We start from the raw sequence: 72089 nt of genomic DNA, 5'->3' as shown, positions 1-72089 counted from the left end.
CAAAATATGACATGCTAAAGAGTTGATGTTGGACAAGGAAGACAATGTAATGGGTTATGTTTTCTTATATCTGAGATAAAGTATGTTGTCATGGATCATCCAACATGTTGAGCTTGCCTTTCCCCCTCATGCTAGCCAAATTCTCAGCACCAGGTAGAGATACTACTTGTGCTTCCAAATACCCTTAAACCAGTTTTGCCATGAGAGTCCACCATATCTACCTATGGATTGAATAAGATCCTTCAACTAAGTTGTCATTGGTGCAAAGTAATAAAAATTGCTCTAAATATGTATGATTAGTGTGGGAGAAATAAGCTTTATACGATCTTGTGATGTGGAAGTAATAAAAGCGACGGACTACATAATAAAGGTTCATATCACAAGGGGCAATATAAAGTGACGCTCTTTCGCATTAAGATTTTGTGCATCCAACCGTAAAAGCGCATAGAAACCTCTACTTCCCTCTGCGAAGGGCCTATCTTTTATTAATATCTTCTACCTTATGCAAGTGTCATGGTGATCTTCACCTTTCCTTTTTCATTTTATCCTTTGGCAAGCCCAGCATGTTGGAAAGAACCTGATATATATATATCTAATTGGATGTAGGGGGGCATGAGTTATTATTGTTGACATTACCCTCGAGGTAAAAGGTTGTGGGGCGAAACTATAAGCCCCTATCTTTCTCTGTGTCCGATTAAGACTCTGTAACCACAAGTATTGCGTGAGTGTTAGCAATTATGAAGGACTAGATGATAGTTGAGTATGTGGACTTGCTTTTTAACTCTGACGTAGACTCTTTCTGACGTTATGATAAATTGCAATTGCTTCAATGACTGAGGTTGTAGTTTGTTGGTTCTCAATAAGGTTTTTGATTCATACTTTTGCATTGTGAATAGATCATCACTTGAACATAAGTAATCATATGACAATATCTATATATGTTGTTGTTATGAGAATAATCATGATGCCTTCATGTCCGTATTTTATTTTTATCGACGCCTCTACCTCTAAACATGGGGACATATTTATTGTTATCGGCTTTCGCTTGAGGACAAGCGAGGTCTAAGCTTGGGGGAGTTGATACGTCCATTTTGCATCATGCTTTTATATCGATATTTATTGCATTATGGGCTGTTATTTCACATTATGTCACAATACTTATGGCTATTCTCTCTTATTTTACAAGGTTTACATATTAGAGACCTATTCTGCACAACTCCAAAAGCCTTGAAACTCCACGGAATACCTTATAATAAATAATGAAAAATCATCGCCAAAGATGAAGACCAGGGGGCCCACACCCTGTCCATGAGGGTGGGGGGCGCCCCCCCCCTAGGGCGCGCCCCCCTACCTCGTGGGCCCCCTGGTGGCTCTCCAATGACCATCTTCTCCTATATGAAGTCTTTCGTCGAGAAAAAAATAAGAAGCAACCTTTCGGGACGAAACTCCGCCGCCACGAGGCGGAACCTTGGCGGATCCAATCTAGGGCTCCGGCAGAGCTGTTCTGCCTGGGAAACTTCCCTCCCGGAGGGGGAAATCATCGCCATCGTCATCACCAACGCTCCTCTCATCGGGAGAGGGCAATCTCCATCAACATCTTCATCAGCACCATCTCATCTCAAAACCCTAGTTCATCTCTTGTATCCAATTCTTGTCTCCAAGTCTAGGATTGGTGCTAGTAGGTTGCTAGTAGTGCTAATTACTCCTTGTAGTTGATGCTAGTTGGTTTAATTGGTGGAAGATCATATGTTCAGATCCTATATACATATTAATACCCCTCTGATTATGAACATGTTTATGCTTTGTGAGTAGTTACGTTTGTTCCTGAGGACAAGGGAGAAGTCTTGCTATTAGTAGTCATGTGAATTTGGTATTCGTTCGATATTTTGATGAGATGTATGTTGTCTAGGCTCTAGTGGTGTTATGTGAACGTCGACTACATAACACTTCACCATTATTTGGGCCTAGAGGAAGGCATTGGGAAGTAATAAGTAGATGATGGGTTGCTAGAGTGACAAAAGCTTAAACCCTAGTTTATGTGTTGCTTCGTAAGGGGCTGATTTGGATCCATATGTTTCATGCTATGGTTAGGTTTACCTTAATACTTTTGTTGTAGTTGCGGATGCTTTCAATAGAGGTTAATCATAAGTGGGATGCTTGTTCAAGAAAGAACAGCACCCAAGCACCGGTCCACCCACTTGTCAAATTATCAAATTACCGAACGCGAATCATATGAACATGATGAAAACTAGCTTGACGATATTCCTATGTGTCCTCGGGAGCGCTTTTCCTTATATAGGAGTTTGTCCAGGTTTGTCCTTTGCTACAAAAAGGATTGGGCCACCTTGCTGCACTTTATTTTCTTTTGTTACTTGTTGCTCGTTACAAATTATCTTTTCACAAAACTATCTGTTACCACTTATTTCAGTACTTGCACAGAATACCTTGCTGAAAACCGCTTATCATTTCCTTCTGCTCCTCGTTGGGTTCGACACTCTTACTTATCGAAAGGACTAGATAGATCCCTTATACTTGTGGGTCATCACTTGCACCAGTCCATAAATGGATCGTTGGAGCTTTCACACTTTGTTAGCACCTTTAGGATCGACAAAACCTTCTGGTTGCATCATATCACTACAAAAAAATACACTTCCGTGATGATACGTGTTTGTCACAGTAGGTCACGTTTTCCGTCATGCATGTACATCCATGACAAATTTATGACAGAATCAAGATAGTCATACCTGTGTTGTCGTAGAAGTGTTCCATGACATTACCAAAATTATCATCACGGAAGTGTCCACTTCCATGACGATAAATCATGTGTCACAGAAGTGCTTTCGTCAAGGGTGACCGACACGTGGCATCCACCGTTACGGAACGCCACTAAGCTATCGGGTCCGGTTTTGGATCTGATAACCTGTTAACAGCCCGGACCAATGGGGATTTTCCACGTGTAAAATCATCATTGGCCGAAGGAAACACGTGTTGCCTCATCGTTGAGACAGATGTCATCCACTCATTGGACAGGAGGCGCCTATGATAGGTCGACACATGGCATGGCCCAATAGTGGCCCATTCTGGTGAAAAAGGCCGGCCCAATAAAAAATAGCAGGCCGGCCCATATAAGGCCTACTTGTGTCAGGTCCATTTAAGCCCACGGTCCATACGAGATGTGCCAATTCGGCCCGTCAATGGCCCGTTAAAGATTTGACACCATTGCAGCCCATCGTCAGTTCGAGCCCGTTTACAGCTCGCTATATATTTGGGCTCAATATCGGCCCGATGAGATGTCAGGACCCCGATTCCAAGTCACATCGATCTAGCCGGTAACACCTCATATCACATTGCGTCCTCACGCACGGTATCCCCACGGGTGTCGCCTTACCATGGCCCGGGACCGTTTGCGCCTTTTGGCTCACGTATATGATAGTGTCGCTAGCATCCATATGACAAAGAACCCGGGCCGACATGGCTAGTCATGAACCCAAAGCGGCACAGACCTATGGAGACAGGCATACATGAATCACATCGAGCATGTCGGTCATCAGCGTGTGAATCTAGGCTGTAGCACTAGGCTAACAGGACTCCGGGGAACCCGGGCTGTAGCAGGCTTGACAGGACTCCGGAAGTCACCGCGTGACATTTCCCCGAAGGGACAGACATAGGAACGAAGTGAAACACATGCCGGCCAGTCAAGTGTCCTAAGCAGTAGTGCTAGGCTAGCAGGACTCCGGTGACCCGGGCTGTAGCGGACTGCTATGGCTCAAGGAGCACTAGACTACATTTCCCCATAAGAGAGGCTGCCAAGGATAAACAACTAGATTGTCGGATCCCACACATACCAAGCATTTCAATCATACACACAATATGCTCGATATGTGCAAATACAACATGGCATCACAACAAAACTCTACAACTCAAGTACTTTATTTAAAGGCTCCAGAGAGCCATACATAACATGTTCATACAGGTAGGGGTCACATGACCCGGCACTCAAGTCATACAAGCATACAAGCACATGCGGAAGCAAATAGTCTGAGTACAGACACTAGAAAGCAAGAAGGCTTCTTGAAGCCTGTCTATCTACATAGGGCCCTCCATGGCCAGGATCACCACCTGGGTGGCAAGTCACTCATCGACGTCGAGATCTACATAAAACCCATCGGAGGGGGCTGTGTTGTCGTCTAAGAACAGTAATTAAGCAAACATGAGTACAAAGGTACTCAGCAAGTCTTACATCAGAACCTACTATACATGCTCATTCTCAAGAAGGTGGTGGAGTTATTGCAGCAAGCTAGCTTTGCCTCTTGGCTAAGATATCCTACGGGACACCACTAGTAAAATAGTTTTCGCACATGAGTCCACTAATCACCAACACAATACTCCACCGGGGATCCTCCCTCGTCATCCTATGAGAGGGCCATCCTCGGGACTCACACTTATCTTGAGTCTTTTAGTGGTAACCATTAACTTGTCTATGAACTGTATAGGCAACCAAGTAGTCCTTTACCGCGGACGCGGCTATTCGAATAGATGATGTTAACCCTACAGGGGTGTACTTCTTCATACACGCTCTCACCACTTACCGCCGTTTACACGACATGTACTCGGCAACCTTCAAGAGGAAGCCCAACGAGGGTGTCGGCCACGGCCTACCTAAACACTCAAGTCTCTAGTCCAGGTTTATCGCCTATCCAGGTTCCAATCGCAGGGAGTCCGGCCGAGGTTTCCACATACGGCCCCGAACGATGTCAACAGGGTCCCGAGACGCCAAACGGGCGCCCGGCATACCCGGCCACGGTCTATCTACCGCAACATAGTGAAAGTGCGTTATATCGACTAGAGGGGGGGTGAATAGGCGATTTTTATGAAAGTCTTCAAAACATGAGAGTTATGAAGACAAACAGCGAAGATTATGCCTATTACTATGCAGCGGAAGTTAGATTACACTAGGCCAGCCATGGTCATGTATTCAATAGAGTGAAAGCACAATGACAAACAACTGCAGTGTAATAAGGATCAGGTAGGAAGAAGTTATGAAGCCAAACAGATCATACATTCACGTTGTGAAGACAAAAGATAAAGCAAGCATGCAATGGCTTCACAATGTGTAACAGTAAGAAAAGGAAGTGAAGATGAAACCAGTGACTCGTTGAAGACTATGATATGTTGGACCAGTTCCAGTTGCTGTGACAACTGTACGTCTGGTTGGAGCGGCTAGGTATTTAAACCTTAGGACACCCAGTCCCGGACACCCAGTCCTGAACACACAGTCCAGGACACCAAGTCCTCACCGTATTCTCCTTGAGCTAAGGTCACTTAGTCCTCGCCCAATCACTCTGGTAAGTCTTCAAGGTAGACTCCCAAACCTTCACAAACTTCGTTCACTAGCAATCCACAATGTCTCTTGGATGCTCTGAACGTGACGCCTAACCGTCTGGAGGATTCACAACCCTCAAGTGTAATAAGTCTTCAGATCACACAGACAAGAAGACTCAAGTGATGCCCAATTTGCTCTGGCTCTGGGTGGTTAGGGGTTTTCTCCTCACTAGGAATTTTCTCTCAAAGGCTTCGAGGTGGGTTGCTCTTCAAACGACAACAGCCGTGCACTGAAATCTGAGCAGCCAACCGTTTATGGTTGTGGGGGTGGGCTATTTATAGCCACTTGGCAACCCGACCTGATTTGTCCGAAATGACCCTGGGTCACTAAGGAACTGACACGTGTCTCAACGGTCATATTTCAAACTCTCATGGCAACTTGACTTGGGCTACAAGCAAAGCTGACTTGTCCGGCTCTGGACAAGATTCGCTTTCATTGTCTTCACTCGAAGACATAGGTTTTTGGTTTAGGCATCACTTCAGTCATTCTGACTGGTTCTCCTGGACCCCACTTAACAGTACGGTGGTTCCTATGACTCAACACAAAGTAAAAAGAACTACAAGAGATCTAAGTCTTCGAGCTCCATAGGCTTCATGATGTGTCTTCTTTTGTCATAGTCTTCAATGTGAATGTCTTCATATACCACCTTTGTCTTCAATGTCTTCATACATTTTTAGGGGTCATCTCTGGTAGTAAAACCGAATCAATGAGGGACTTCTACCTGTGTTTTCCTGCAATTCTCACAAACACATTAGTCCCTCAACTAGGTTTGTCGTCAATACTCCAAAACCAACTAGGGGTGGCACTAGATGCACTTACAATCTCCCCCTTTTTGGTGATTGATGACAAACTAGTTGAAGTTTTCAACGGGGAATATAGTCTGTGAAATTGTAAAGGAATTGTCTTCATAAGTTGCAAGGGCTCCCCCTGAAGATGTGCATATAAGTTAATTTGCTTTTGGAATGCAAATGCACATGGCAGGTTGTACTTGTGGAGATCCACTTCAGCTTATGATGACAATCCACTATGCATGTGAAAGTATATGAAGATAATGACATGCATAATGGAAAATGGACGTCTGCAGAATGAGATAAGTGCGGAATTTATCGTCGCACATGCAGAATTTATCTTCGCAAACAAAGTGGCAAACAAGTAGCAGACGACCATCGAGTTTTAGTGTTTACAACTCAAAGAACCAAATGAAGCAAAAACAAGAGTTGTAAACACGAAGCAAAATATAACAAAACATAAGGCACCCGCCCATATTGACCCGCTTGAAGACTATAAACATCATATGCTTCTCCCCCTTTTGTCAGTAATGACCAAAAAGGTTTGAAGACATAGAGTTTTCTATGCGTTCCCAGGCGCAGCAGGGTCGGTGGAGTTGCTTGGAGGTGCAGAGCTTGGAGGTGCTGAAGCAGGTGGCGGTGATGTAGCATCGTCGTCTTCATCAATGATTCTGGCAGTGACTGTGGCAGCAGATGAAGAAAACTCAGAGTCTTCAAGTGATGGTGTGTTGCGCATCACAGCCCTTCTAGGAGGTGTGGTGTCAAACTTGAAACGCTCTATGAAGCCATCCTCTTCAAGTTCAGCTTCAGTACATATCATTGAGAGCCTTTCCAGGTACGACGGCAGGTTTCATGTGTAACGAAGGCATTTTTGGTGGCAGGGTTTCAAAGACGATTGACATCCACCAAGAGGCTTTTCATCTGACGCTTTAGCCAGTCGTGATGCCTATCTTGTTTTTGGTGAAGGGCCACAAGAAGCTCTCGGTCAGTGAGGGCACGAGCGCGCTTCTTGGGTCTTTGAGCATTTGTGTTGTTTGTGGCTTCAGTAGATGCTGGGTGTGGCGCACGTGTAGTGCCAGCCAGCGGATACACCCTGGATATGGCTTCAACACCTTCAACGTTCTGCGTGAAGCTTTGGTGTTCTGCATGCTGAAGATTTAAAGGTTGCTTGGCAGGTTCAGGATATATGGCTTCAGCAGAGGTATCCACATGTGGCAAGAAGATCCGATGGTTTCGGGCTGAGGGCTGATACAAGATCGCAGAGTGCAGTTTGATCAGCCTCATCACCCAAGGAGCATAGAACTTCAAGCCAAATAATTCTGAGCCTGACGCTGCAAGTTGGCGTATGAAGAGATCCTGGGCGTTGAAGCATTTGCCATGCAGGATATAGAATATGAGAGTCTTCATTGCACCCTCAATCTTGGCATGTGGAGAGTGTCCCTTAATGGGCCAGAGAGTCCACCGGATGATGTGATATATGGTCCTGGGCAGGTACTCAAGGTCTTCAACGAAGAACACAGTTGGATAGGGTGCATCCTGAGGCAATGGCTTCATCATTGAGAGCATCTGACTCATATTTGGTTCAGGCCTCTGGAATATGCTCTCAATAGCTTCAGAATGTAGTTGACAGCCTTCCTCGAAGAATTCGCCAGGAGTGGGCAGGCCGGTCAGCTCAATGATATCAAATGCATTGGCTTCATGATGGACATTGCCGGTCATCCACTCCAGGACCCAAGTCTTCGGATCTCTGTTGTATCCTTTTATATGGAGGGTGGCATAGAACTGAAGCAAAAGCTCTTCATTCCAGTGCTCTTCATCAATGACAAACGGCAGCAGACCCACTTGCTTGAAGCAATCCAAGGCTTCCTCAATACATGGCAGACCAGCAATGGCTTCAACCTCAAGGCGCTTGTACGGGAAGATGCGACCTTGGTTGTATAGGATGCTTGAGTAGTAGCTGCGCTGAGGATAGCTCCAGAACCTATCTGGGACAATCCTTTCCCTTGAATAGGGGTTCTTGGAGCTGTTGAAAAATGTATTGTCGGCCTTGAAGCTATTAATATCAAAGGAGCTAGGTGCTGATGCAGGACCTGGGAACCTTGGCAGCCTTGGGACTGGCTTCTGAACATGAGGCCTGTGCTCAACATGGTAATCAAATTGAGGACCTGCAGCAGACTCAGGAACAGAAGTGTCTGGCTCAGTAGCTTCGCTGTCTGCTGAAGCATTTGGTGGGGTGGGCTCCACATTGGCTTCAGTGTTTGTGGTGGCAGCCTCAACATTTTCTTCCTCCTCTTGTGTAGTTGGAGGGACAACCTCAGGCACGTTCTCCTGGAGAACTGCATCTTGATGTAGCGGGGGAGTGGGTTCTGGTGGTGCTTCTTCATTTTCTTCGGCTGATGCAGCCGGAATTTCTTCAGTATGGACTTGAGGCCTTGGACCTTTGCGAAGCCTACGGAACGCAGACGACGCATGTGGGGTTGGAGTGGGCTGGGCCTCAAAGTCTTCTTCCTCCTGAGGGCGATCCGCCCATGACTCATCTTGTGCCATTGGCGTCAGAGGACGACCAATGCTGATGAGTTCGCTTGTTTCAAGCTGAGGAAGGGCTGCACCATCTTGTACATTGTCCTGGTGACCAATGTCTTCAGCAGCGATGGGGTCGGCTGCTGGAATGTCTTCAGCTTCAGGAGCCTCTGTGGGAGCAGGCTCATGAACTGTCAGCTGACGTTCTGCGTTGGGGTGAATGACAGAGAGGGGTTCAACCATCAAGGGCTCTGTGGGAGCAGCCCGAGCTTTCTTGATCTTGCGCTTCTTCTTGGTGGGGTCAGAAGGAGAGGCTTCAGAGTGTTTCCTCTTCCTAGCTTCAGCCTCTGCATTCCGTGTCTTCTTAAGCTCTGAAGCGGTTGACCGGCTCTTTGGCTTCGAGCCAGTCGTGGCGGTTGGGAAGACAATCGGAATAGCTTCTTGTCTTGGTGCCTCTAGTTCATTCACAGCAGGATGCTTCTTCTTCTTCATGGCCATCTTGGGGTCGATGCCGGGACGCCCAAGTGCCTTGCGCTTCTCGGCCTCATTGTAGGCCTGCACACATCATTCTGCTAGAGACTTCATCCGCTCACGCGAGCCCTGAGCTTCAGCACGCTTCTTCAGGAAATTTTCCTTGAGCTCATGCAACATGGTTTTGAAGCTCTTCACTTCCTGCACGCTGAGCCTGGCCATGTGCTTCTTGAACTGAGCCTTTTCATGATCAATTTTCTGCTTCAGCTCAACTATGCGCTGAGCAATGGCAAGTTCTGAAGCAATTGCGCCTTGGAAGGCGACGCTGAGACCGACAAGCAGCTGTAGATCTTCGAAGCTTATGTCTGGGGAGGCAAACCATTCGTCGATGAAGTTGTGGATGATGGCGACATCAAAGAGAGGCAAATTGTTGAAGATTTCAGCTTCTTCTTTGCTTTTGATAAGCTGCTCTAGAGCGTCATCTCCAAGATCTTCATCGCTAGATAGATCAATGGCTTCGCTGCGCAGAATGGCAGCAACAATGAGCTCTTTGCCGGTTTGTTGCTGGGGCTCCTTTTCTTTCTGGGGCTTGGAGACGCGGGATACGTCTTCAGACTGCACACTGACTTCAGGAGGTGCAGTTTTCAATGGCTTCGCCCTTGAGATTTTTGAGGCAGGGGCTGGCTTTGAAGCTTTTGGCTTCTTTGACTGCTTTGGCTTTGGCACGGCAAGAGCTTCATCAGACTCAGAGTCAGCTGGAGGGTCATTCACGGCAGTCCCTTGGACTAGGATGTGGGTGATGAGGCCTTCAAGGTTGGCAAACGGACCGATGATATTGGGTTCGGCGTCGTGTGTGCCATTTGCCCTTGGTGCGGAGGGACCAGGGTTGAAGTCTAACCCAAATTTCTTCTTGTTCAGCTTCGCTGATTGTTGAGCAAACTGGAAGTTGCGCTTGAACAGATTGTCGTCACGACACCAGAGTAGTGACGACGGATGTGCATCATCAGGCTGTGGTCCTCGGACCATGCATGGGTAGAAGCCTTGAGCAATGGCTTCATCTCTGGTCCTGGGCATGAGATTCTTGAAACGGATGTCCCCCCATGGTCTCCTGATGGCACTTTTCTCAGCATACTCCTCAGTGACGAAGCGGTATTTGAACCATTGTTCTGCCCAATAGCATCGAATCCATTGGATTTGAGTCTTGCGCTGCCCATAGTTCTCTTCAGGATCTGTTTTATACATTTCTGCCAGGTCTTCAGGCAGATCTTTGGAAGTTCCTTCACGTCTCTGTCTGCCCCCCTTCCTTGCTGCTGCTTCTGAAGCCATAAACTTTAACTTGAAAGGCTTCAAAGCTTTCAAAGGCTTCAAAGGCTTTCTTTTGCTAGACCAACAGGAACTGGCTTCAGGAGAGTTTATGTGATGCTGTAGGAATTCTGCAAATGAATGCAGACTATGAGAACCGAAGGATTCTCCCACGGACATGTACCTGTGACAGCATTAAGGTGCGAGGGAAGGGGAAGAGGTCATATGCATTCTCAGAAGTTTTTGAAGATTAATCAGCTTAGAAGACATTGACCTCATCGTGCGAAGACATTCACTCATAGATAAGAAGTTGGTTCCAGATTTGTACAAACCCACAGATCAGTACAAGTGAGGAATCTAACTACTTCATGAAGCACAAGTGAATATACTAGGCAGTTATGAGATGCAGATTGAGAGATCTATCTTATGTGAAGAGAAACTTCTTATGGTAGAAAGTGACAGAACCATGAGATCAAAAGAGGCTGTAAAAAGAAGTTTTATTTACCACACTTGGAGCTGCTAGACGGAAGTAGGAGATGATGCTGAGCAGTTCAGTCCTCCGTGCCCTAACTTGGCGATGGAAGACACCTACGGCGACGGCGGAGAGGACGATGTCCGCAGTCGGCGTGAAGACGGTGTCGGAGAGGTTGCGGCAGCGAAGCGCTTCGTCGCCGGCATCGTCGAGAGCTAGCGGTGGCGCTAGGGTTCGTGCGAGGGTGGAAGAAGGAGATAATGACCGCGGTAAGTGTAGCGACCCGACCCGAATGGATCAAGTCTCTGTGCTTATGTGTCATCCCTGGATCGGTATGCTGACACACACAGTACTCGAAGGATTTATAACAGAGGTAAATCACATGTATAAAGTAACGTAAATACTATTACCTCAATCCATATAGCGGAAGCAACAAGGTTGTGGTTTCCCATCAACACCAACGGCAAAGTTGAGTGTAGAAATCATAACCCTAACGTATCACTTACTCGTCGTAAGAAACCTGCAACATAAGACGTTGCAGCCCGAAACGGGTCAGTACATTGAATGTACTGGCAAATTCACACCATAGAGAATGATGAACAATGGCTATCACTACATGCATATTTGGCTGGTGGAAAAGCTCTATGGTTATAAGGTTTTTGTGTAAAGCCAATTTTTCCCTACTGCAAAGGAATAAATTTATTTAACTATCATGGTGGTTGTTAAACATTGAGAATGGTTGACAGCATTCTCAATCCCAATTAAAAATAATTAAAACCCAACAATATTAATTAGAAGTAACATGTTGAGATTCACATGATATTCAAGTACTAGATACTCAAGTTGTCCATAACCGGGGACACGGCTAATCATGATTAGTTTGTACACTCTGCAGAGGTTTGCGCACTTTTCCTCACAAGACTCGATCGCCTCCGTTTGTTTTCTCGCACTACATGGTGTTTGAGAAGACGGATGACCGAGACACAGTCTTTCAGAAGTGCTAGCACCTTACATGTGGGGTAGACCGGTACACCTACATCCCCTACATCTGCTAGTCCACCCCGTAAGAGTTCGCACAACTTAGTCAACTATGCCAGAGCCCATAGTAGCATGTGGCTGCACACGGAAGTTTCTACCATGAATTATCTTATGATCCCTTTGAGCCTGGGTGGCGGTCCAAAATAAAACAGGCAAGTCCTGATAGACATCAGGTGCCTCAATCCACCCAGATGTGTGTTTAAGTTGCCACCTTACATAAACCATTAAAATTATCAATCTCACATCTGTCATGGATATCACTCACCCAATCCACGTCTACTAGCATAGCATGGCATAATAAGCAAACGTAGAAGTAACTCCCGAAGGTTTCATAATAATACAGGTAATAGGTACTACCTCATCTACTTCCCATCCCACAGTTTAATTAGATCCGAATCATGCAATGTGTGAGGATTGATCTAATGCAATAAAACTGGGTTGTGGAAAAAGGTATGATCAAAGTGTGAACTTGCCTGCAAGGTTGATGAAGATGATTCGCACTCAAAACTCTTGATAGATCTACTCGTCACACTCCGGTCAATCTATCGTAAGCAAACAATAGTAACCACACAATAAGTACTCATCTAATGCACAAGTAAAACTCAAACGAGAGAACGAACCAGAAGGTTCAACTTAAGAACTCCGGTTGCAAAGAAAGAACGAACCGAACAAACGACGGAAAACAAACGGCGGAAGAAAACAACTCGGTTCTAGCAAGTTGAAACTAGGTCAAATTTTACTGTAGCAAAAGCTTGTTCAAGTTGATTAGACGGAACGGCGGTTTTGAAACGAAACTCCAGGCGCTTGAATCACCTGATTCTGATAAACGAGCGAGAAGAAAGACTAGAACGAAGATCGGATCTGAGATCACGATCGCGGAAAAGACGCGGAATAAATCCGACGAGAAGAAAAGAAGAATGGTTATACAAACGGACGTCGTTAACTAGGAAGAATCGGTGATCATGTTCGTTGAGACGAACGGTCCGAAAGAAGAACGAAAACCGATCTAGAAAACGAATCGGAAGAGAAGAAAAGAATCGGAACGATTAGAAGAAAACGATCCGATGAAAAGAAGAGATGCGGCGCGGGGCTACCTCCGGCGAGGTCTCCGGCGAGGGGCTCCGGCGGCGGCGGCAAGGTGCGGCGGCGGCGGCAGTGACGCAGGGCGCGGGCGGCGGCTTAGGGCGGCGCGCGGGTGAGGGGTGGCGCGGGGTGTGGTGGAGCTCTAGGCTTTGGGTTTCATGATTTAGAGGGAGGGTGCTTGGGTATTTATATTGGGGAGGGGTGAGGATACTTGGGGTAGGGGGCAAGAAAATAGACTAGGATTAGGAAAAAGAGTCCTAGTAGAAAAAAGAAAAGAAAACGGAACAAGGAAAGGGCCGGCCTAAGTCCCGCTGGGACTCGGCTTGAGGCAAGAGGCTGCCTCCTGCGCCTGGCTGCGCGCGCGCGAGGGGAGGGGCCGGCCGGCTGGCTGGGCATTGGCCCGGCTGGCCTGGGAGGGTTTTTTTTTAAATAAGTTTCGCGCGTAGAAAAAAACAAAAAGAGAACTAAACGAACTCCAAAATTCTAAAAGTAAATTTTCCCCGACTCCTAAAAATGAGCCGAACAAAATGAACTTTTATCCGGGCCTAAAATGCAATTTTCGAAAACGCGCATTTTTCCATATCCAAATAAAATACAAATAAATTCCGAAAAAACCAAAAATTGATATATTTATTAAATCTTCATTTTTCCTCAATTTGGGAAAGTCATATTATTCCCTCTCTCATATATTTTGACACCGGAAAGATTATTGAAGAGGAAATAAATAAATCAAATGATCCTTTTTTTTCAAATTCGAGAAAACTCTCAAATATGAAAATAACGAAATCTCCAACTCTCTCCGAAGGTCCTTGAGTTGCGTGAAATTTCTAGGATCGACCAAAAATGCAAGAAAATAAGATATGCATGATGATCTAATGTATAAAATTCCAAATTGAAAATAAATTCAAAAGAGCTTTGAATTTAATTCTTTGAAACTCCCAACTCATATTTCATATAATTTGAAGAAGTCATTTTATCTTCTCTCATGAAAATCATTGAGTCGCATAAAGTTTCAGAATTGGAATATTTTCAAATGAAATTCAAATATTTTTCAAACACCCTTGTCATTTAAATAAATGGAAGAAGTCATGTCATCTTCTCTCCAGGGTTTTGTGTTTGAAAAGCATTTGAATTCATGGAGATCAGAAAGCAAATATCAAAGTTTGGGAAAGTCCTTTTATTCCCTCTCATTTAACTTTCAAAGAGTTTCGAATTCACTCACTTTCAGTCAATCAATCAAACAATCAGTCAAATCTATCTATTTATTATAACATTCCAAAATTTAGAATTTTGGGATGTTACAAACCTACCACCCTTAAATGAATCTCGTCCTCGAGATTCGGGGAGGCTAGCAAGAAAAAGGTTAGGATTTGGGGGTCTCCTAAAAAAATCCAACAATCGTCTCCGGGGTCTAGGGTGCTACCACCCTTAGAAGCATGGTTATAGCTCCATCGAAACTCATATACTTCATCCATATTGTTAACAGTTTCGGTCTTCTCAAATCCTCGAGAAAATTCCTTCTCTGAGCTCTTCTGGTAGTGGCATAACCTTTACCACAATTCTTCTATCCTTTCCTCTTGGTAAGGTTATTCCGAGATTGGGTTTTCTTAGCTGATGGGTCGGGCGCCAAAACTAAACAACTATCGATATCTCATGGTGGTCAACAATTTATGGTTTCTCCTGCAGGAAATGGTCTGGGTTGATCCTCACCGTATATCCTACGGTTGGCAACAACTGCCGTGTACAAGGGAAAAATACTTATACCATTCTAAGGTTTAAACTAGGTTTAATATCGTCGTCTCTCAACTATAGGTAAGTCACTCAGATTTACCATCCCATATAGCAAGGCGAATAATAGGAGTAAGTCGGTATGGTGATCAATCCATCCCGCACCCAAATCATTACCTTGTATACGGTTTAGCGAATCTCGCATTCTAACACTCGGTCATACTCACAAGCATTGCAGAATTTCTCTCGTCGACGAACCAAGTTCGGAATAAATCCATTGATTCTGCAAGCCAAACAACCATCTATCGTTCCTTCACAACTCTCAGGTTTTGCGTAACTCCTATAAGATCGTCTATCGGCAAAGGTATATCTTCTTCCAGGGTCCTTCCTTCAGCAAGAATGTGCTTGCTTCTTGGCAGGTCCTGGGGCCTGTGGGTTATGGCACATCTCATCACTTGCAAACCTTGAGCTCTTCATCGGGGCAGCGGATCTCTAATCCAACATCCAACTTCCAGCCTTCCCAGCATACTTAAATCCATCCAATTTTACTGTCTTCCTTCCTTCTATTGGCTCCAAACTAGGACATGTTTACTCAGACTCATCATGGAGTTTTCCATTGATCCATATTTCCAACATCATTCCTCCCGTATATTCAATAGCACTTCATCTATTCATCCTCATGGGATTTCCCACATACCGAGGTAAAAACTTATACTTATGAAGTCCATACTCTACTTCGTGGAACATCATTATCCTTTCCAGGGTCAAGCGTCCTTACAGGGGAATATTGGCCATCTCTGCACGGCACTTCTTCCACTGGGAAACGTGAAACACATCTTGAACTCCTGACAGTCCTTCCGGTAACTCAAACTTGTAGGCCAATTCTCCCATACGATCCAAAACTCGGTATGGTCCTACAATTCTCGGGGCTAACTGTCCCTTAACTCCAATCCGTTTAACTCCTCGCATAGGGGACATGCGAAGACATGCTCTATCTCCAATTTCATAGACTACCTCCTTGAGTTTTGAGTCTGCACAACTCTTCTACCTGGACTGAGCTACCTTCAGTCTATCTCAAATCAACTTAACATTCTCTTCTGACTCCTTGATCACATTTGGTCCAACGGACGGTCTCCAACTTCATCCGACTTACCCTTAGGGTATCATACATATCGTGACAAAACTCGTATTCATTTTGTCCGAAATCCATTACAGGGTACTACCACCCTTAAAATGCACAAATCTTCCATAGACCATATTTCTCTTATCCTCAAAAATGGTCAAAATCCTTCTTCATAGAGTAACTCATAAAATCCAAATCAGTACCAACACTGCTAACTTTATTGACTCTCAATTATTACAATCTCCTGTTTTCCATTACATGCCTCAACTCAACACCTCAATATAAAGGAAAATGTCCTCACTACTACGACTATATTTCTTCTGTTACAAACTCAACTACTTATCACAAGTCTCCTTCTCCTTCGGACAATCTCTAGCAAAGTGCCCTGCTTCATTACAACAGAAACATATTACTTCTGACAAGTTTCGAGGTTTCCTTGTGATTATATAGCCTCCTTGGGTTCTTGGCTTCCTTTTTGGGCAACTGTGGAGGTAGTGCCCGAACTCCTTGCACCTATAACAGGTGATATGACTTAGGTCCTTCCTGGAATCCAATCGGTTTCTCTTTCTGGACCTTTCCATACCAATCATGGCTTCTATCTGTGGGTCATATTCTACTTCCTCTATCGGGAATTCTACTAAATCCCCATTCGTACAATTCTGGGAGAGGTGTCCTTCTTCTCCACATGAATAGCAAGAGTTGGTGTAGGGTTTAATTGGTTCCTCTTTGGGTGTGTCCTCCACCTCTTTCTTCATCACAGGTTCTTCTAAACCTTCCATGAGGGCTCCTTTCATTGCTTCTTCCTTCTGCTGGATGGTTCTTTGTACCAAGGGGTAAATGTGACACTGAGCAGGGTAGTGGGTAGTCCCTTCACACAAGAAACAAGTGATCTGCCTGGTTGGGCATTCTACAACTGGGTGACTTCCTTCACAATTAGGGCATTCATCCTTGTGTTCTTTATGGGTGTGTCCGATTTCTCCACAAAGCTTGCATGCATAAGTTTTCTTCATATCCTTTCCATAAGGCTTCAATTTCTTGGACACAAACTGAGACTTTAGCAAAGTCAACTTAAATTCTTTCCAAGTGGTTACTCCTTGCCATCCATTGATGGTTTGGTACATCCTCCACTAAGTAGCAGCACCTCTTTCAAAGCATTGAAGAGCATGCTGGGCCATATCCTTTCCGACTATAGGGTTGTTCTCCATGTGATCCTCCATGTTCTGAATCCATTGGTCTGTCTCCAATTGACTCATCGGTCCAGAAAATATAAGCTCATCTTCATTCATCCTCTATTGGGTCCATGGGTTTGGGGTGAGATAAGAGAGATAGAGAGAGGGACACACAATACAAACAAAAGTTTTGAAAAGACAGATTTTTGTTGTGGCTGTCGAAAAAACAACAAACAAATGACAGCTCACAATCGTCGCATCTAACGTAGGTGTATAACAGGGGTTTGGTCTTCTAAGGTCAACGTCGCCAAACTCTTCAAGTCTTGTTCATGCCTCCAATGGCTTCTTCCGATCGTGGTTGTCTTTCTCAAGTTCTTTTGCCAGATCAATCTCTGTTGATGTGAAATCTCTCGTGACATTCTTTAATATTCCGAAGTTGCATTTCAAACTTCTGGTTTCAACATCCTTCACATGAACCATGGTCATACTGTCCTTTAGTTTCTGAAAATTCTCCGGTATCTCGAGGTTGTAGCTCTTCCAGCTTGGCTACTCTCATCTTCAGGATCCTGAGTTCCTCATGAAATACTTCCTTGTCTAATACGACTTCCTGGAGCTCCATTTTAAACTTCTTGATGTACTACTCCAGATCCTGGTGATACACCATCTAAATTTAAAACTTCATCTCTTCCTGATAGATGGTCCATCAGCCTTCTACCATCCAATCCTTCCATGCATATGCATGCTTAAATCCGCACGGTGACAATAGCATAAGCGGGCGATAACCTCATGGATAGCCGTGTTTCTGCTCTTGTCATTTCCATGAGCTATCTCTCCATATTTGATATCTCCTGCATTGGGGTTTCCTTGACAAATCCTTGAGTTCTTAACTCTACATGCTCCGGTCTTTCTCCAACACACCTTGATCTCGGGTATTGACAACTTCCATAATCTGTCAAGTTCCATAGGGGTAGCCTTCCTAGGTCATACAAATCTGGGAATTCTTCGGAGCCTTCAAATTCTACTTGTATTCGGTCTTCAACCGTTGTAGTTTCCATCATTCAGATGCACGGAAAATACTGTTCATTCCGAAGTGGTCTTAGTTGTCCGATATCTTGTACTTCTTGGAGTGGTCTCATCAGTCGAATCCTCGAGTGGTCAAAAGGGAAAAGGGTATGGTCTCACTAAAATGGAATATTTGAATAAGCTCAGAAGATAAGAGAGGTAAAAGATCTTTTTGAATGGGAAAGTTGTAGAGAAAAATCTTTGCTATGGGCTTGCCGGTTTCTAGGGTCACGTCCTACAGTCAACATGTGCTCTGATACCATCTTGTAGCGACCCGACCCGAATGGATCAAGTCTCTGTGCTTATGTGTCATCCCTGGATCGGTATGCTGACACACACAGTACTCGAAGGATTTATAACAGAGGTAAATCACATGTATAAAGTAACGTAAATACTATTACCTCAATCCATATAGCGGAAGCAACAAGGTTGTGGTTTCCCATCAACACCAACGGCAAAGTTGAGTGTAGAAATCGTAACCCTAACGTATCACTTACTCGTCGTAAGAAACCTGCAACATAAGACGTTGCAGCCCGAAACGGGTCAGTACATTGAATGTACTGGCAAATTCACACCATAGAGAATGATGAACAATGGCTATCACTACATGCATATTTGGCTGGTAGAAAAGCTCTATGGTTATAAGGTTTTTGCGTAAAGCCAATTTTTCCCTACTGCAAAGGAATAAATTTATTTAACTATCATGGTGGTTGTTAAACATTGAGAATGGTTGACAGCATTCTCAATCCCAATTAAAAATAATTAAAACCCAACAATATTAATTAGAAGTAACATGTTGAGATTCACATGATATTCAAGTACTAGACACTCAAGTTGTCCATAACCGGGGACACGGCTAATCATGATTAGTTTGTACACTCTGCAGAGGTTTGCGCACTTTTCCCCACAAGACTCGATCGCCTCCGTTTGTTTTCTCGCACTACATGGTGTTTGAGAAGACGGATGACCGAGACACAGTCTTTCAAAAGCGCTAGCACCTTACATGTGGGGTAGACCAGTACACCTACATCCCCTACATCTGCTAGTCCACCCCGTAAGAGTTCGCACAACTTAGTCAACTATGCCAGAGCCCATAGTAGCATGTGGCTGCACACGGAAGTTTCTAGCATGAATTATCTTATGATCCCTTTGAGCCTGGGTGGCGATCCAAAATAAAACAGGCAAGTCCTGATAGACATCAGGTGCCTCAATCCACCCAGATGTGTGTTTAAGTTGCCACCTTAGATAAACCATTAAAATTATCAATCTCACATCTGTCATGGATATCACTCACCCAATCCACTTCTACTAGCATAGCATGGCATAATAAGCAAACGTAGAAGTAACTCCCGAAGGTTTCATAATAATATAGGTAATAGGTACTACCTCATCTACTTCCCATCCCACAGTTTAATTAGATCCTAATCATGCAATGTGTGAGGATTGATCTAATGCAATAAAACTGGGTTGTAGAAAAAGGTATGATCAAAGTGTGAACTTGCCTGCAAGGTTGATGAAGATGATTCACACTCAAAACTCTTGATAGATCTACTCGTCACACTCCGGTCAATCTATCGTAAGCAAAAAATAGTAACCACACAATAAGTACTCATCTAATGCACAAGTAAAACTCGAACGAGAGAACGAACCAGAAGGTTCAACTTAAGAACTCCGGTTGCAAAGAAAGAACGAACCGAACAAACGATGGAAAACAAACGGCGGAAGAAAACAACTCGGTTCTAGCAAGTTGAAACTAGGACAAATTTTACTGTAGCAAAAGCTTGTTCAAGTTGATTAGATGGAACGGCGGTTTCGAAACGAAACTCCAGGCGCTTGAATCACCTGATTCCGATAAACGAGCAAGAAGAAAGACTAGAACGAAGATCGGATCTGAGATCACGATCGTGGAAAAGACGCGGAATAAATCCGACGAGAAGAAAAGAAGAACGGTTATACAAATAGACGTCGTTAACCGGGAAGAATCGGTGATCACGTTCGTTGAGACGAACGGTCCGAAAGAAGAACGAATACCGATCTAGAAAACGAATCGGAAGAGAAGAAAAGAATCGGAACGATTAGAAGAAAACGATCCGATGAAAAGAAGAGATGCGGCGCGGGGCTACCTCCGGCGAGGGGCTCCGGCGGCGGCGGCAAGGTGCGGCGGCGGCGGCGGTGACGCAGGGCGCGGGCGGCGGCTTAGGGCGGCGCGCGGGTGAGTGGTGGTGCGGCGCGGTGTGTGGTGGAGCTCTAGGCTTTGGGTTTGATGATTTAGACGGGGGGTGCTTGGGTATTTATATTGGGGAGGGGTGAGGAGACTTGGGGTAGGGGGCAAGAAATAGACTAGGATTAGGAAAAAGAGTCCTAGTAGAAAAAAGAAAAGAAAACGGAACAAGGAAAGGGCCGGCCTAAGTCCCGCTGGGACTCGGCTTGAGGCAAGAGGCGAGGCGGCTGCCTCCTGCGCCTGGCTGCGCGCGCGCGAGGGGAGGGGCCGGCCGGCTGGCTGGGCCTTGGCCCGACTGGCCTGGCAGGGTTTTTTTTAAATAAGTTCCGCGCGCAGAAAGAAAACAAAAAGAGAACTAAACGAACTCCAAAATTCTAAAAGTAAATTTTCCCCGACTCCTAAAAATGAGCCGAACAAAATGAACTTTTATCCGGGCCTAAAATACAATTTTCGAAAACGCGCATTTTTCCCTATCCAAATAAAATACAAATAAACTCCGGAAAAACCAAAACTTGATCTATTTATTAAATCTTCATTTTTCCTCAATTTGGGAAAGTCATATTATTCCCTCTCTCATATATTTTGACACCGGAAAGATTATTAAAGAGGAAATAAATAAATCAAATGATCCTTTTTTTTCAAATTCGAGAAAACTCTCAAATATGAAAATAACGAAATCTCCAACTCTCTCCGAAGGTCCTTGAGTTGCGTGAAATTTCTAGGATCGACCAAAAATGCAAGAAAATAAGATATGCATGATGATCTAATGTATAACATTCCAAATTGAAAATAAATTCAAAAGAGCTTTGAATTTAATTCTTTGAAACTCCCAACTCATATTTCATATAATTTGAAGAAGTCATTTTATCTTCTCTCGTGAAAATCATTGAGTCGCATAAAGTTTCAGAATTGGAATATTTTCAAATGAAATTCAAATATTTTTCAAACACCCTTGTCATTTAAATAAATGGAAGAAGTCATGTCATCTTCTCTCCAGGGTTTTGTGTTTGAAAAGCATTTGAATTCATGGAGATCAGAAAGCAAATATGAAAGTTTGGGAAAGTCCTTTTATTCCCTCTCATTTAACTTTCAAAGAGTTTCGAATTCACTCACTTTCAGTCAATCAATCAAACAATCAGTCAAATCTATCTATTTATTATAACATTCCAAAATTTAGAATTTTGGGATGTTACAGTAAGTGTGAACTTATAGGCGTAGGGGCGGCACTGCGCTATTACTCAGGTGCCCCTGGCGATTCGCATTTGAGTAGTACGTGGCCATCATGCGGTATTTTGGGGGCAGTTCCACATCCCACGCACGCCTGGATTGTCGGGCGGTCGTTCCTACTTCTCCGGATTTTATGTGGAGGAATGAGCACTGAAAACGGACTTTATGGTTGTCTCTTTATCTTTTGCTAACAAGGACGCAGTGAAGACATTCGACAGTTTCAATAGAATGCATATGACTTAGAGAGATAGAGTTTGAGATAGAAAGCATAGAGAAGTTTGGGGTCCGATCACATTCACTTAGTTCAAAAGATTCAACACGAAGACATAGCTATAAGTGAATGCTGTAGAGGACAGAACACTAGCATATATATATCTATACAATCAACGTAGTGAAGATAATCATGAAGACATGTTCGAAGCCAAACCAAATGTGAAGACAACCAAATGTGAAGATATTGCAAGGTAACGCCATGAGTGAAACACTTCAAAATAGAACGTTTGGTGGTGGCGTTACCCACCGTATAGGAAGTATTAGACCCAGACATGGCGCACAATTATCATGGCGCTCCGAAGTCAAATTCCACATTAATGTATTCACACTTAGAATGTATTTCTTCATTTAATGAAGATATACTTTACTTTGTGTGTTGCACATCTAAGTCATCAATATGCATAAGTGTTAGGATGTGTGCTTGATCACAGGACATTTGAGGATTCCAAGATATTTAGCTCACACCGTAACTTGCAAAATCTCTTCTCATCCAAGGGCTTGGTGAAGATATCTACCAATTGCTCTTGAGTGTTGACGTGTATGATATCAATGTCTTCCTTCACAACATGATCTCTGAGAAAGTGATGACGAATTTCAATGTGCTTTGTCTTCAAGTGCTGAACTAGGTTGTTGGCAATCTTGATGGCGCTTTCGTTGTCGCAGTAAAGTGGCACTTGCTTCAGATGAATGCCATAGTCCTTGAGTGTTTGCTTCATCCATAGAAGCTGAGCGCAGCAAGATCCAGCAGCAATGTATTCAGATTCAGCAGTGGAGAGAGATACACAGTTCTGCTTCTTTGAAGACCAACATACAAGTGATCGTCCCAGAAAATGACATGTGCTTGATGTAGACTTGCGATCAACATTGTCACCAGCATAATCAGCATCCGAAAATCCAACCAAATCAAACTCTGAGCCCTTGGGATACCATAATCCTAGAGTTGGGGTGTGAGCCAAATATCGAAGAATTCGCTTCACAGCTAAGTGATGCGACTCCTTTGGTGCCGCTTGAAATCGAGCACACATGCAAAAACTAAGCATAATATCTGGCCTAGATGCACATAAATAAAGAAAAGAACCAATCATGGAGCGGTATACCTTTTGATCGAACTCTTTACCATTGTCGTCAGGACCTAGGTGATGTTTGGCTGGCATTGGTGTTGTGAAGCCTTTGCAGTCTTGCATACCGAACTTCTTCAGGCAATCTTTGAGATACTTCTCTTGAGATATGAAGATGCCATTGCGTTGTTGTCATATTTGAAGACCAAGGAAGAACTTTAGCTCCCCATCATGGACATCTGATATTGCTCTTGCATCATATATCCAAACTCTTCACCGTACTTCTGATTGGTGCAGCCGAAGATAATGTCATCCACATATATTTGGCACACAAACAGTTCACCATCATATGTCTTCGTGAAAAGAGTGGGATCCAGGGAACCAGGTATGAAGCCTTTGCTCTTCAGGAAGTATTTGAGTGTGTCATACCAGGCCCTAGGGGCTTGTTTGAGGCCATACAGTGCCTTGTTGAGCTTGTATACCATGTCAGGATGTTTTGGATTTTCAAAGCCAGATGGCTGTGCAACATACACTTCTTCTTCAATCTTGCCATTGAGAAAGCCACTTTTCACATCCATTTGATATAGAAGTATGTTATGATGATTTGCATAGGCCAGCAGTATGCGTATAGCTTCAAGCCTTGCCACGGGAGCAAATGTTTCATCGAAGTCAATGCCCTCCACTTGAGTATATCCTTGAGCAACAAGACGAGCTTTGTTTCTGACAACTTGACCATGCTCATCTTGCTTGTTGCGGTATATCCATTTGGTGCCTATTATGTTGTGCTTCCGTGGATCAGGACGCTTAACCAGTTCCCATACATTATTCAGCTCAAACTGTTGAAGCTCTTCTTGCATAGCTTGAATCCATTCAGGTTCCATGAAGGCTTCTTCAACTTTCTTGGGTTCTGATATTGAGACGAATGCGAAGTGCCCACAGAAATTTGCTAGCTGAGTTGCCCTTGAACGAGTGAGTGGACCAGGTGCATTGATGCTGTCAATTATTCTGTCAATATGCACTTCATTTGCAACACAAGGATGTACAAGGCGAAGACTTTGCTCTTGCTGATCTGTGTTGTTGTTGGGAGGAATGTCTTCAGGCTGAGCATTGTCTTCATGTTGATCAGGTGCTGAGATGATAAGTTCTTCTTCAGGATGAGCTTCAGAAGGTATAATCTCTCCAGTTCCCATAAGCTTGATTGATTCACTAGATGGAACTTCATCTAGCACATTTGACAGTTGCTCTCTTTGTGAACCATTTGTCTCATCGAACCGCACATCCACTGTTTCAACCACTTTGTAATGAAAGAGATTGAAGACTCTGTAGGAGTGCGAGTCCTTTCCATATCCAAGCATAAAGCCCTCATGTGCTTTAGGTGCAAATTTTGAAGTGTGATGTGGGTCCTTGATCCAGCACCTTGAGCCAAATACTATGAAGTAACTGACATTTGGCTTCTTGCCAGTTAGGAGTTCATAAGATGTCTTGTTCAGAAGCTTGTGAAGATAAACACGATTGATTGTATGGCATGCAGTGTCAATGGCTTCAGTCCAGAATTTTCTTGGAGTCTTGTACTCATCTAGCATCGTTCTGGCCATCTCAATGAGTGTTCTGTTCTTGCGTTCGACGACGCCATTCTGCTGTGGCGTGTACGGAGCTAAGAATTCATGTGTGATGCCCAAGGTATCAAGATATGTATCAAGGCCAGTGTTCTTGAATTCAGTGCCATTGTCACTTCTGATGTGCTTTATCTTGGCGCCAAAATTGTTCATAGCTCGATTGGCGAAGCGTCTGAAGACATCCTGCACTTCAGTCTTGTAAAGGATTGTGTGCACCCAAGTATATCTAGAGTAATCATCAACAATCACGAAGCCATAGAGGCAAGCAGCAGTAGTAAAAGTTGAGTAGTGAGTGGGACCGAAAAGATCCATGTGGAGCAGTTCGAAGGGTTGAGTAGTAGTCATGATTGTCTTCGAAGGATGCTTTGCCCTTGTCATCTTCCCTGCTTCACAGGCACCGCATAAGTGATCTTTCTTGACCTTGACGCGCTCGATGCCTATGACATGCTTCTTCTTCGCAAGGGTGTGGAGGTTCCTCATGCCAGCATGCCCAAGCCTTCGATGCCAAAGCCAGCATTCTGAAGCTTTTGCAAGAAGACATACTGCAAGTTGTGGCCCTGCTGAGAAATCTACCACGTACAGATCATCTTTTCGATACCCTTCAAACACTAGAGACTTGTCAGATTCCATTAGTACTAGGCAACGATATTTTCCAAACATTACGATCATGTTCAAATCTCAAAGCATTGAGACAGACATTAAGTTGAAGCCAAGGGATTCAACAAGCATGACTTTATCCATGTGTTGATCCTTTGAGATTGCAACTCTACCTAGACCCAATACCTTACTTTTACCAGTGTCAGCAAATGTGATGTGGCTCTTGTTGGATGGACGTAAGGTTGAGTCCATAAGAAGGCTTCTTTTGCCAGTCATGTGATTTGTACACCCACTGTCAATAATCCATTCTGAAGACTTTGAAGACGCTGGTGTCGTACCCTATAGTGCAGTTAGGGGGATAGGCTTCACGAAGAGAATTGTGAAGCAAAAACATTTGACGAACCAGTGGGTTATGAAAACTTAGATCCAGATTAGGACTAATAGGGAGAGTAGCATGCGATTCAGGAACGAGGCACATAATGATGCCATTCAGGCATTTTATCTTGCGCCCTACAAGATTTTTAAGGTCCCCAGCAATAGTATCAAAAGATTTTGTTTTTCTGCTGGAGACCTTTCCCTGCAAAAGAGAGTTAAGCTTTCTTAACCACCCACATCTTCAAGGGTGGATTAGAAGCAATAAGTCTAAGTGCAGCATCTGAGAATTTTGGCTTTGAAGCCTTAGCAAACAGTCTTGCAGCTGGACAATAATACTCATAGGAATAAGCAGAATAATTTTTGGTCATATGAACATGACGGTTCGATGAACCGCTCTCATATTCATAAGCCTGAGTATGGTTTCCCTGCAAAACATTTGCGTTAGTGTGACTCAGGTGAGTCCTCTGATTGTATGAAGCCTTTGGACCATATGAAGCCTTTGGTCTGAGGTTTGTCTTCTTCAAGTGAGGTGTCATGAAGACATTCACAGGAAGATTTTCCAGACACTTTTTCGGAACCCAGATCTTCTTCATAGGCGGTCCATTCCTGCAGTTAGTACCAATGTACCTGGCAAACACTTCACCATTCTGATTCTTAAACAGTTTATAGTTTGCATCAAAGGATTCATCAATAATAATGGGGTTAGCACATGTGAAGCCAGATAAATTGGATGGATCTGCTGAAGTTTCCTTTGCAGCAACCCATGTGGTTATGGGGTACTGCTCAGGTTTCCAGTAAGAGCCATCTACATTTATTTTCCTTACGAACCCAACACCCTCTTTCCTAGGGTTTCGGTTCAGAATCTGCTTCTTGAGGACATCACATAATGTCTGATGTCCTTTAAGACTTTTGTACATCCCTGTTTCAAGCAATGTCTTCAACCTAGCATTCTCATTAGCAATAGCAGTGGTATCCTCAGCAGAGGGGTTAGTTACCACATCAATAGTTGAAGATATTGCAACAGCAGTAGCAGTGGAACATTCAGCAACAGAAGTAGCATTATCACGCTCAATGCATTTAAGACATGGTGGTTCAAATCCTTCCTGAGCGGGACTGATCTGTTCGGCGCGAAGTGACTCATTTTCCTTTTGAAGATCTTCATGAGCCGCTCTCAATTTCTCAAGTTCTTGCTTCCTTTGAAGATAATCATAGGAAAGCTTTTCATGAGTTGTTGAGAGAGTATCAAGACGATCCTCAAGTTCCTGATACTTAACGTGAAGATTTTTTATGTCTTCAATTAAGGATTCACATCGAGTCATTTCAGCACCCAACAGATCATCGCTTTTGTCTAACAGTTTTTGAATATGTTCCATAGCTTTCTGTTGTTCAGTTGCAATTTTAGCAAGTGTTTTGTAGCTGGATTTTGAATCACAGTCAGAGTCATCGTCACTAGATGTTTGATAGCGAGTAGTGCGTGTGTTTACCTTGGCACCGCGTGCCATGAAGCAGTAGGTAGGAGTGGAGTCGTTCTTGTCATTTGCATCGGTGTCGGTGATGAAGTCATTGTCTTCAGTGTTGAAGATGGACTTGGCGACGTATGCTGTAGCCAGACTCGCAATGCCAGAATCAGACTCCTCCTCAGACTCCACCTCCGCCTCCTCAGAAGCGGACTCATCCTCTGATTCCATTTCCTTGCCAACAAACGCACGTGCTTTGCCAGATGAGCTCTTCTTGTGTGATGAAGACTTTGAGGAAGACTTGGAAGAAGACTTTGAGTATTTCTTCTTCTTCTTGTCGTCAGAATCATATTCCTTGCTCTTCTTCTTCCTTCTGTTCTCATTGTCCCACTGTGGACACTCAGAGATGAAGTGTCCAGTTTTCTTGCACTTGTGACATGTTTTCTTCTTGTAGTCATGAGCAGAAGCTTCATCATTCCTTGAGCTTGATCGTGAAGATTTTCTGAAGCCTTTCTTCTTGGTGAATTTTTGGAACTTCTTCACTAGCATTGCAAGTTCCCTTCCAATGTCTTCAGGATCATCAGAACTGCTGTCAGATTCTTCTTCAGATGAGGAAACAGCTTTTGCCTTCAAGGCACGAGTTCGCCCATAGTTTGGACCGTAGATATCTCTTTTCTCAGAAAGCTAAAACTCATGTGTGTTAAGCCTCTCAAGTATGTCAGATGGATCGAGTGTCTTGAAATCAGGACGTTCTTGAATCATCAGGGCTAGGATGTCAAACGAACTATCAAGTGATCTCAGCAGCGTCTTGACGATTTCATGTTTGGTGATCTCTGTGGTGCCGAGGGCTTGAAGCTCATTTGTGATGTCAGTGAGCCGATCAAATGTGTGCTGGACATTCTCATTGTCATTTTGCTTGAAACGGTTGAAGAGGTTGCGAAGAACACTGATTCTTTGATCTCTCTGGGTTGAGACGCCTTCATTGACCTTGGAGAGCCAGTCCCAGACCAGCTTGGATGTCTTCAAGGCACTCACACGGCCATACTGTCCTTTTGTCAGATGGCCACAGATGATATTTTTGGCAGTAGAGTCCAGTTGAGTGAACTTCTTGACATCAGCAGCAGTGACACCTTCTCCAGCCTTGGGAACGTTGTTCTCGACGACATACCATAGGTCGACGTCAATGGCTTCAAGATGCATGCATATCTTATTCTTCCAGTAGGGATATTCAGTTCCATCGAAGACAGGGCACGCAGCGGAGACTTTGATTATCCCTGCAGTCGACATAGATAAAACTCCAGGTGGTTAAACCGAATCACACAGAACAAGGGAGCACCTTGCTCTGATACCAATTGAAAGTGCGTTATATCGACTAGAAGGGGGTGAATAGGCGATTTTTATGAAAGTCTTCAAAACATGAGAGTTATGAAGACAAACACTGAAGATTATGCCTATTACTATGCAGCGGAAGTTAGATTACACTAGGCCAGCCACGGTCATGTATTCAATAGAGTGAAAGCACAATGACAAACAACTGCAGTGTAATAAGGATCAGGTAGGAAGAAGTTATGAAGCCAAACAGATCATACATTCACGTTGTGAAGACAAAAGATAAAGCAAGCATGCAATGGCTTCACAATGTGTAACAGTAAGAAAAGGAAGTGAAGATGAAACCAGTGACTTGTTGAAGACTATGATATGTTGGACCAGTTCCAGTTGCTGTGACAACTGTACGTCTGGTTGGAGCGGCTAGGTATTTAAACCTTAGGACACACAGTCCCGGACACCCAATCATGAACACACAGTCCAGGACACCAAGTCCTCACCGTATTCTCCTTGAGCTAAGGTCACTTAGTCCTCGCCCAATCACTCTGGTAAGTCTTCAAGGTAGACTCCCAAACCTTCACAAACTTCGTTCACTGGCAATCCACAATGTCTCTTGGATGCTCTGAATGTGACGCCTAACCGTCTGGAGGATTCACAGCCCTCAAGTGTAATAAGTCTTCAGATCACATAGACAAGAAGACTCAAGTGATGCCCAATTTGCTCTGGCTTTGGGTGGTTAGGGGTTTCTCCTCACTAGGAATTTTCTCTCAAAGGCTTCGAGATGGGTTGCTCTTCAAACGACAAAAGCCGTGCACTGAAATCTGAGCAGCCAACCGTTTATGGTTGTGGGGGTGGGCTATTTATAGCCACTTGGCAACCCGACCTGATTTGTCCGAAATGACCCTAGGTCACTAAGGAACTGACACGTGTCTCAACGGTCAGATTTCAAACTCTCATGGCAACTTTACTTGGGCTACAAGCAAAGCTGACTTGTCCGGCTCTGGACAAGATTCGCTTTCATTGTCTTCACTCGAAGACATAGGTTTTTGGTTTAGGCATCACTTCAGTCATTCTGACTGGTTCTCCTGGACCCCACTTAACAGTACGGTGGTTCCTATGACTCAACACAAAGTAAAAAGAACTACGAGAGATCTAAGTCTTCGAGCTCCATAGGCTTCATGATGTGTCTTCTTTTGTCATAGTCTTCAATGTGAATGTCTTCATATACCACCTTTGTCTTCAATGTCTTCATACATTTTTAGGGGTCATCTCTAGTAGTAAAACCGAATCAATGAGGGACTTCTACCTGTGTTTTCCTGCAATTCTCACAAACACATTAGTCCCTCAACTAGGTTTGTCGTCAATACTCCAAACCCAACTAGGGGTGGCACTAGATTCACTTACACATAGCCCACCCCTAGGGTCAGCGCTACGCACGGCCGCCAACACATAACCTACAAACACCAGAAACTATTTGCAACTCTTAGACAGAGTACTAGGGTGATTAAGAAGCCGAGAGGGTTAATTAAGGATCCCAATGCATGGTAGTAGTTCATTCTTAAAATCACACATACAGATCTCAGTTCTTAGGGATGGCCTCAATGAAACAATCCACCATGTACTCCTACATGGCCTCTCATCGATACCTTTACCAAATCATGTTCAACACATCCCTCACATTACCGACATAATCATTTCACTCTAGCCCATCACCCAGATGAACCAGACCTGACACAACTCTAAGCATAGCAGGCATAGCAAGGTAGGAACACATACATGACTCAATCAACTCCTACACATGCTAGTGGGTTTCATCTAGTTACTGTGGAAATGATAGGTCATGCAGAGGATAAGGGTTCAACTACCGAAGCACACAGCAGTTTGAAACATTGTTGTCTTAATGCAGTAAATGAGAGTAGAGGCGAGAACATGGGATTGTATCGATATGATCAATGGGGCTGCTTGCGTGATGGAGTGGTAGTAGGGTACTGCCCTTCAAACGGATATTCGGGGTTATCCTCGGAGGCAGAACCTACCACGAAAGACACACCGAACATAATCAACACATGACAATATGCAACAATATGATGCATGCTATGACATGGCAAAATGAATGTGTCTTGGCCTAATGCAAGCTAAAACAGAAAGGAATGAACCCATTTGAATCAAAGATTCAAATGTTAGTTCAATTAACATAGCCATATTAGTGCATTATCTTATTTTGCTTAAACAGCAAGGTTAACTTGTTTTTTCATGCATGAAACCATTACCAATGGATAGATTGAATTTTTCTGATCAAAATTCATATATAAATCTTCTCATTTGGAGCTACAGATTAATTTCTATGATTTTTTAAAGTTTGCAACAATTTCTGGAATTCTCTATATAAAAATAAATCCAGAAATTAGTTATTGCGTCAGCAGTGCGGCAGGGTGACGTCAGTGGTCAACGGGGACGTCCAGGTCAACCTGACCAGTGGGTCCCGCGTGTCAGCAGTTATTTAAACTAACTAAATTTAGTTAAAACTAATCTGGGTTAATTAGTAGAGGAGGGCCCACTTGTCATAGACTCAGGGGAGTCAACCTGGGCCCACCCAGTCAAGGTCAACGGGTCAAACCCGCCGGTGTTTAGCCGCCGGTGAGGCCAGACGCGGCTGTGGAAGTGCATTAGTGCGTTCTGGCGACCAAATGAGCGGCGGAGGGCATCCACGCGTAGCTCGGAGCAAGCCGCAGCATTTGGTGGTGGTGGTTGAGCTCGGGGTGACCGGAAACGTCGCCGGCGATGACCTTGGCAGTCGCCGGAGTCGGGTGAAGATGAGCCCGAGGCTACAAGGCACGGCGAGGCGCGTGGTGAGGTGCGTTGGGCTCCTGGGGATGGAGCGAGTGTGTTGGACACGGTGGTGTGGCCAGTGGTTGGCCGGAGACACGTCGGCGACGAGCTCGGCGGTGGCGCGTGCGGTGAAGCTTCGTGCAGTTGCTACGGTGCACGAGAAGGCAAACGGAGAGGATGGGGAGTTAGCTGAGCTCACGGCGGTCACGTAGGAATGGACGGCGTGGTCGGGGACGAGCTGATGCGGTGGCGACGACGAAGGGGATCTCCGGCGACGGCGGAGTCGGGCAAGGTTGTTGCAGAGGCTGCGGGGCAAGCGAGCGCTCGGGGCTCGGCTTGCTCGAAGGAGGGGAGGGCAGCGGAGCTTCTGGACACGATGGCTCGGCGCGGGGACGACGGAGGGCGCGACTACGGCGGCGGTGCGGCGGCAGGTGCGTCGGCCATGGTGCGGGAGAGCGAGGGAGAGAGGCAGGGGGCGAGTGAGGTGTCCACGGGGTTGGGGCGGCGACGTGGAGCCTGCCCAGGGTCTAGGCGCGCGAAGCGGCAAGCTGCTGGCACCGTGGCGAGCTCGCGCTCGCCGGCGTCAGCTCTCTGCCTGCCTGGCGGGAACGAAGTAGCTGGCTGGCATGGGCCAGCACAGCACTGGGCCGCCAGGTGGGCCGGCTGATGGGCTGCGGCCAGGTAAGTTCTCTCCCTCTTTTAATTTCTGTTTTCTATTTTTCTGTAGGTTTGTGGCTTTATTAAAAATAGCTAGGCACTTCTAAAAATCCTGAAAATAAGTAGACGCTTTGTTTAGAATATTTCCAACAGCCCACACTTATCTTCGGATTATTTGAGCATTTAAAATATTTACTAGCATTCAAATGCCCAAATGCAAATTACATATGATTTAATTCAATGACCTTCTGTTGACCTAAAAAATTGTGCACCAATTTTACCAGAGGTTCTAACCCAAGACAAAGAGAGTGAACTTTTTAGAAGGGCATTTCAGGTTCATTGAAAATATTTTTAGTAAACCTTAGTTGATTCCAGAGGGGGTGCTGGGGGTTCTGTCTTCCCCAATTCAAGTTTCTGATGAAAGGTAGACATGATGCAACACTCTAATGCATGACTAGCTAGGATGTGACATGAGATTTCGGCCTGTTAACGGCCCATTGAGTGGATGGGCCAATTTTCACGATGTACATCTTTCGGCCTTTTAGCAACCCATTTAAATATTGGGCTAATTTTCAGACGGGTGTGTCTTTCAGCCTATTGACGGCCCATAAATTAGTTGGGCCATTTGTAGTCGGACCTGAGTTTCGACCTTTTAAGTGTTTGGCCAATTTTCGGCCCGGTGTGTCTTTCAGCCTGGTGATGACCTGTTGTGGGTTTGTCACGGCAGATGTCCTTGGGAAAGGACTTAGTCGTGGTGCCATCGCTACGGGTTAGCTCAAAGGGGTTAAACCGGACAAGGGGACACGGGGAGTTTTATACTAGTTCGGCCCCTTCAAGGAAGGTAAAAGCCTACGTCTAGTTGTGATTGGTATTGCTAGGGTTTCGAAGGCCAGGGAGCGAATCCACTTTGTCCGGCTCTCGAGTTGTTGTCCCTCCCTAAACCGCTGCCGGGTTGTCCCTTTATATACATAGGTTGACGGCCGCCGGGCTACAGAGTCCCGAAGCCGGATCATAAACGTGCCCAGTTCGGTCTCTATCCTTCCTATCTTACAATACAAGTTATATGACTAGGTCGGTTTACATTTACAGGCTTTAACCCGCCTTTGGGCCTTGGGCCTTCGTAAAGCGCCATCATCCTTGCATCTTCATGGGCTTCTAATCTTCAAGGAGTTAACCCGGCTACACCTGGCCAGTTTACATCCAGTAATAATATCCCCAACATTAGGCCCCAGATTGATTTGAACTTGTTCATGTCAATCTTCTACACTTAGAAAAATTCCTTCCTCATATCTTCACCTTGATCTTGTAAACCGCCGTGACGTCATACTTCAAGATTATGATAAATCGCCCTGACATCATCTATCCGTTGATGTCGAAGATTACCTTCATTTAATGTGTATTCAGTCACCGAGGCGACACCTTTATTAACTTATCCATTTTTGGGCTCCTCGATTCCCGCACTTGCCGTTTCATCGCTTCGCCTTATAAATAGGGGCAGAGGACCTCTTTATTTTCTTTCCGCTATCCTTCCCTCCCTTCTTCTTCCTCGCGACGTCTCCGCTCCTGAGTGCCGCCGTCATCATGAAGCCTCGCCTTTGCTTCACCGTCGGCTGCTGCATCGATCTGTTCGCACTAGAATTCCACAGCATCCCTCCGCTGCTTCCGCGACCGTAGTAAGTCCTTCCTCCCTTCTTTCCTAGATCCATTAGGGTTTCCCTTCTCTTCACGGTTCTTGAAGTTCATCGGAGCTTTTGGTGCTGTTCTTCCTTGGCCTATAGATGAACACTTCGTACTTATCATATCCCTTGCCGTGGTTAATCTTATGTTACCATCACAAATCCTTATGCGCAAAGAACTGATGTAGTCCTTCATAAACTGTTTCGGGTCTTACCCTTTTTAGGTCAAAATATTTTTGCTTTTGTGTCTTACCGTAGATCCGAAATTTTCATATGTCTCTGTGAAATCTGTTTCTCCTCACGCCAACATGGGCGGTTTAACTTTGTATAAGCAATCTATACCATTAGCCCTCTGATAAATCAGAGGAGCCTTTTACCTTCATAGTTATACTCCGGTTTAACAGTGTCTGAGTACCTCTGTCCTGGTATTAACTTTTCTCCCTTATTGCATTGGTCTCCGGTTTATGCCATTTCGCATATCAGTACGTTTCTTACTCCATTGTATCTTGCATATCATCATGAGTGATTTATAAACCGGCATTTCATTTTCAGCTTGTTTGTTTCGCAATGGCCAAACAATTCACTGCTTGCAACTGGGCTCGTTCCCGGGTCACTGAGACTCAGTTGAATGAGATGGTCAGCATCGGCTCCTTGCCTAAGAAAACTGAAATTAAATGGCGAGTTCCAGGAACAGAAAATCCTCCGACCCCAAGGCAGGGTGAGGTGGTGGTCTTTGTTGACCACATAAGCCGTGGCTTCAAACCACCAGGGTCAAAGTTTTACCGGGATGTGCTTACCAATTTCCAACTCCATCCCCAAGACATTGGGCCCAATTCAGTATCCAACCTATGTAACTTCGAGGTCTTCTATGAAGCGTACTTATAGGAAGAACCAACTGCAGAACTGTTCCAGGACTTTTTTCACTTAAACCAGCGCACAGAATTTGCAAATGGCCCGAACACTGAACTTGGTGGTGTCTCAATTCAAAAACGGAAAGAAGTTGAGTTTCCTCATGCCAAACATCACAGCCACCCAAAGGAATGGAACCAAACTTGGTTTTATTGCAGAGACACTTCGCGTGAAGATGAAAATCCCCTTCCAGGCTTTCGTGATCACCGGCTTTCCAATACCCATCCGATGCCACAACGCTTAAGCTCTGCCGAAAGGGCAAAATATGCCCCTCAACTCGCTAAACTCCGGGCCTTTATGGCCAATGGTTTAACCGGTGTGGATTTCGTGCGCTGTTGGATATCTTGGAGCATCTTGCCTCTAAGCCGGCGTCCCGGTTTAATGTGTGAGTACAAGGATACCCCCTATAAAGCAACACATGTTCTACAACGTTTTAACTATATGGTGCAAAAATCATGATAGATACGGATATAAACGATGCAACATATGCGTTGTAGACTTGCACCTCATGAGACCCTATTGCATGCAACAGATCTTATATGTTGCCATTTATTGTTGCAAATTATATGTGTTATAAAACTACAAATATACATAATTAAAAATAGAAATTAATTCAGCGAAAAAAAGGACACGCCGGTACACATGGTTAATAATGTGGCGTGAAAATCTGTGCTGACCGTCCTAGACAAACCAAATCGCGCGAACAAACAAATCTTCCTCTTCTATTCTCCGATCCAGATTTGATATTGCCCTTCATATCTGAATCGATCTAGGTCTCTCCCTCCGACTACGACACAAATCACTCATCCAATCTCCTCTCGTTAGGCTTGAAGGCAGACGGAAAGGGGAGCGGCGAAAAGGCGGCGACGGACTGGCGAGCGGCGGGAAGGCGGCGACGGACAGGGGAACGGCGGCTTTGCGGACATCACAGAAAGGAGAAGCAGCAAGGCCGCGCTAGGAGGGCTGGAAGTCGTCTGCTGGCGTCCACTGCTCCTCCGGCCACCACTCCGACCTGCCTGCCGTCGGTGCGCTGCTCCTCCGGCCGGCCATCTTCTCCCTCGCCGTGCAGGACGGCAAGACTGACCACCGAGGTAACCCTCCCTCCTTCCCTTGTCCTCTCATCTAGTCAACTTATTTGTGCGCGCCTGGAGACATGGCCGTGGGATGTAGGGGGATTTGGTAGATGACGAAGGGGATGAATTTCAGAGCTGTATAGTACCACCTGGGCTATGTTCAGTTGTTTGGACTACCCTCGCTGTTCAGACCAATTCCAAAAGTCCATGAAGGGACTACCAACATAAGTTATATAATTGTTTGGACTACTCCGTCAGCTCCCGTGACTGCCAGAATAAGTGCCATAATATTTTTGAAGCTAACCTGACTACCCTGGCTGTGTTGTTTTGTTCTGTAGTTGCTTTTTGTGTGTAGATTACTACTAGTGGTAGTATTGTGACTAAATGTGTTACCGTCTGAGTATTTCGCTGATGTTATTTGGGTACTTCTGACTAGATTATAGATTTTTTTAGAAACATCTCTATTGCTCTGCTCTTTGTAGGACTTCAACTTTGACGTAAGTGAATTATAGCTATAGCTATGTAACTAAATCTGTTATTTTAGAACACCATTGGCGTTAATTGGGTACTGTCTTCTCGAAAGTACAGTCGACTTCAGATTTTGGTTGTATTGATTTTCTGAACAATTGGAGAAATGACTCATATGATTTTTTGAGGAAAATGTCTAGTCAGATGCCAATGATATGGTTTGTGTATAGTTTCCGTTGATATTTTTTCTCCACATTTTAAGCTTGTTGTTCCAGTTCACAACTGCAGTCTGCTAGGCAATGGTTTGACTGCTTCTAAACTCGTGTTTGTTTCCTAATCAGATACTACAAACGATGAATGTGCACCTTTTTTTCTAGTTGCGCTTTGAGTACAGATTACAAAAGAACGTGTCCACTCTGTTTGTTTCTAGTCTCTTATCTTTTTTAGGGATTTTCTAGCCTATATTGATCTGCTCTCTCCAGAACTTCAAGCCTAGATGTTCCAACTCCCAACCGCAGTCTGTTAGCCTAGTACTAAAAATGGACATTGGCTCACGATTTATCCGCGCTTTATTGATGTCAGAAAATTAATGCCTTAGATGATGCTATTTCATTGACAGTAGTGACTTATGCCTGATGGATTAACAAGTGTTACTCTGAATTGGCTAACATAGGCATCGGCTACATGATCTTGTCAGTTTGTTAGCTGCCTTTCGAGATGGAATTGCTGCTGTAACTATATCTGTTATGTGCTTGCATCATTGATGTTATTTGGACACTGCTGTAAAAGGATTCAGATTGTACTATATGGTCTTTGGGACTAACTGGAACTTTTGCAGCTGCTGCTGGTGTTGTATCATGGTGAAAATTCAATTGGTCAACAATTGAATTGGACTATTTGAACTTGCTAGCTGCTCTCGTACAAGAGGTGAATGCTAGTTATACTATTTGTTGCTTGTGGTGTATCATGTGTTCACCGATTTTACGTACCTGTACTATGCGCTCACAAATTTACTATCATTCTGTGTTGTTGGATGTCAAGTTCACATTGTTAGGAAATAGTGTACAATATGGTTGCCTTTTCTTTGAACCAAAGATATATTAAGATGATTTCACTAGTTTTGTAGCCTAAATAACTTGCAATCATGTTTGCCTATAACATGTAGTTTATGAACTGGAAACAACTATACATTTCTTATATATTGTTGAAAAATGATATAATTTTGAATTTATGTTGTACAACGATAGGAACTTAAATCGCAAATCAGATATTTACAAGCTAAGCTTTTGCAATTACGTAAGCGTTACAACTGCAGTAATATTTGTTATTTTTATGCAGTGTGCAATGGATTTAGAATCCACCAAATTACTATTGAGATTTCCAAGGGAAAGTACACAATACTTAGCTGGTGTAGATGAATTTCTGGAGTTTGCATATAAAGATATACCAGCAGATGCAACGATCCGATGTCCATGTGAAGATTGTGTTCACACTCCAGTACTATCAAGGGACAATGTCCGTGGCCATTTGATGTGGTATGGAATGCTTCAGAGCTATGACAAATGGGTTTTTCATGGTGAGTCTTCATCCGATCACAATGATGATCAACAACCACAACCTGAAGCTGAAGGAAATGCTAATATGCAAGAAATGATTATGGATTCAATTAGGAAAATATATGATGGTGATGTGCCTATGAGTGATAGTACAAATTTTTCAAATCCACTTCCAGATGAAGCGACTAAAGAAGCAGAAGCATTGTACAAATTAATTCAAGATTCAGAGAAGCCTTTGTGGCCAGGATGTGAATTGTCTCACCTTTCCTTACTTGCGCTTCTGTTCAATACAAAATCCATGAACAAATGGTCTGATAAGTCATTTGGAGATCTACTTAATATTCTGCACATGGCTATTCCAAATGGAAAAGATCTGCCCCAAAATTTTTACGACACCAAGAAGATCATATCGAAGTTTGGATTAGGATATCAAAAAAATTCATGTGTGCCCAAATAACTGCCAGTTGTTCTAGAAAGAGACAGAAAATGATGATTTTTGCTCTAAATGCAAGGCTTCTAGGTGGAAAGATAAAATGCCTGAAACCAAGTTAACTAAAAAGGAAAGAAAGAGAGCTACGCCAATGAAAGTTCTGAGATACTTTCCAATCAAAGAGTGGCTGAAAAGGATATTCATGTGCAAAGAAACAACAACTCTAGCTAGATGGCACGATGAAGGGCGCACCAAGCAGCATGGAGTGATACGGCATCCAGCAGATTCCGAGGCATGGAAGAAATTTGATGAGAAGCATGGATTTGCAGATGATTGTCATAATATTCGGTTTGGAATGACGACAGATGGATTTAATCCATATGGGATGCTGAGCAATAAATATAGTTGTTGGCCAGTTGTGCTAGTCATGTATAACCTGCCTCCATGGCTATGCATGAAGAAATCTTATCTATCATTGCCTTTAATTATTCCTGGACCTAAGAGCCCTGGAGATCAGATTCATGTTTTTATGCAGCCTCTTTTAGAAGATTTGAGAGATCTTTTTGTGAATGGGATGACAACCTATGATGCATCTGAACAGAGAACATTTAAACTCAGAGCGGCTGTCTTGTGGACCATAAATGACTTCCCAGCATTAGGAATGCTTGCTAAATATATGGTGCATGGAGATTATGCATGTCCACCTTGCGGTGCAAATGTATGGACCAAGCGCTTGAAATATGGCAAGAAAGCTTGTTTTATGGGTCACCGGCGATTTCTGCCAGCTGATCATGAATTTCGTAATGATGCTTCTGCTTTTGATGGAACAGCTGAGAATAGAACAGAGCCTATAACCTATTATGGCCGTTCCGTATTAGATGACATAGCTGCATGTGGAGATTTTAGTACCTCAAAAACTTACAAAGGAAAAAGTAGTTTATTCACATTACCATATTGGGACAGTAATCTCCTTCGACATAATCTGGATGTGATGCATATAGAGAAGAATGTGTGTGATAATATTTTGGGCACACTTCTCAATTTGGATGGGAAGTCAAAAGATAATGTACAGGCTCGTCAAGATCTTGAAGATATGAACATTAGAGGGGAGCTCCATCCACAGAAAAAACCTTCAGGCAAGTATTACTTGCCACCAGCTATCTTTACCATGTCTAAGGAAGAAAAGCAATTATTTTGCAAAGTTATTTATGGTATAAAAGTTCCTGATGGATATTGTAGAAATATATCGAAATGTGTGAACTTTTCTGAAGGAAAAATTCATGGGCTCAAAACACATGATTGTCATGTCCTATTGCATCAATTTCTGCCAATTGCTGCGAGAGGTATTCTTCCAGATGATGTCACAGCCATACTATTTGAACTATCATCATATTTTCGAGGCATATGTACAAAAGTTCTTCATGTTGATGAGCTTGACCGTTTGGAAGAAAGAATCAAACTTACACTCTGCAAAATGGAGATGATATTTCCTCCTGGTTTTTTCACTGTTATGGTGCACTTAGTTGTCCATTTAGCGAGTGAATGTAAAATAGCAGGACCAGTTGCATATCGGTGGATGTACTTCATTGAAAGGTAATTTATTGCATATACATTGATAATTTATTACAATCTTTCTCTCCTAAACTTATTACAATCTTTAATTTTTGCATATGCATTTATAACTTATTGGATATATATCTGCTATAGGTATCTTGGTGAGCTAATTCCTTTGTTCGGAACAAAGCTCGTCCAGAGGGTTCAATTGCAGAATCTTTTCTAGCGGATGAGTGCATGACATATTGTTCAAGATATCTATAGGGTTTCTCCACCAAGCATAATCAACCATCAAGGAATGATGACAACCTAGAGGACTCTGAATCTTCAATATTTTCACAACAATCTATGTTGTTTCCTCCAGTAGGGAAACCATTGGGAAGACCAATGGTATACACTTTAACGGATAAGGAGGCAACACAAGCCCACAGATATGTGTTGTTCAACTGTGATGCCGTGAAGCCATATTTGGAGTAAATGTCATGCCACTACCTCTTCATTTGTTAATTAATAAATTTTGAACTGAAATAGTGGTCTTTGTATTTTGTAGAGAACATGGAGCTTATTTGAGAAGGAAGAATCGCAAGAAACGCATAGATCGAAGGACCTTTGAGAAGATGCAACATGAACAATTTCCTCAATGGTTCAAGGATCATGTAAGTACAATGATTCTATTTATTTAGGATTAGAATGTAGCTTATGCACTCTATTATTTGTGTTCCTGTAGGTGATGCAGTAGGAGAGGGAGAAAGGTAGTGACAGCATCGGTGAGGAAATTAGATGGTTGGCCCGTGGTCCACTTGAGGTTGCAACGAAACATAGAGCATTCAATATTCAAGGATACAGATTTAGACCAAAGCGTTATGACAAAGTAACTCAAAATAGTGGAGTTATTGTGACAGCAAAAACATCAAGCTACTCTTCTGCACGTGATAGAAATCCTATTCTTGGAAATGTCATGTACTTTGGAAGGATTGTGGACATAATTGAGTTAGACTATTTCCGAAAATTTTCAGTGGTGCTATTTAAATGTGAATGGGTTGATGTTACCGAAGGAAAAGGTATGCAAATAGATAAGTATGGGTGTAGACTTGTGAATTTCTCGAGTCTAACACACACTGGTGAAAAGGCAGCGGATGAACCTTTTGTATTTGCCAATCAAGTTGACCAAGTGTTCTACGTGGATGACCATCTTTATCCAGGATGGTCAATTGTTTTGAAGATGATGCCTCGAGATAATTTTGATATGGGTGAAGAATGGAATGATGTGGAAATATAACCTTATCATGTCAGCAAATTCTTTGAGCTTTTTGATACTGCCCATCAGAAACAAAATTGGATGAGAAGAGATATAGAGGGAGAAACTGTAGATGCTCCTGTAGTGTCAAGTGATGACACAGTACCTGAATAAAGGTCAGGTTCCAATGTGATTCTGTTCTTTACATTCTTAGTATCATTGCTGCAACTTATGTCATTCTGGACATGAAGCTTACCACTCTATTCCTTCTGAATGCAGGCTCGATGGATCATGAAAAGTCACCTATCTAAAAATGTGGAGCCTAGTTGAAGTGACAAACTCATTAGTGTTATTGCTATTTTTTCTTTGATGTGTCTGGCAATTTCTGTTTGGTGGTTCAGGGAATTGCGGCTGCAACAGTTGATACCTGGAAAAACCGATCTTGCTCGTTACACATAAGTTCCGAGGTCCCAGGGGACACAGGTCTTTTGTCATATTTCCATGTATCAGAAGGGTCGGATCTTGGAATTCCTGCCCTTACTTCAGAGACAGGAACTGCAGTTAAACTGTTTTCTGTTGGGCACACTTGTTCATCATGCTGTTTCTGAACTACTTATGTGTCATGGTTTGTGGAAGAGAGGCAACTCTCTGCTCGATCTAGTTTTCTTCTGTTATTGTTCTCCTTAACACCTGAATATGAAACAGTAACGAGATTCAGAGAAAATATATTGTGATAAACATCATAGAAGTGTTAAATAGGCTGCTTCCATGAACTCGATCAATAGATAGGTGTCACGCGCAAGACCAGACAGCCTCGCTGTTGTGTCTTCTTCCTTCGATCCAAGAAAAAAATAAACAGACATAAATTGAAATAAAAAGCAAAATTAAGAGTACTGGACTTCAGTCGTAGACATAATATTCCCTCTGTTTCCAACTTCAGTCGTAGACATAATATTCCCTCTGTTTCCAAATATATGTCTTTCTAGAGATTCCAACAACTACATACGAAGGAAAATGAGTGAATCTATACTTTAAAATATGTCTACATACATTTGCATGTTGTAATTCATTTGAAATGTCTAAAAAGACTTATATTTAGGAACGGAGGGAGTATTTTTTAGCGGCAGGGAAATATTACGAGGTCACAAATAATGAGGCATGACCGAAAATAAGAACAAATTTATACTTTTTTAATATGATGCATTAATGGTATTAATGAGAGTTCACTGATATTTTCGCAAAAAAAATGAGAGTTTGCAGACGGGCGATTTTGAAATCGTACGGACGCGGGAGCGGCGACTGCAAAGGCGCTCCCCATGCCCGTGCGCCCGTCGCTGGTGGCCCTGCCGTCATGATGGAGTCCGCCGCCGCCGCGCCTGCCTACAGGGCCGCGCCTGTGGGGCTGCTTGGCTGGGTGGGCCGGCCCATGCGTCCCTAGTGGATGAGCCGATTCCCTATTGGCCACCACCCGCCCATGTGTCCCTAGCGGGATGCTCGTCTGCCCCCGCACCTGCGAGGAGACGATGTGCATCAACTGCGGATGCGCCGGGCACTTCCGGTCGGAGTGTATCGCCCCCTTGGTGCCTCTCCACCCTTGCCTACTTGGGGTACGGGGTGCCTGATGGAGCGTTCTTTCTACTACGTGGATGCGACCCTAGAAGATCGGCCCGTTTGGTCTCGCTTGGCCTTGACTGCCGAGGTCATCAAGGCCGAGCTGTCAGCACACATTGGCGATTACAAAGACAACGTCTTCTCGTGGGAGGTCACTGAGACGGCACCGATGGTCTTCTCGGTGCCCTTCCCCTAGGCGGAGATGCTCAACGTTTGCACCTGAGATAGCGTCAAGTGTCCTATCGACAAGTTCACGATCTCTATTCAGAAGGCTGTGGTGAAGCCGGACCCGGCGCCTCCTCTTGAGCAGGTGTGGTTGTTAACCTATGGACTCCTAGAAGAGGGCAAGTAGGAACACATCCTCAAGGCCATGTCGGAGCCGATTGGTAAGCTGTGGATGGTCCATATGGACTCCATGATTGCCGTGTGGCGCTGCCCTCATTGACTCCCCGCTGCCATCACCGCCATGTCGTTGTCCGGATCGCCATGTAGCAGAAGCCCTAACTGGCGCTTGATAACGCATGCAGATGCCATGTGCATTACCTGGGACGCGGCGGCGGGACAACGTCACTGTAGTGCGACCGAGTGAGCGGAGCAGTGCAACGCGTACCACCGCACCGTGTTCGCGATGTCGGCGGCGGCGGAGTGAGTGGAGGGGTGCAACACGTACCACCGCACCGTGTTCGCGATGTCGGACATCCCGCCGGACTGGGTCCTTGCAACAGCCGTGTTGGCGGAGGCCTGCCATCTACTTGTCCAACACCACCGCGGAGATGTCTGAGTGGCGCCAGTGCCGCCTCAAGGGGAGGGTAGGCTGTCGGTGTACTAGAGTAGGGGTACCCTAGTATCCCGAACTTGTGCACGGGCAGTCACAGCATCCTGCAGCAAGGCTTGCCGGGTGACCGCCAAGGTCCTCCGAGGTTTCTTTGGAGCCATTCAAGAACAAAGTATCCAAACCAAGGCGCCACAAGACCCCGGCAAGAGGAGCTTGCCGGGAAGGCCACCCAAGGCATCTCAGGGAATTTGCCACGGCGCGCCATGCGTCCCGGCAAAGCCCGGTGAGCGACAAGCTCCCGGACGCGACAAGACAACGACCGCGGCAAGGCACTTGCCGCAGCGAGCCATCACTCTGTGCCCGCGCTCCAGCACATCCACCAACGTGTTGCTCTGGGACCCTTCCAGGCGTGCGTGGCAGGAGGCTGTGCAGCCAGCGGTGCACGGTGGCAAGCGGCGCTGACAAGTTTGCCATCGTGGCGAGCGGTGGCGTCCCTGACGGTCCCTTCTGCACTGTTTAGGTGACACAGACGGGCATTTAATGCCCTTGTCCCCTGCCGTCAGGGTTAGGTATGATACACTGTAGCAGGTAGCTGTACCTACCGCAGCACCTTTCCATTTTTACCCTTTGTCTCCGTTGCCACCTGTCGGTGACCCCTTGAGCATATAAAAGGAGGCCCGTGCACAACGTAGAGGGGGCGAGCTAGTTCGAAAAACACTCACGCTCGGTCTCGTTAGCTGCTGGTGTGTACTGTAGCACTCCGCGCTCCCGAGCAAGAAATCAATACAAACCACAAAGCAGGAGTAGGGTTTTACGCATCCGTGCGGCCCGAACCTGGGTAAACTGCTCGTGTGTTTCGCCTCGATCCGCTCTTTGCACGACCTCCGCCCCCGCCGAACCGAAAGGGACTCGGCCCGCCGGTCCCATAGGTGTTCGTGGATCAGTCCCCCGACATCTTTGGCGCGCCAGGTAGGGGTTGTCGAGGGTGTGTGAACCAGATCCGGCGTTCACACGAGCTAGATCTTCTTCATCTTCATCGACATGCCGCCGAAGAAGAAGGCTTCGGAGGCGGCTGCTCCGTCCGCCCCGCTACCACCGGAGCAAACGGCTGATGGGGCGGACGCCGGCGGAAGAACGGGCGTCGACGAGGGAGCTCGCGGTGCTGCCAGGTCCAAGGACAAGGCTGCGCTGCCCATCGATGGCGTAGCCGGCTCCCACAACGACCGGGCGCACTCCAAGACCTCGGCGTCCGTACATGCACCGCGCCCATCTCAGGAGGCGCGGGACCGGCAGCGTCATGGTGCTCACGGTACCATGCGTTTGCTGGACCAAGATCGAGCTGGTGGATCTCGGAGTGCTCAAGACCAGCATGCACGCCAACATGCTAGCACGAGCGAGGCACGGTCGCCTGGACGGGATACTGCTCCTTCTAACATAGTTAGAAGTCCAAGCATATCCCGCTCCTCGCACCGTTCGCCACCACCACCCGCCACTGCAGCAGAATCTTTGGCGCGAGCTCAACTGCTCCTGGACTACCCTCCAACGGCAGACAAGATCGACGACTGGAGGGCCACCATTCAGAATCTCATCAGCTTCGCCAACGGCGACGCTCAACGGCAGCCGAGCACGTCGCAGCCGCGGCAAGTCAGCCAGGCACGAGCCGGTGGCGACAAGATCGGTGGGGGTGCAACCACCGTGCACTCTCCGCCCCGAAGGCCAAGATCGCCGACTCGCCGGATCCACCTCGACAGCGACTCCACCGCGTCATCAGAACCACGAGCTCGTCGCGATCAGCGCCAAGTTCTTCACGAACGACAGCAAGAAGACGCTCGTACTCGCATCGAGCGCCGAAGGGAAGCGCGACGTCAATCAGACCAGCGCGCTGGGCCCTCTGTCGACATGCATGAGCCAGGGGAACCAGGCGACTTGCCGTACGCGGTAGGTTGCCCTGCGTTTACTAGTGAGCTGCGGCAAGTCCAGTGGCCCAGCATGAAGAATTTCAAGCCACACGTACCGGAGAAGTACGACGGCAAGTCGCATCCGTCGGAGTTCCTCAGCATCTACACCATCGCGGTGCAGGCTGCCGGGGGGCGGGACGACAAGATCCTTGCCAACTACTTCCCGCTGGTGCTCAAGCCCAACGTCAGGTCCTGGCTCATGCACTTGCCGGACAACTCCATATCCTCCTGGGCAGACCTATGCCATCAGTTTGTCGGCGCCTTTACAGGCGGCCCCAAACCTCATGGCCAAGAGAGTGACCTTCATCTGCTCGCCCAGAAGGAAGGAGAGCCCCTGCGCAAGTACATTCAGAGATTCAGCCGTGTACAGCACAACATCCCAGATGTCCACCCTGCCGCGGTCATCAGCGCGTTCCATCAGAACGTGCGTAACCGCAGGATGCGGGAGGAGATGGCGATGTGCAAGATCACAGACGTCAGTGAGCTGTATGCCCTGGCCGACAAGTGTGCACGTGCTGAGGAAGGGAGGAAACTCCCCGGAGAGAATGCAGGAGCAGGAGGGTCTGACAGCGAGGATGCTGCCCCGGCAAAGAAAAACCGGCGGCGGAACAGGAAGAAGAAAGGCAAAGATGTGCTAGTCGTTGAGTAGTCCGGCAATGAAGGTGGCGCCAAGAAAGCCAAAGTTGGTAGCTCCGGCAAGGAGATTGCCGCATGCACCAACTGCCAGGCTGTGGCGGTCGGCGACAAGCAGGACGGCACCGACAAGCAGTACTGCAAGATTCACCGCACCAAGGGCCATGACCTCCAGAGCTGCAAGAAGGTCGAGCAGCTTGTCCAGCAACAAAAGGCTGAGTACGAGCGACGAGACAAGGAGAGGGCCCAAGGAGGCGCTGGAGAATCCGGCAAGAAGCGCGCCGGCCGGGGAGGACGCCGCGGCAAGGCCAAGCAGCGGCAAGGAGACAGACCTCCCCGCGGCCGCGACAAGGATGAAGATGATGACGACGACGAAGACATGGATGATGTTGAGACCAGTGAGCAGGAGTTCCAGAAAGCCACAGAGGTCTTGTGTGTTGACGGCAGTGCTTCTCTGCATACTTCGCACCGCCAACTCAAGCAGTGGGTGCGGGAAGTCAATGCGGCAGAACCACCTGTCGAGTCACGCAAGCTTCTGAAATGGTCCAGCACGCCTATCATCTTTGATATTGAGGACCACCCTGACCGCACAACTGCGGTCGGGTGCTTGCCGATGTTGGTTTCACCAACTATCCGCAACCTCAAGGTCACTAAGATGTTAGTTGACGGCGGGGCCGGCTTGAACCTGATCTCCTCCGCTGTACTCCAGAAACTCCAGATCCCTGACAGCGAGCTTGAAGAGACCGGCACATTCCAAGGAATCAACCCGGGAAGAAGCAAGCCAAAGGGGAAGGTCACGTTGCCAGTAACATTTGGCAGCGAGCTGAACTTCAGGACTGAGAGGGTCACTTTTGACGTTGCCGATATTCCATTACCTTATAATGGGATACTTGGCCGTCCAGCACTCGCCAACTTCATGGCAGCCTCTCACTACGCATACAACATGCTAAAAATGCCAGGCCCGATAAGCGTCATCTCTGTCCCTGGCGACAAGAAGGATGCTCTTATCTGCACCGACAAGATCTACCGGGAAGCGGCAGCTGCAGCAGACCGCAAGTCACTTGCCGCTGAAACTCCCGGGGGGAAGAAGAAGACCAAGTCCGGCAAGAGTTCTGATGCCCACTCCGGCAAGCGCACCTCTTCGGAGTGCTGCGCTGCCGTCGAGGACGCACCATCGAGCTCCACCGGCAAGTGTAAGAAGACAATGGCAGCTCCGCCAGAGACGAAGAAGGTGCCCGCCAAGGAGGACGGCACTGGTGGTACCTTCACCATCAGTGCCACTCTCGACCCTAAATAGGAAAGCGCGCTCATTGCTTTCCTGCGGGCGAATGTCGACGTGTTTGCGTGGCAACCGTCTGACATCCCCGGTGTTCCCAGGAGAGTAATTGAGCACCACCTTGTCGTTTGTCCTCATGCGCGGCCCGTCAAGCAGAAGGTCGGAAAGCAAGCAGTGGAGCGCCAAGAGTTCATTGCAAAAGAGATCAAGAAATTGGAAGCAGCAGGCCTTGTCAGAGGAGTGCTCCATCCTACGTGGTTGGCCAATCCTGTAGTCGTGCGCAAGGCGAACGGGAAATGGAGACTTTGTATCGATTTTACTGATGTTAACAAAGCTTGTCCCAAAGACCCATTTCCCTTGCCGCGCATTGACCAGATTGTTGACTCCACGGCCGGATGTGATTTGCTTTCATTTCTTGATGCATACTCAGGATACCATCAGATCTTCATGGCAGAAGAGGATGAGGAGAAGACGGCATTCATTACTCCATGTGGCACGTACTGTTTCATACGGATGCCTTTCGAATTAAAAAATGCTGGCTCAACATTTGCAAGAGTAGTCCATGTCGCTCTTAAGCCACAAATACACAGGAATGTGGAAGCCTACATGGATGATATAGTGGTCAAGAGCAAGGACAAGGCAACTCTGATCCAAGATTTAGACGAGACCTTTGCAAATCTGCGCAAGATCAGCCTCAAGCTCAACCCCGAGAAGTGTGTGTTTGGAGTCCCCTCCGGCAAGCTTCTCAGGTTCTTCGTGTCTCAGCAGGGAATCGAAGCCAATCCCGACAATATCAAGGCCATTGAGCAGATTGAAGCACCAAAGCGCGTCAAGGATGTACAAAGACTTGCCGGTTGCGTGGCTGCCCTCAGCAGGTTTATCTCTAGGTCTGCTGAGCGCGCCCTGCCGTTTTTCAAATTATTGAAAAAGGCAGGTCCAGTGAAATGGACTCCGGAAGCGGAGGCTGCACTGCATGACTTGAAGAGATACCTGTCCTCCCCTCCAATACTTGTCGCACCTAAGCCACAAGAGAAGTTGCTGCTGTATATAGCGGCAACCAATCAAGTGGTTAGTGCTGCGTTAGTAGCAGAGAGGGAGGCAGATGACGAGCCAGCAACCACAGCAGGCGCATCCAGCGACAAGCAGGGGGCTTCCCCGGCAAGCTCTGGTCCCGACAAAGATGGATCTGCGCAGATGCGCGAGGAGATACAGAAGAAAATGGTGCAGCGCCCAGTTTACTTTGTCAGTTCCCTTCTGCAGGGGGCTAGGTCAAGGTACTCTGGCGTGCAGAAATTGCTTTTCGGCCTCCTCATGGCCTCGAGAAAGCTGCGCCATTACTTCCAAGCACATGAAATCACAGTTGTCACTCGCTTTCCGCTGAAGAGGATACTACAGAATCCAGAAGCGACAGGCAGGATTGTTGAGTGGGCACTGGAACTGTCAAGCTTTAGCCTCAAGTTTGAGAGCACTTCAACTATCCAGAGCAGAGCATTGGCAGAATTCATAGCAGAATGGACGCCAACACCAGATGAAGAAATTCCAGAAACGAGCATCCCCGTCGAGGAAGCAAGCAAAGAGTGGCTGATGTACTTTGATGGTGCCTTTTCGCTACAAGGCGCCGGCGCTGGCGTGCTGCTTGTCGCACCCACCAGAGAGCACCTCCAGTACATAGTCCAGATGCACTTTCCCAAGGAGCAAGCAACAAACAATACTGCAGAGTATGAAGGCTTGCTTGCCGGTCTCAGGATCGCGGCAGACCTTGGGATCAAGAAGCTCATTGTCAGGGGTGACTCGCAGCTTGTCGTCCGCCAAGTGAACAAGAGTTACCAGAGCCCGTTGATGGAAGCTTACGTCAACGAAGTGAGAAAGCTAGAAGAGCACTTTGACGGCCTACAGATGGAACATGTTCCAAGAGCTCAGAACGCCATTGCCGATGGCCTGTCAAAGTGCGCCGCACTTAAGTTACCTGTGGAACCAGGGATCTTTGTGCTCAAGCTGACTCAACCGTCTGTAACGCCATCAACTGGACAGGGCAAGAAGAGGAAGTTGATTTCTGGTGACTATTTTCCGGCAGTGCTTCCCGAAGTCGCCGCCAAGAAGGTCCCCAAGATCAACGCCAAAAGCGCTGAGGAGTAATATGCTCCGGCAAGCCCTAGGGTTTGTTCCGTTGAAGCAGAAGCTCCCGGCAAGTTTTGCTCCGGCAAGCTTGCCGGGGAACGTCAAGCTCCGGCAGAGCTGCAGATTCTCGCCGTAGAAGCGGATGTTCCCGCAGCAGCAGATTTGCCTTTAGTCCTTGTTGTCGAGCCACAAGCTCCAGTATGGGCACAACAGATTGTCCGTTTCCTTCAGACAGGAGAACTTCCCGAAGAGCAAGAAGAAGCGGAAAGAGTAGCCCGGCAGTCAAGTATGTACCAGTTTGTCGACAAGACACTGTACAGAAGAAGACTGAACGGTGTGAAATTGAAGTGTATTCACCGGGAAGACGGACAAAAGCTGTTGGCAGAGATACAAGGAGGCATATGTGGTCACCACATTGGCGCAAGAGCACTTGTCGGCAAAGCATTCCGGCAAGGTTTCATTTGGCCGACAGCCCTCCAGGATGCAACTGCACAAGTAACCAAGTGTGAAGCGTGCCAGTTCCATTCCAAGCAGATACACCAACTAGCTCAAGCTCTCCAGACGATCCCTTTATCCTGGCCATTTTCGGTCTGGGGGCTCGACATCCTCGGCCCCTTTCCCCGAGCAGTCGGGGGCTTTGAGTACTTGTACGTTGCAATCGACAAGTTCACAAAGTGGCCGGAAGTGGAACCTGTGAGGAAGGTGACAGCACAGTCAGCAGTCAAGTTCTTCAGGTCGATTGTTTGCCGCTTCGGGATCCCTAACAGGATAATCACCGACAACGGTACACAATTCATGAGCCGCGCCTTCATGCAGTACGTCCAAGATCTTGGCGCCAAGGTCTGCTTCGCTTCTGTTGCTCACCCGAGAAGCAACGGTCAAGCGGAGAGGGCAAATGCTGAAGTGCTGCGTGGCCTCAAGACCAGGACTTACGACAAGCTGCACAAGTGCGGAAAAAACTGGATCGAGGAGCTGCCGGTGGTTCTTTGGTCGATCAGGACGACGCCAAATCGAGCCACTGGCCAGACACCCTTCGCTCTAGTCTATGGAGCAGAGGCAGTTCTCCCCACGGAACTCGTATACGGGTCACCTCGAGTGCTCGCTTATGATGAGCTCGAGCAAGAGCAGCTGCGACAACATGACGCGCTGCTCCTTGAGGAAGACCGTCTTCAGGCTGCTGTGCGAGCTGCTCGCTACCAGCAAGCTTTGCGCCGCTACCATAGCCGCAAAGTTAACGCCAGAAGTCTCGAGGAAGGCGACCTTGTTCTTCGGCGTGTTCAGTCCGCCAAGAATTCCAACAAGTTGACGCCGAAGTGGGAAGGCCCTTACCGGGTGAAACAAGTCACTAGGCTTGGCGCTGTCCGCCTTGAGACCGAAGATGCCATTCCGGTGAGCAACTCCTGGAACATTGAGCATCTTCGTAAGTTTTACCCGTAAGGCGCGGTTGCCAGAACCTGTTCCGGCAACTACCTTTTGTACAAGTCTTGCCGCTGTTGCATATAATCCTTTGTACAAAGCCGGGCGCAGACCCCGTGCATAAGTAAAGCTCATGTGCTCCGCACATTTTGTCAATTTCATGCTTTCTATTTTTTGGCATATATGATCTGACACTTTGTGCAGCACCTACTCCACGGTAAGCAATAACGAGCCGTAAGGCTCCGTATCTTTATTTTCTCTTCTTTCTTTTTTCTCAAGGAAAGGAAGGTTCCCTCGCCCACAAGTTTGCCGGGGAGAAAGGAGAAGATAATGGTATGGACTAGGCGTCGTTCAAGAAAGTTTCGCCTTGCCGGGAAGCAAACAACAGAAAAGCTAAGTTGCCAAAGTTTGAGCAATCAGATTTTTTAAATTTTAAGTTATCTCCCTTGAACGACCGCACTTTGTATGGAAAACCTGTGCGCGGAGGAACCAACTCGTAGCTAGTTGGGCCCTTACTTTGTTTCGAGTCCGCTCAACAACTTAAGTGAGCTGCAACTAGTTGCGACAAGGTTTCTTGTCGGTAGCGGCACCGCCAACAGGTTGCTGACGTCCCGCACTCAGCGCTCGCGGCTCAGGTGCCTGCACCGGCAAGTTCCCTAAAAGCGTAGGGCAAAAACATACAAAGGGAGGAATCAAGTAAAGGGAATAACATTGCAATTAGTAACCAGAATAGAGTTATATTACAAAGATAGCTTGTCGCGTCTCTAACAGATTGTTTTCATAACATGGCGAACAGCGACAAGGAAAGAAGAAACAGGCGGCCTAGTCTACGCGGTCGCCTTCGATCCTCTTGATCCCGCTCACCTTGTCCACAATGGGTGCGACAAGGGCCTTGAGCGCCTCCAGATCAGCATCCGGCGGCAGGGTCCTGAGGACGCTGGTGAGGTTGAGGCCCGGATTGCGGAAGGCCACCTTCACCAACACTTTCTGAAGAGCTCCCGCGCAGATTTTGCGCGACTCGTCGGCCAGCTGCTTTGGGATCCTCTCCCAGAGTCGCTGGAGGGCCGTCGCCACGCCTTTGAAGAACAAGACGAGCTTGGCGCTAGGTTGGAGGTTCTCGTCGGAGGGATACCCGAGATCCCCCATCCCCAGCTGCGCCAACTCCCTCTCAATATCTGCGGCAGCGCTCACAAGACTCTCCGTCCAGTGCTCCACATTTTTCCTGAAAGCATTTTGGGTGGCGGCAACACTCTCCAGCAGCGCCTTGTCGGCCTTGATCTCTTCTTTCAAGGCCGCCTCCTGCTTCTTGGCGCCGTCCAGCGTCTTGGTCAAAGTGGTCAGCTTCAACTCAAGATCCGCGTTGGAGTCCCTGGCGGCGCTGAGCTCTTTGCCCTTCTCGGCAAGATCGGCTTCCAGCTGCGCCACCTTCGTCTCCAGCTCCTTCGTGGCGGCCTCGGCGGCGGCAGCGTCCTCTGCTTGCTTGAGGGCTCCGCCAAGTCTTTCCTCGCGCGCTGCAAGTTCCTCCTCGTGGACATCAAGATTGACCTTCCGCTGCGCCAACTCGCCCTCCTCCGCGGATAGCTTCACAGCGGCAAGTCGCTGTTGCTCTTCGACTTTAGCCTTCTCGAGGAGGAAGGCCTTTTGCACTTCGGCGAGCTGCTCCCGCTCCTCCGCCAGGGACCGGAGAGCTTCCTGATGGAGACCCCGGAGCTCCTCCGCACGCTTCTCGATGTCTGCTCCCGCCTTCGCGACAAGCGCTTCGCGAGAGTCCAGCTTGGCTTGCCGCGCGCGGTAGAGCGACAACAACTTCCGCAGCAGCCGCTCCTCCTCAGGCTCGTTGCTGCTGCTGCTCGGCGCGTCAACCAGCGTCAGCCCCGCGGAGGCGATCACCTCCCTGCCGAAGATCTCCCCCTCGACCGGCGCCCTGGAGCTTGACGCCCAGGGGAGGTTGATGAAGACGCCTTCGCCGGCCTTCAAATAGACGCTTGGCTGAGGCTCTTCGGAGCCTGGTGCTGCGCCAGCGGCGGACGGGTCGGCGGTCGGTGTAGCGCCTGGCGCTCCTGCGGCCTCAGGGCCGTCAGTGCGATCGCCAGACCCCTCGCTAGTTGCTGTGGCAGCAGCCTTGGCGGCCTCTGCGCCGGCGGGATCGCCAGCACCGGCTGCTTCTTCGGCGGCAACCTCGGTCTCCATCGGCTCCGTAGCAGATGGGTCTGACAGCCGGAAAGGGGAGAAGAGTCAAGCAAAAATCCAACAAAAAGATGATCAAAAGAAGAAGAACCCAAGGGAAATCTTGTAGCGAAAGGATTACCTGTACCGGGTTCTGTAGTCGTGGTCTCCGCCGTCGGGGGGCCGCTGGTGCTGTCCCTTGCCGGGAAGCCCTCCCTTGCCGGAGAATTCTCCCTTGTCGGGGGACTCTCCCTTGGCTCCTGGTGGGGCTGCTCTGCTCCTACACAAATCAGCAATCAAATATCAGCAAAGACAGAGTATCCATGCGCACCTCACAAGCGGAAAGCAAACCATATACTTACGCTGGGGGCTGCTCTGGAGAAAGGGTCCAGCAAGGTTGTCTCGGGCGCACCTCCTGGTGTCGCAGTAGGTTCGTCCTTGATGACAATCACCGGGACCTTGTCCCTCTTTGCTGCTCTCTGGGCCAGAGTCCTAAAGAGGAACAAGTTCAGAGGAAAGCAAATGAGATACAAGACAAACAGCAAGGATTGAAGAACTACAAGTACAACAAGGGAATCTTACTCTTCTTCTTCTTCCTCATCGGAGCTGAACGCGGAGAAGTCGAAGTATGGCTCACGTCCGGCGCGAGGAGGCGGAGGAGTAGCTTCCCTTGGCCGCTTGGCGGGAGCAGTGGCGGCGGTCTGAGACGACCCCGCTCCGGTTGCCGTCGCAGTGTGAGAAGTGGTAGGAGCAGAAGCGGTGGTCTAGCTAGACCCCGCTCTAGTTGCCGTTGCAGCATGAGGTGCTCCTGCAGCAACGGTGTTTGCCGCGGTGGAGCGTGTCACGCGGCGCGGCGACTGTTGACCCGCCTGCCGCTCCGCTATGTCACCGGCCTTGCGGAGACGCCTTCTTGGCGGAGATGGAGGCTCTGCTTGCGGCGAGCTGCCTGAAGATGAGGTGGAAGACGAGTTGATCTCCAGCGAGCCGCTCGTATCCTTGGCGGGCTCGCTCGACCCGACGCCATGTCCGACAAGTTCTTTCTCGCTGGCGGGCTCCCTTCGCTCGGCACGGCTTGCCGCCTCTGCTGCATCTGCCTCCTCCACGGTGAACCCAAATTCGCCCGCGGCTGCGGCTGCTGCCGCCTCTTCCAGCCTAGTGGCGATGAGTGCCATCTCCGCATCCGTGGTGTCGCGGGTGAGGCTATCCTTCTCGTCGGAGCGGATCGGCACTTCTACCAAGTCATCGAAGAACTGCTGCACGACGTCGTCTGTAGGCTCCTGCCAAGTTGGCACAATTCCATGCGAGTCGCACTCCGGCATCATTGCACGGATGCGGTCGAGCGAGGAATTGTTGCACAGCGGAACGACGCCCCCCGGCAACCTGAAAACTTCGGGATGTTGGGGGTCATACTTGAAGAGCTCCTGGAGCATCGTGTTGAGCTCCAGAACAGTGAAGTTGAAGTTGAGGCCCGGCCGCAGCCTCATGATATCCGCCGCATTCTTGAACTCCCAAGTGGGTCTCCCCCGTTCTTGCAGGGGGGCGATGCGGCGGCGAAGAAAGTTTGCGCCAACAGCGCCTACAGTGAGCCCGGCAAGCCTGAGGCGTAGGATCCGGGTGACAGCAATCTTCAGCCTGTCGTCTTCCAGGGCCACGTCACTCCAATCGCTGCCGCATGCTACTGGGGTTTGGCGCCAGGTGGTGAATGGCTGCGGGTTCTCCTCGTCAATCCAGCACCAGTCTGCTCTCCACTCCTCCCACTTGCCGCAGAATTCTCCCTCCAGATAAGTTTCCTTCTTGCCGGCCCTCGAGATCCAGGCGATTCCGCCGGATAAAGGCTCTCCTCTCTCTACTCGGGGTATGAAGAAGTGGCGAAAGAGGGCTACGTTGGGATGGACTCCGACAAAGTTTTCGTAGAGATGTGCGAAAACTTCCATGGTCAGAACGGCATTGGGGGTGAAGTCAAGGAGGTGGAATCCGTAGGTATTCATGATGTCGCAGAAGAATTCAGAGAAAGGCGGGCAGAGCCCACAGTAGAAGAACAGAGCGAAGAAGGGGTATCCGTTTGGAGCCTTCTTCCAAGCGGCGGCAGGGAGTACCTTCGTGCGCGGATGCGCTCGTGTCTCCGTCGACCAGAAGAGGTAGTAGTTCTCCCTCAACTCCCTCGCGGCAAGCTTGGGGGGAAGACTGCTCGCTCCTTCTGCAGCGCCGCAAGCCGCTGCGCCTCGGTCGACTTCACGACCTTCCCCTTGTCGGCGTTTGGAGCCATGGCGGAGGTGGTGGAGGAGGTCGACGGCGTTGGTGGTGCTGGTGGCGATGGGGGGCGGAGCGCTGCTCTCTTTCGGCTTTGGGAAGACGAGGGAGCGGCGGAGATTTCTGAGATTGGAAGCAGCAACGGGTGAATGGGCGAACTGCCCCTGTTTCCCCAGCTTATAAAGAGGGAGGGGGCGGACGTTCCGCATTTCCGAATAAAGAAACCACCCACGATCTCTCCCACGACGCCGCATTCGACGCGTGCCGTTCGGGGAGGGCGCGGTGGATACGAAGAGAGATACGGCGTAACCTAGGCCGCGCGTGCCCGTGCCCTGTTTTGGGCCTGGCCCAACAGCGCTCGGCACCGTGTATGGCCCAGGCCAGGGGCTCCTGTCGGTGTACTAGAGTAGGGGTACCCTAGTATCCCGAACTTGTGCACGGGCAGTCGCAGCATCCCGCGGCAAGGCTTGCCGGGTGACCGCCAAGGTCCTCCGAGGTTCCTTTGGAGCCATTCAAGAACAAAGTATCCAAACCAAGGCGCCACAAAACCCCGGCAAGAGGAGCTTGCCGGGAAGGCCGACCAAGGCAAGGCGCTCAAGGAGACAAGACCCCGGCAAGAGGAGCTTGCCGGGAAGGCCACCCAAGGCATCTCAGGGAATTTGCCGCGGCGTGCCACGTGTCCCGGCAAAGCCCGGTGAGCGACAAGCTCCCGGACGCGACAAGACAACGACCGCGGCAAGGCACTTGCCGCGGCGAGCCATCACTCTGTGCCCGCGCTCCAGCACATCCACCAACGTGTCGCTCTGGGACCCTTCCAGGCGTGCGTGGCGGGAGGCTGTGCAGCCAGCGGTGCGCGGTGGCAAGCGGCGCTGACAAGTTTGCCATCGTGGCGAGCGATGGCGTCCCTGACGGTCCCTTCTGCACTGTTTAGGCGACACAGACGGGCATTTGATGCCCTTGTCCCCTGTCGTCAGGGTTAGGTATGATACACTGTAGCAGGTAGCTGTACCTACCGCAGCACCTTTCCATTTTTACCCTTTGTCTCCATTGCCACCTGACGGTGACCCCTTGAGCATATAAAAGGAGGCCCATGCACAACGTACAGGGGGCGAGCTAGTTCGAAAAACACTCACGCTCGGTCTCGTTAGCTGCTGGTGTGTACTGTAGCACTCCGCGCTCCCGAGCAAGAAATCAATACAAACCACAAAGCAGGAGTAGGGTTTTACGCATCCGTGCGGCCCGAACCTGGGTAAACTGCTCGTGTGTTTTGCCTCGATCCGCTCTTTGCACGACCTCCGCCCCCGCCGAACCGAAAGGGACTCGGCCCGCCGGTCCCATAGGTGTTCGTGGATCAGTCCCCCGACATAGGCGGAACGGGACGGCATCCTCGACCAACGCGGCCCTGCGCGCGACGCTGGAATTTATATGACAAATATATGTACAAGTGCGTGTCAAGGGCCAGATGATAATAACAAATAATATAATTTATTTCTCTTCAAATTTTTACTCCCTCATTTTCTCTTTTGGTTTCACACCGATTTTTCCTTTCCCTCCCCTGTCTCCCGCCAATAGTGACTAATTCTAGTCAGAAGAAATTAAGCTCGCGCGCTTGATTACCATGGCCCCACCTGTCATACTAATTAATGACGGAGACTAACATCAGGTCTCGGAGTTAACTGTGCCATGAAAATAGGAAACCTCCCGCCCCTCCCCCCTTATCTACTCAGATCCCTTCCTCGTCTTGTACGAAGGATCCCTCTCTTGAGCAGATCGATCATGGCGTGCCCTCCCTCATGAACCTCATAGCTCCACCCCCATTCCATGATTGAAGGTTGAGGGCAAAGGAGGCGTGTCTTGTTCAGCATCTGGGACGGAAAGCATATCTATCCCCACCCCCGATTTCGTAGAAACAGTAGGTAAATACTAGTAAGATTTGAAGATTTTGCCTCCTCCCCCCTTTTTGCTTGAGATCTGGCCCTTCTAAGCCTTCTAATTACTCTTCTCTTGAGTGAATTTGATAGTGCACACCAAGTGTTTGATAGTTGTCCTCTGTTATTTGTTTAGATTAGAATTTTGGGGACCCTTCAGATAGATGTGGTTGTTCCTGATTCTTCCTATACTTCTTCTATAAGGTCACACCTTACATATACTTGATTGAAATTAGCATTTTAGAGTTTATTCATTAGTATTTACAAAAACTGCAGTAATTTCTCTGTATAAAAAAAAGAACACCAAACCTCTTTTTTTAAAGAGAGCAAGCGAAAGAAAGGAGTCCCGTCTTGGCTGTTCCCTTATGCATACGAGATAGCTAGGCTCAGAATCTTGTCTGCAATTATGCAGGCAATAGGCACCCATGTCTACAATGATTGTTGTCTATATAATGATTCAGAGGCTGTTTTCATCACATTTTACTAGGTGGTAATTGTTTCATTTGATTTTCATCAGATTGCTCGGAGGTCATGTGCTATTTACTCCGCCACCGTCACTGCCGATAGTCATTATTAGTCTAATCAATCCATAGATTCTAATACCGCAACATGCAACAGGAAACAGTACACAACCGGCCAGCTGCGCTTGTTTGCATTGCTACCACAACGGCTAGGTAGATGCGACTGCCTAACGGCTAGCCAACAAATGTTACAACATTCTGTACTATAGTCAAACACGCTGCTCTCTATTCTGAATACTCCAAAAAACTCTGTTAAGCTAAAACCATGGTATTGTGCACCTATTGACTAAAGTACTTGAGTGTAGCTCAGTTCGGTTCTGCTAGCTATCTTCAAGATTATCCATGCAATGAACAGTCAAAACCATAAAACTGAGAAAAACAACACTTGCCAAACACGTTGGTTGTTTTGCTAAAACTGGAAAAACAAAACTATGTTTTTGGAAAAGTAGTATTCATTTCCCACATATTCATGTTGCAGCAGATATGTCACGGACAAGAATTAATGTTGTTGAATCCAGTGAAGAATATATGATGGAAGAACCGGTCGAACATCATAATTCTATTGAAAAAGATGTCGAATCATCTGATGTTCATGAAAGAAGTACTAATGATGAAGAAGGCTTCACAGTTCGTGATGATGCTGATGCGGATGAAAATGAAGATGGTAAGTTTGTTGCTGATTCCTTACCGTCTGCAATAAATGATTATTCATCATCGTAATATATAATTCATGCTTCTATATATTCAGCTGAAAATGCAGAAACAAAAGAGCGTAAGAAGAGGAAGCTGAAATATATTTGGAACCTTCCAAAAGGGAAAAGGATAATGGTTCGATGCAATGACATAGATCAGCCAGTTGGAAAAGAGGCTAAACATCTTGGGGACTTTCTTGGCTCGGTTGCAAGGAATGGGTCATTGTGGTTCTTGAGCTAAAAGGATTGGAGATTGCTCAAAACTAAAACAAACGTAAAGGCTATACTAGATCAAGTGAAGGTAAATTTTAATCCACGCAATATCCTTTACTAGCTTGTTCTATGTTGCCTTACATTGCAGTCACCCTATTTATGTTGTAATGGTTCTGTAGATGAGGTTCCTTTATCCTCCTCGCATGGAAAAGTATATATTGAAGACAATTGGAGACAGATGGAGGCAACATAAGTCCAATCTGAAAGCAATTTATTTTGATGAGAAAAAAAGCACCGAAGCCAATTACAACAATAAACCAAAATGGGTGACTTCGGATCAGTGGAGATCTCTAGTTAATCATTGGACAACCCAGAAAGCGAAGGTACTTACAGAATTCCATTTTCAACTTTCTTTGTTGGACTTTATATATATATTGTCTTGCAGATACCATGAAAGATATGCACATAATTGTTTTGATTCAATCTTTGATAGGAAACTAGTGCTACAAATAGGAATAATTGTTCACTGAGGAAGTCTACACACACTAGTAGGACAAAAAGTTTCGCTCGACAGAGGGAAGAAATGGTAAAATTCTACTAACTTCATGCATCTCTCTTCCATTCATGTTTTGTAATGTAATTCATGTTTACGTTACATATCAACAGAAAGATGCAGATCCTGAAAAGAAGTATCCTCATAGGGCTCACTTGTTCATCCATACGCACAAGCCGAAAACTTGCAAGAACAAACTAATTAATGCTCATGTGGTATATTTACAACTCTCAACCATTCATTTTTGAATTTGATATTATATATATTCTTCTTATTTACATTCTTTATGTATATTTAGGAAGAGTTGAAGGATATTATGGGAAAAAACCCTGAATTAGCAGATAACAGTGATGGCAAGGTTGCATGGAAAGGAGATGCGTTAAACAGAGTATTAGGAGATGACAAGCCTAGTCATGTACATGGTTTGGGACTAGTTCCATACCCGAAAAAACTTTTTGATGTTTCTACTTCACGTATATTCCAGAATACACATTTTACTTCGGTGGAGGACACACCAAATGAAGATATGCTAGCATTTAGAGTTGAACTGGAAAAGTTACAGCAAGATAAGAAAAATCAAGATGCTAAAATTATGGAACTACAGGAGCAGATGAGAAGAATGGAAAGACAACCAAATCAGGTAAATTTCTATGAACTATAAGCTTCATTTAGTTTGTGGACTAACCTTTCTGAATTTATATCATAGGAAATTTCAGATCCAATGGCTACAATTGGGCTTGAACCTTCGGTTTATGGACATAACTCAAACAGAAAAGTTTGTATCATAAAATCCTAAAATTTCACTCTAGAAATTATGTCTCAACTAATATTTATGTTATGCTATATGTAGAGGGTGCTTGCTCCTCCCGTTGATGGACTCCGACTTGTTAAAACACGACCAAGTAATTTACAGAACAAGCGAAGTGGTTCAAATGGTGCAGATTTGGAAACATCAAACAACAATTCTGTTTCAGATAAGGTTTGTCTACTTAAATACTCTTTGGAACCTGTCATTGCTGAGTTTTAAGTTGTTACTCTTGCACTTTTTGCAATTGCATGTAAAATACCCAAAAGTTGATTTGTATCATTTTATACTAGAACAAACAAACTATGGTTCATAATGGTGGCAGTGCACGACAACTAGAACAATGTTCTGATGTACCCAAGGTATCATCATAGTCTCATATCCAAAATTATGATCAAACTATATTGCTCCCATGTTTATGTGGTTACTTGTTGCTATCAGAATGTTGTCCAGAACCATGAAACTTCTGATCATAATTTTAGTGCATGGCAAGGGGAGATAAATTCTGCTGCGCAAAAGGTATATTTCCATTACCATATTCAATATGTTCAAAAAATATTGTTTCCGATGGTTATGTATCTACTGGTCATCGTGCTAACAGAATGCTGTCCAAAACAAAGAAAATTTGCTTGAGGATGTCAGTGCGCGTCAGGGGGAAAAACTTCTGCTTCAAACAAGCTGGTATCTTTTCATAATCACAAACAAATTTGTGTTCAAACTATGGTGTTAGCTGTTTATTACTTCTTCTTTGGATGATGTTCCTCCTGTAATAACCACTATTAGACTGTTGTCCAACCCAAAAAAACAACAAAAGGTGCTAATGCAAGCAGTAAGAGTTCTCAAAGTGCTGCCCTGAGTTGGTTGGGTGCCAATGAACTACCTGTAAGAGTACTCATTCATTTCATATGCTCCCTTGTTCTTTTTTCTGTTTTCTCATATGGTAACTTTGGTTTTCTCTAACAGGTAGGAACTAAAGTATTCTTGAAGAGCCTGAAAAAACATAACAGGGACGTAGCTCTTGCTACAATTGTAAGTTGTGATCCTAAATTTAAACTTGATGGCGCTGAAATTGGAAACGAATTCTGGGCGGTGCATGTCGATATGGCACTTGAGAAAACTGAAAATTTGGTACGGAGTCGCAAAAATTGCAATACTCTCGGTAATGCTGAAAAAACAAAGATTGCATGGCCTTCAACCTTTGTACGTGACTAATCTTGCCTCCGTTAGTACTTGCATCATGTCAATGCATTGTGTGTTAACAATTCATTTTATTTTCTTGTTTGTAGATTCAGAAGATAAATGGATGAGTATATGGGTGTGTGGCAACTCAACTGCAAAGAAAGATGTTGATGGTCCGTTTCGTCATGATGATGATGATGATGATCGATGGATGCTATCAGTTTTAGTTATGTCGTAGGAATGACGTTCCTGTTGGATGTTGTTCCTTGGTTAAGTCTTAATTAAGTTGTAGGGATGTTGATGGATGCTTTCGTTTAAGTTTCAGTGTTAGAAAATAGTTAGATTATGCATCACATTTGGATGATGTTCTCCTGTAATAACCACTATTGTAATCCGACAATTTTATCTAATATATGATTTCTTTGTCTCGTCAGTATATTCTCTTGTTTTCCTTCACTTGAAATACATAATTATCACCTCTACATGGAGCATTACTTTAATTGCTAGAAATAATAATAATAATAATAACAATAATAATAAATAATAATAATAATAACACTATATGTACCAACACTTGGAGTGTTGGAAATACTCCGTTGCCAAGCAATGGGATTTTGATTCTTGTACATTACGCACCAACATATAAAAGTGTTGTAGATGTCTGTTTTAACTGTTGTAGTCTTGCAACGGTCCCTTTTACCAACGGCAATATAAGCGTTGCATTATGCGCTAGCAACACTCGACAAGGCTACGCATCCCAAACCGTTGGTAAAGACACTGGCAACGCATATATGGAATTTTAGATATGGAAAAATGCGTTGCTATACGGGGGGGGGGTCCTGTTGTAGTGTACCGGTGAGGTTGACAACCCTCAACGCCATTGCAACCTTCAACTATCTGATGAAGAAATCACTGAAGGTGTAAAAAAGTTTCTGAATGAATCGGAACAGGTCTGTAGTCAAACTGGTTTGAGTCCCTTCTATGCCAAGAACAAACCGCCTGCTGTAAGCATTATACTTCCTTTTCTGTATATGTATGTATAGGGTGATGACTCCTTCTGGAAACGGAAAACTGTAGAAAAAGCGGTAAAACCAACTGGGGACAAAGCAGTCAAACCATCTCGCCCCAAAACCAAAGCCGTCAAACGGACGTCAAAACGGAAAACGGCTGACCGGATCAACATGGAGCTTGATGATGACACTGATGATCCGGAAGTTGAGGTAGAACTTGACTCACTTGGCTCTCTTTTCATGCATCTCATTAACAATGATATTCCTCAGGAGGACGTAGAAGGCAGTCAAGCTGATGATGTAGAGGTAATTACCCTTTCCTCCGGTTCAGACTCTATGCCAATACAAAAAACCCGCCAAGCAGTCCGGAAAGTACGCTTTTCTCATCCTCTTGCTCACTTGGATCCCACATTTATTTTGAAGACTCGGCAGCATGAAGCTCGCCAGACAACTCGGCACAGTGGCCAACAGGTCACTTCAGCCGGTTTACCTGATACCCCGGTTCAGAAGCGCCGGTCTGAGGTCTCTCCTACTTCTGACCATTCTTACCCCAAGGCAGGTTATTTCAGACAACCTCTTAATCCGTCCGATTCAAATTATCAGGTGACACCTCCCTCATCATCCGGCGAGTCGACAGCAACTCAACTCCCTCCTGTGAAAACTATGGCCGGGTAAGCTATAAAACCTTTTCCTTCAATACATCATAGAACTTGAATAAGATATTAATCCTTTTATATTTTTGTTTCCAGGGCCAAAGCCAGACCCAGCAAGAAAGCTCGGGTCACCAATCCGCCCGAAGACCCGGCCACTTTTGAAGAAGAACCCAGAGGTGAACTGGAGGGCCTGCATCCTGAATCCGCCTCTAGCGAACTGCCCCTTCAAGGCCAAAATACCAATGAACCAACTGACGCTGAACCTGCCGCACCTGACGTTGAACCGGCAGAGCCAAACTTGGCTAGTCCAGTGAGAAATGCTGATACTCCATTGTCACCAGTCAAACATACTGAAGGTCAAGGAGACGATGTTATCATTACTGGAATGGGCCATAGCTCTCCTGGCCATCCCGTCATCTTGGCTCAACATAGTGCCAAAGAAGAGCAAGCTGCTAGGGAAAAAGGCAAATGGAGCAGCGATTTATCAAGCTATGCTCATCTTAACGCTGAAGAGCTTCACTCTGGCTTCTTGAACCGTCTCCACTCAAACCGGGACTATGAGGACAGTTTGGTGAACTTGATGAAAGAGCAATATGAGGTAAATTCCTCTCCCTTTGTTTATTGATTTATAGCCGAAAAACTATCCCGAGTAGCCCCCAAGGGCCGTTTTATGATGTCAATCATAAATCGGGTCTTTGTAATAGTTCAAGTTTCTCATCATTGATCCTCACAATGGCAGGTCTCTAAGAACAGACAAGACTCATCTGTTAACAATTAAATAACTTTCTGCAGCATAGCCCCCAAAGGCGGGTTTAACTTGGCGCACATTAGCCCCCAAGTGTCAAGGATAATGCTTGCATTGTTCTGGAGACTTTGTATAAAATGTAGCACTTTAGAGCAAATCGGCATTAGCCCCCAAGTATGAAGTGCATAACTTGTTATACGCTTTGTACTCAGAACATATATAACCTGTTGCTTAATATGCCTTCAATGTTGCAGGCTGAACTGAGAAGCAAAGATGCCCGAAACTCTGACTTGCAAGAGAATGTAAAGTCACAACAAGCAGAGGCTGCAAAAGCGAAAGAGTAGCTGACCCAAGCCCTGGCCGTAATGGAAAAACTGAAGGAAACTTTCACCAAAGATCGTGCTAACTGGGAATCCGAAAAGTCCGGGTTAACCAAAAGAGCTGAAGACGCCGAGGCGGCCCTGAAACCAGTTGTAGATGAACTAGCTGGTTTGAAGCGCCAAATCAATGCTATGACTTCTGCTATCTTTGGTAAGTGTCTGCTTATGTGTTTTGCGCAAGTTAATGAACCTTATCACTGACCAGAATGTTGATAAAAATCTTTGGCAGGCACTCGGATCGCTCATCTTGGTACAGACATGTGGATGAAGCTCAAAGTGGCATATACATTGGTTGAACAGCTATACTCTGGGTCTCAGCGGGCTATTTGCGCGGTAGCTTACAACAAACTGGCCCCAACTTTGATTAAAGAAACACTTGAGAAGGAGGCCATGTTACCAGCCCGTATTGTCGAATTGAAGAGGGCAGCTGCCAGGTCCGGAGCTTTAACCACACTTATTCGAGCCAAAGCCTAGATTCCAGACCTTGAAGTAGATGATATCATTAAAGGATACCCAGTTGTGAAGGAAGACGGTTCAAACTTTGATAACGATGACCTCTAGTGGCTGACCAAACAGATGCGGCCAGTAGCCAGCAAACTGGCTGATGATACAAACTTGTCCCATTTTCAACCGGTTTATGACGCTGAAGGGAAAAGACAGCCGGCCGACATCCATGAAGTTGAAGAACTTGTGCCTCTGATTCGTAAGCACACTTATGCTCCTGATATTAACCCCTCCAATCTTATCCATGAGGAAGTACTATTTCAATCTTTAACTGGAATCGATTGGTCGACGGTTGATTTCTAGCATCTGGGGAGGGATGAAGAAGTGCCCACACCAACTGACCCTCAACCATCAAACCGTCCAGACAAAATGTCCTAAACCTGTCGCTGGTTTACTGGCCATTGTGTGCCGATCTTGTGAAAAACAATTATGCCATTGGAGCCGCTTTGAAAGCTTCTTGTAATAGGATAGCCAAAACTCTGTTATTTGCCATGCCATCGGGCATGTTTTATAATGCCTCATGACAACGTGTCCCACCTTTTGGGATATATTTATGCATAACCCATGATGAATTGTGTTCCTGGGTACAAAAACTTAAAAGTATCTAGTGGTTTACCGCTTAGACGGGTCATAATGTCCAGGAAGTGTACAATACATAGATGAAATAATCGAAGTGTTTGTACAAAAAGCAATATGCATAACATACCTCATTGGTTGACCAACGGTGTATACGGCAAAGGTGTTAATACCAATCCGGAACGGTGATAACCCCATCTTTGTAGTGCCGGTCTATATATTAAACCGGACCGGGATAACTACCGGGTTTTCTTTATAACACTGGTGATTTAGTCAAACCAGACCGGGTCAATAAACACCGGTTTATAACTGATTATGTGCCGACAACTTGTAGTTGAAAAGCAAGCCGGGTCAAGGACGCCGGATTATCAAGAGAAACTTATGAACTTAAACAAATAAAATTCAAAAAGAAAAATATGCAAGGCTTTTTACGAGCTGCCAGGCTCCAAATCGAGGCTTTTCATGGGCTGCCAGGCCTCTAAGTTAAACCATTTAACAAAGCCTTTTAAGATGGGCCTCCAATTAACCAATCATCGTTTTAACTTTGACAAGTTCACGGTCTATAAAAGATTGAAATGTCAAACGTTCGATGGGTCATACCAGGATTACCTGGACAGGAGTGGCTTACTTGATGAAGGCAGGTTAACCCGGGTTTTTAGGTGAATACACCAGGCTTCCAAGCCGTGGCTTGATAGCCAATTACAAGGGTCCTTTCAAACTCTTTGTTTCTTTGCAAAAAGAGCCCCCAAGTAACTTTGTGAGCTGTGCTCAGTGTGTGCCCATGTTTGAGTCTGTGCTTTTGTGCAACACTCTCTTTGGCTCCACATATTTTTCTTTTGTGGCCTAAATGCCTATCAAAAGGTGTAGCTATGGTGTGATAACAACCAAGCCACCTAGTGATATCCCTTCGTGGTTTCAAAACCGATCAAGAGGTGTAGCTGTAGTTCAAATATGACTAAGCCCCCTAGTGATTTTCTTTATATCCGTGGAGCTTCTAAGACCGGATTAACAAAAACTCCGCTTTGTCAGTTAACTTGTATAAGCACACACAGGATGTAAAAAGAACAGATACCCCGCTTATAAGGAGGCTCCGGTTTACTATATGATATATATACACTGTCATAAATATGTATAGAGGAAGAGCCTATGACTTTAAGTATAGTAAGGCCGAAGAAGAGCTATGTTCCATGGCCGCTTGGTCTCCTCCTCTGATTGACGTGAGTCTTTGTGCTCTCGAACATCAATGAGGTAGTAAGACCCGTTGTGCAGATTTTTGCTAACCACAAAGGGTCCTTCCCAAGGTGGGGATAATTTGTGCATATCAGTCTGATCCTGGATGAGCCGGAGCACCAAATCGCCTTCTTGAAAGGTTCTGGTTTTAACCCGGCGGCTGTGATAGCGTCGGAGATCTTGTTGATAAATCGGATTGTGCTGCTGCAAGATCACGCTCTTCATCCAACAGGTCCAGAGAATCTTGACGTGCCTTCTCATTATCAGCTTCAACATAGGCTGTCACACGGGGCGAGTCATGACGGATATCACTAGGAAGAACTGCCTCCGCTCCATAAACCATGAAGAAAGGTGTGTAACCCGTAGACCTATTGGGTGTGGTGTTGATGCTCCACAACACAGAAGGTAGCTCCTCAACCTAACAACCCGGTATCCGCTTTAAAGGAACCATAAGCCTGGGTTTGATACCTCATAGAATTTCTTGATTTGCTCTCTCTGCTTGACCATTAGACTGGGGGTGAGCCACCGATGCTAGATCGAGCCGGATGTGCTCACGTTGACAAAATTATTCCATCTCCCCTTTTGACAGGTTAGTACCATTATCAGTTATAATGCTGTGTGGAAAACCAAACCGGAATATCACCTTTTTGATGAATTGAACCGCCGTGGCTGCATCACACTTGTTGACTGGCTCTGCTTCCACCCATTTGGTGAATTTATCAACTGCTACTAACAGGTAGGTCTTTTTGTCCTTGGATTGTTTGAAGGGTCCAACCATATCAAGCGCCCAAGTTGCAAACGGCCATGTTATTGGAATCATCCTCAACTCTTGAGCCGGAATGTGCGCACGGCGGGCCAGTTTTTGACACCCGTCAATCTCTTGACTAAATCCTCCGCATCAGCATGTGCCGTCGACCAGTAAAAGCCGTGGCGAAAAGCTTTAGCAACCAAAGATTTTGAACCGACGTGGTGACCGCAATCCCCTTCATGAATTTCTCGTAAAATCTCACAACCCTCTTGAGGAGAAACACAATGCTGAATTTCTCCTGAAACGCTATAGCGATGTAACTCCCCGTTGAGTATGGTCATGGACTTGGAACGCCGGATTATCTGTCGAGCCAACGTTTCATCGTCTGGTAACTTGCCCCGGTTCATGTAAGCCAGATATGGGATTGTCCAATCCGGTATGGCATGCAAAGCTGCCACCAATTGAGCCTCCGGATCAGGAATGGGCAAATCTTCTTCGGTTGGCACCTTGACTGACGGATTATGCAATACATCAAGAAACAAATTTGGCGGGACCAGTTTACGCTGGGAACCAAGACGACTTAAGGCGTCCGCCGCTTCATTCTTCCACATGTCTATATGGTCCACCTGATAACCCTTAAAGTGACCAGCCACTGTATCCACCGCTCGCCTATATGCTGCCACGAGTGGGTCCTTAGAATCCCAAGTGTGAGACACCTGTTGAGCCACTAGATCTGAATCACCGAAGCACTTAACGCGGCTTAAATTCATCTCCTTAGCCATCCGAAGACCATGGAGCAAAGCCTCATATTCAGATGCATTGTTAGTACAAGGGAACATTAATCGGAGGACATAACAAAACTTGTCACCTCGTGGGGAAGTTAGTATGACTCCAGCCCCCGAGCCCTCCAACTGCCTGGACCCATCAAAATGAATAGTCCAATATGTATTATCTGGTTTCTCTTCAGGTGCCTGTAACTCTGTCCAATCATTGATGAAGTCCACGAGTGCCTGCGATTTGATCGCTGTGCGGGGTATATATTTGAGCCCATGAGGTCCAAGCTCAATAGCCCACTTGGCAATCCGGCCAGTTGCCTCTCTGTTTTGAATGATATCTCCCAGAGGAGCTGAACTGACCACTGTGATGGGATGGCCCTGAAAATAATGTTTAAGCTTCCGGCTTGCCATAAACTGTTGGGGAACGTAGTAATTTCAAAAAAATTCCTACGCACACGCAAGATCATGATGATGCATAGCAACGAGAGGGGAGAGTGTGATCTACGTACCCTTGTAGATCGACAACGGAAGCGTTTGGTTGATGTAGTCGTACGTCTCCACGGCCCAACCGATCAAGCACCGAAACTACGGCACCTCTGAGTTCTAGCACACGTTCAGCTTGATGACGATCCCCGGGCTCCGATCCAGCAAAGCGTCGGGGAGGAGTTCTGTCAGCACGACGGCGTGGTGACGATCTTGATGTTCTACCGTCGTAGGGCTTCACCTAAGCACCGCTACAATATGACCACGGTGGAATATGGTGGAGGGGGGCACCACACACGGCTAACGAACGATCACGAAGATCAACTTGTGTGTCTAGGGGTGCCCCTCTGCCCCCGTATATAAAGGAGCAAGGGGAGGAGGCCGGCCGGCCCCTATAGGCGCGCCAGGAGGAGTCATCCTCCTAGTAGGAGTAGGACTCCTACTAGGAGGGGGGAAGAAGTGGGGAGGGAGAGGGAAAGGGGGGCGCCGCCCCCCCTCTCCTAGTCCAATTCGGACCAGGGGGGAGGAGGCGCACGGCCCACCTCTGGCAGCCCCTCTCTCTCTCCACTAAGGCCCTTATGGCCCATTACTTCTCCCGGGGGGGGTCCGGTAACCCTCCGGCTCTCCGGTTTTCTCCGAAATCACCCGGAACACTTCCGGTGTCCGAATATAGCCGTCCAATATATCAATCTTTATGTCTCGGCCATTTCAAGACTCCTCGTCATGTCCGTGATCACATCTGGGACTCCGAACTAACTTCGGTACATCAAAACTCATAAACTCGTAATATAACTGTCATCGAAACCTTAAGCGTGCGGACCCTATGGGTTCGAGAACAATGTAGACATGACCGAGACACGTCTCCGGTCAACAACCAATAGCAGAACCTAGATGCTCATATTGGCTCCTACATATTCTACGAAGATCTTTATCGATCAGACCGCATAACAACATACGTTGTTCCCTTTGTCATCGGTATGTTACTTGCCCGAGATTCGATCGTCGGTATCTCAATACCTAGTTCAATCTCGTTACCGGCAAGTCTCTTTACTCGTTCCGTAATACATCATCTCGCAACTAACTCATTAGTTGCAATGCTTGCAAGGCTTATGTGATGTGCATTACCGAGAGGGCCCAGAGATACCTCTCCGACAATCGGAGTGACAAATCCTAATCTCGAAATACGCCAACCCAACATGTACCTTTGGAGACACCTGTAGAGCTCCTTTATAATCACCCAGTTACGTTGTGACGTTTGGTCGCACACAAAGTGTTCCTCTGACAAACGGGAGTTGCATAATCTCATAGTCATAGGAACATGTATAAGTCATGAAGAAAGCAATAGCAACATACTAAATGATCGGGTGCTAAGCTAATGGAATGGGTCATGTCAATCACATCATTCTCATAATGATGTGATCCCGTTAATCAAATAACAACTCTTTTGTTTATGGTTAGGAAACATAACCATCTTCGATTAACGAGCTAGTCAAGTAGAGGCATACTAGTGACACTTTGTTTGCCTATGTATTCACACAAGTATTACGTTTCCGGTTAATACAATTCTAGCATGAATAATAAACATTTATCATGATATAAGGAAATAAATAATAACTTTATTATTGCCTCTAGGGAATATTTCCTTCAGTCTCCCACTTGCACTAGAGTCAATAATCTAGTTCACATCGCCATGTGATTTAACAGCAATAGTTCACATCACCATGTGATTAACACCCATAGTTCACATCGATATGTGATCAACACCCAAAGGGTTTACTAGAGTCAGTAATCTAGTTCACATCGCTATGTGATTAACACCCAAAGAGTACTAAGGTGTGATCATGTTTTGCTTGTGAGATAATTTTAGTCAACGGGTCTGTCACATTCAGATCCGTAAGTATTTTGCGAATTTCTATGTCAACAATGCTCTGCACGGAGCTACTCTAGCTTATTGCTCCCACTTTCAATATGTATCTAGATCGAGACTTAGAGTCATCCAGATATGTGTCAAAACTTGCATCGACGTAACTTTTACGACGAACTTTTTTGTCACCTCCATAATTGAGAAATATTTCCTTATTCCACTAAGGATAATTTTTACCGCTGTCCAGTGATCTACTCTTAGATCACTATTGTACTCCCTTTCTTAACATAGTGTAGGGTATACAATAGATCTGGTACACAGCATGGCATACTTTATAGAACCTATGGCTGAGGCATAGGGAATGACTTTCATTCTATTTCTATCTTCTGCTGTGGTCGGGCTTTGAGTCTTACTCAACTTCACACCTTGCAACACAGGCAAGAACTCTTTCTTTGACTGTTCCATTTTGAACTACTTCAAAATCTTGTCAAGGTATGTACTCATTGAAAAACCTTATCAAGCGTCTTGATCTATCTCTATAGATCTTGATGCTCAATATGTAAGCAGCTTTACCGAGGTCTTTCTTTGAAAAACTCCTTTCAAATATTCCTTTATGCTTTCCAGAAAATTATACATTATTTCCGATCAACAATATGTTGTTCACATATACTTATCAGAAATGTTGTAGTGCTCCCACTCACTTTCTTGTAAATACAGGCTTCACCGTAAGTCTGTATAAAACTATATGCTTTGATCAACTTATCAAAGCGTATATTCCAACTCCGAGATGCTTGCACCAGTCCACAGATGGATCGTTGGAGCTTCCATATTTTGTTAACACCTTTAGGATTGACAAAACCTTCTGGTTGCATCATATACAACTCTTCTTTAAGAAATCCATTAAGGAATGCAGTTTTGTTTATCCATTTACCAGATTTCATAAAATGCGGCAATTGCTAACATGATTCGGACAGACTTAAGCATATATACGAGTGAGAAAATCTCATCGTAGTCAACACCTTGAACTTGTGGAAAACCTTTTGCGACAATTCTAGCTTTGTAGATAGTAACACTACTATCAGCGTCCGTCTTCCTCTTGAAGATCCATTTATTTTCTATGGCTTGCCGATCATCGGGCAAATCCATCAAAGTCCATACTTTGTTCTCATACATGGATCATATCTCAGATTTTATGGCCTCAAACCATTTCGCGGAATCTGGGCTCATCATCGCTTCCTCATAGTTCGCAAGTTCGTCATGGTCTAGTAACATGACTTCCAAAACAGGATTACTGTACCACTCTGGTGCGGATCTCACTCTGGTTTACCTACGAGATTCGGTAGTAACTTGATCTAAAGTTACATGATCATCATCATTAGCTTCCTCACTAATATGTGTAGTAGTCACAGGAACAGATTTCTGTGATGAACTACTTTCCAATAAGGGAGCAGGTACAGTTACCTCATCAAGTTCTACTTTCCTCCCACTCACTTCTTTCGAGAGAAACTCCTTCTCTAGAAAAACTCCGAATTTAGCAACAAAAGTCTTGCCTTCGGATTTGTGATAGAAGGTGTACCCAACAGTCTCCTTTGGGTATCCTATGAAGACATATTTCTCCGATTTGGGTTTGAGCTTATCAGGATGAAACTTTTTCATATAAGCATCACAATCCCAAACTTTAAGAAACGACAACTTTGGTTTCTTGCCAAACCACAGTTCATATTGTGTCGTCTCAACGGACTTAGATGGTGCCCTTTTAAACGTGAATGCAGCTGTCTTTAATGCATAACCCCAAAACGATAGTGGTAGATCGATAAGAGACATCATAGATCGCACCATATCTAATAAAGTACGGTTATAATGTTTGGACACACCATTATGCTGTGGTGTTCCAGGTGGCGTGAGTAGTAAAACTATTTCACATTGTTTTAACTGAAGGCCAAACTCGTAACTCAAATATTTTACCTCTGCGATCATATCATAGAAACTTTAATTTTCTTGTTACGATGATTCTCCACTTCACTCTGAAATTCTTTGAACTTTTCAAATATTTCAGACTTGTGTTTCATTAAGTAGATATACCCATATCTGCTCAAATCATCTGTGAAGGTCAGAAAATAATGATACCCGTCGCGAGCCTTAACACTCATCGGATCTCATACATCAGTATGTATTATTTCCAATAAGTCAGTTGCTCGCTCCATAGTTCCGGAGAACGGCGTTTTAGTCATCTCGCCCATGAGGCATGGTTCACAAGCATCAACTGATTCATAATCAAGTGATTCCAAAAACCCATTAGCATGGAGTTTCTTCATGCGCTTTACACCAATATGACCTAAATGGCAGTG

The 72089-nt window shown here is 46.1% G+C and overlaps 1 protein-coding gene and 1 pseudogene across 1 annotated transcript; both read left to right on the top strand.

The window, feature by feature from the left end:
- The first annotated feature begins 37443 nt into the window (after window positions 1–37443).
- LOC147966400 (uncharacterized) lies at window positions 37444–40852 on the top strand (annotated as a pseudogene).
- A 17571-nt stretch (window positions 40853–58423) lies between these two features.
- LOC147966399 (uncharacterized) lies at window positions 58424–60900 on the top strand. Its single transcript, XM_087527243.1, has 12 exons — window positions 58424–58618; window positions 58729–58821; window positions 58902–59003; window positions 59087–59428; window positions 59495–59563; window positions 59639–59767; window positions 59887–59955; window positions 60035–60112; window positions 60195–60276; window positions 60390–60475; window positions 60557–60793; window positions 60880–60900. Exons 1-12 carry the CDS (start codon window positions 58439–58441, stop codon window positions 60898–60900), a joined length of 1488 nt encoding a protein of 495 aa, XP_087383369.1. The 5' UTR covers window positions 58424–58438.
- The last annotated feature ends 11189 nt before the right edge of the window (window positions 60901–72089 follow it).

Source organism: Triticum urartu, chromosome 6A (genome assembly GCF_056163025.1).
Source record: "Triticum urartu cultivar PI428250 chromosome 6A, HENAU_Tu73, whole genome shotgun sequence".
NCBI lineage: Eukaryota > Viridiplantae > Streptophyta > Magnoliopsida > Poales > Poaceae > Triticum > Triticum urartu.
This window is presented reverse-complemented; position numbering and strand designations above follow the sequence as displayed.

Coding starts and splice junctions, on each gene's coding strand:
- LOC147966399 (XM_087527243.1), top strand. CDS start 58,439: ATGGAAAAGTATATATTGAAGACAATTGGAGACAGATGGAGGCAACAT. Junction 59,564..59,638: donor GACATAACTCAAACAGAAAA/GTTTGTATCATA, acceptor TGCTATATGTAG/AGGGTGCTTGCTCCTCCCGT. Junction 59,956..60,034: donor AATGTTCTGATGTACCCAAG/GTATCATCATAG, acceptor TGTTGCTATCAG/AATGTTGTCCAGAACCATGA.